Source organism: Paralichthys olivaceus, chromosome 18 (genome assembly GCF_024713975.1).
Source record: "Paralichthys olivaceus isolate ysfri-2021 chromosome 18, ASM2471397v2, whole genome shotgun sequence".
Classification (NCBI taxonomy): Eukaryota; Metazoa; Chordata; class Actinopteri; order Pleuronectiformes; family Paralichthyidae; genus Paralichthys; species Paralichthys olivaceus.
This window is the reverse complement of record NC_091110.1, coordinates 4,574,986-4,646,813: the sequence shown is the minus strand read 5'-3', so window position 1 is coordinate 4,646,813 and position 71,828 is coordinate 4,574,986. Positions and strand designations below refer to the sequence as shown.

The window sequence follows — 71,828 nt, the reverse complement described above, 5'->3', positions numbered from 1 at the left end:
ACTGACAGATGTACACGAAGAAGAAAATGAAAAATCTGAATGAGCTGTCACTCCTGCAGAGAGAAGAAGAACATAAGGATTTTTTATTTGATGTCATTGTGGCAAATGCATTTTCTGTTTGATATTTTATTACATGATGCCACCTTGTTTATTTCTGTTGTCACAGCGTGTAATCAGTTTTTGCTATTTCTCTTGCTGTTTTCATAACCAAGTGCAGTGCCTGTTCGAGACCTGCCTGTTTGTGATGGGCTGCTGTTTGGTTTGTGTTAATGCAGCTTTCTCTCTGAAACTGAAAGTGTTCAATGATCAACAGGTTTTTCTCTGATTTCATTGTTAATGTTTTTCATAAAAGGAAGCTGAATTTGCTTTATAACTGTTCATGTGTGTGACTCGTCTATAAGTTTGAAGATTTACTTAACTGGTGTTATTTTTCCAATGCATCTCAGCTATTTCAGAGGTCTGTTAGGCAAGTGACACATTCTTCAGACCAAAGTTCACAACTTTTCAAAATAAAAGCGTGATTCTGTTCACTGTCAAACCTTGCAGTAAAAAGGTGTGTTTTACTTTGTTGAGAAATACCAAAAGAGAAAATGACACTGAATGGTGCTGCTGTGATGGATATCATCACCCATGACTTCCATGAATGTCTGTGTCAGGCAGATATGGTGAAATTAAAAGAATCAAATGATCAAAATAATCTGGCGGGACAGATATTATTGCTGGTGGGACAGTTCTGACCTGCAGGCCGCCACTTGATGGCCACTGGTGTAACTTATTAGAGGATGTAGAAGACGACTGACTGTTAAGCCCTGACCCACCGACTGCAAGATGCTGTTTGCCTGTTTATACCATATTTATTAATATTGAACGTATCGCGTCTCTGAATTGCAACAAATCCGACACTGCACTTCCCTGGGCCCTTAACAACACACATCTCAATTGTGAGGCCGATAAGATAAATGGATTGCAAGATATGTTTTAGACATACAGACAGACGTTTGTGGAATATGTAGAAGCTGCGTTACTCACCTGAAGGCTCCATAGAGTGGCCGGTACCAACAGACGAAAGAGCAGGGCGTGAAGAGCATGAACCAGAGGATGGACAAGCCAAAGTCCACCCCACGCAACGTGTCCACACAGAACCAGGCCAGACAGCCGACCATGTTAATGAGCAGCGTCCCGGTATGAACTGAGGTATGAGAAAAAGAAATAACAGTAAATATGCAAACGGAGGATTGAGTGAAAGTGGGACAGTGGGACAGCCCTGGTGTGTTACTGTGTGTTACTGTATACTGAGTGTCAGAGAGCAGGAGTCTCCAGTGTCCTGCCAAGTCAGATTCATTATGGAGGACCACGGAACACTGTTGCTTAATATTTCAACATGTAACACTGGACAGGTCTGATACCATAAAACACACACACTCAATACTTTATCGTTACCATTTGTTCTTGTGGTCCTAACCGAGAGTGTGTGGTTAAAGCGGGGCCTGTAAAAACGAGTGGATTTTACATCACAGTGTGACATATGACATTATCCTGCTGACATACCACAGCTGAGTGGGGGGTGGGGAGGAGACACTCGTGCTCGGGACCTGTCTCTGTGTGAGTCTGGAAAGGATCCAGCTCGTATGAAATTCCAAGTTTTAAATCAGAACATTTTCTGTGAATAAAATAAAAGCCCGAAAAATGAGAGAGAAAGAAACTTTTGCCGTTTCTCTGAAGTGTGTATCTAAACAAATCTTTTAGCAATCATCTGACCAAGTCACTTCATCAGGCCACATGACTGCGCCACATGTCCTCGTCATGTGCCTGCTGAATTCCAGTTACTCCAGTGACTATTCAAACGCTATTAGGGCCGAGCTATAAAGGCTGAGGAGGGAGAAAAAGTGGTTTATTTTATTCAGGAGCATCAATAAGATTAAGTTGTATTCATCTTCTACATACAAGTGTCTTTTTTGAAGAATTTGTCAGATTTAATTAACCAGACAGGTCTTTTTAAGAAAATATATATTTTTTATGATTTATGGACCATATTCACAGACCATGACACATAATATAAACAATTAGCACATTTTAGAATCAGCATACATTAAAAACAAGTTGGGCTATGACTCAATAGGACAGGTTTAGGGTCATCAAGTAAAAGATAAGGTTCTGGCTCTACTTTTGCTGCAACATGATGCCATCAGGCTCGGAGTTTGGCCAATCAAGAGCACATTCCTGCTAGATTACTCACAGTAAAAGATTTGTTTAAAAAGTACCACGGTGGAAACTTTCCAAAGTGGTAAAACCCCGCCTGTGAGTACAAACTGCTGTGTTCACTGTTTGATAAATCTTTCTTTCTCTTTCCCAAACTGGAATTCTTGTATTCCACTGGGTTGTCTTACTAGTACATGACACCCCCATCAACACAGCACCTTTGTGCCTTTGTGCAAACAGAGTAAACCAATTTTCTGGTGCTTTTCAACGGTAAGATAACAATAGTTCTTTGTGCAGTAACCTAAAATAAACATTAACACAGATAGAGTATACTAATCTACAAGAGGTTTATATAAAGTACATCAGACCTCACGGTTACAAATACTGTTCACCAGAAACTAACTGGAGCCACAAGATCGATTAAGTGATTATCAAATCAGAATATTCCGGAAGGCTCCACAGTTATTCATTTAATGGCTACAAGAACTGCAAACACACTTCATCTGTGGGTTAATCCACCTCTTATTGCAGCAGACGTCCTCAGTAGTAGTGGTCAATGTCAAAACTAATGTTAGTCTGTAGAAGAAGAGAAAAAGTCTCTAGAAAAGCCAGTAGGATTCATCATGTCGGGAACGTGAAGGTCTGCAAGTAAAACTTTATTCTATAGCTATTTAGTCTGGACAAATGTGGTGTACTGTTAGTATGACTACAGGAATAAAAACTACAACTCACACATCCAGAGATAGTACATGATCTTGACTGTCTTCTGAAACTCGACAGGAATGTCCACGGTGATGTCGTGGTAGAAACAGGGACCCACGGGGAGCTTCTCTGGGAGAGGAGGCCAGTTGTTTTTCCTTCCTGAAACAGGAGAATAAAAGTCATGATTGTGACCGACTGTAAAGCTTTAAAAGAAATTATGACTTCATGTTTCATTTGGGACTCGTCAGACAATTCAGTAGTGTTTCTAGGGTTTTTTTTAAAGCAGTGGTGGCAGGCCGTGTCCGCACCCTCCGCACAGTCATCCTTTCAAGTACTGTTCAGGTCCAAACAACCTCTGAACAACCCAACTACCAAGGGTGAGTCAGTTTATGAGCCAGCTGCACTTGAGTGTGTTTCACAGTAACAACATTTACTGCAGAACGTGTGCAGCACAGTAAATTCATTCTTTGATTTCCAGCCTGGATTGTTGTAGTGCGTGTTAACACCAACAATCGCCAGCTGATGTGTTATGTTTCACACAGATGTTGGCTCTGACACATGGCAGAGAAGCTGTATATTGTGGCTAATGTGGTTCAAAGGAGAAATGTCAAGCTGTCATCTCTGTAGATGATCGATGAGAATTAGGTCATAATATCAACCTTCCTGTTTGTAGAGTGAGGCTGCATCCACACTACTTAACATTTAATCTGAAAATAAATGAATCTGCTACAGATTGGCCTGACATCCACCCTACTGAGTTTACGAGCTGCTAAAACAGAGAAGCTTGGTGACACAGAGATGTTTGATAACAATGACCAAGACACAACCACTTGTTGATTGGGAGTGTCCGGTCATGACGTAGCCTTCGGTGATTCGTCAAGCTCCAATCACATGACCCTCTTCCAGAAACAACTGGCATTAGCCTCGGCTACCAGTGTAGAACGGAACCTGGATCATCAATTACAAGCGTTGCTGACCCTGCCGTCTTTGCTAACAGCTGTTGTGCAGTTAAATTCTGCATTTTACAACTGCTGACGTGTTGGAGATGAGCTGTTATTCAAACAATCTGTGACAATTCTGCAGCTTACAACCAAATGCTTCCTATTTAAACAGGAACACAGATGCTGTGTGTACATGAGCAGTCACGTGACATAGCCTTTAAGGCGTGTTAGAATGATCAGAGATTAAAACCGCTTGTGTTGACAGATATGTTTGAAAATACTGTTTTAGTAGTATGGATGCAGCCTGAATATGAAGCAAGAGCCAGAAAATAATTAGCCCTGGAAAAAAAGGGGAACAGTTAACGTGGCTCTGCCCAAAGTTAAACCTTTAAATTTGACTAATTACCACTCATTTCTACTGACACCATTTATTAGCTTGGTGCAGTGACTACATGGCATCATTTCTGCTTGCCTTCCGGCCACATGGTAATGCAAAAACCTCCAGGTGTCTCACTAAACCAAGATCATGTGTTATTAAAAGTGTGACAAAAGAAAACAAGTTATTACACCGAATCCAGTTCTGATCCGAACAGAAAAGCTGTTTCCTGATTTGAAGGGTAATTCTTTTTCTGTGTTCATCTTTTTGTTGGGCCAGTATTGATCTGGAGCTGTATGCCGGTGTCTGGTGCTGACCTCCTGAAGCACTGAGTGACTGCATCTCTCTCTCTCTGCGATCCAGCTCCGCAGCCTTCCGTTCCAGCTCCTCCTGACGCCTCAAGAGCTCGGCAGCTGCTCGCGTCTGCTCCTACACACACACACACACACCAACGCAATGAAAAGCCATCAACACAATAGCGAAAGTACAGGAGACTGTATGGCAGGCTATTATTTTTCAGCTCACTACAAATTCTCCGTTTCTACTTTTGGAATAAATCAATTCCCTATAGGGGCCGCGCCAGCAGGAAGAGAGAGAGAGACATCACAACAACATGCTCCCAGGAGTCTGCCGACAAATGAGATGCAGCATCACAAGTTATTTCCTGTGTCGGCCTGGAGCTAGAGCCCGGTCACGGATGCAGACAGCTTCCTGCTGAGCTGCTTTTCTGTCCACAAACTCAGCATGAAACCAGCTGTCATTGTAATTCATGTTCTGCCTTCAGCACGAACCTAAATCTCTGCTGCTGATGTTGGACAGAACCATTAGAAATGTCACAGCCTGCTTGCTTTTAACACCTACTCCCAATAATATAAGCACATGAGAAAAAGACGAGAACCATTCAGTATAAAGTTGCAGTAAGAGCAGCAGTGTTTTGAGAGCGTGAGTTCCACCTGCGCCTGAGGCTGCGAGTAGGCCGGAGGCTCCTCTGTGGGTTTCATGATGGCGGGTTGTGTGTTGATGGTGGGTGCAGCAGTCTTGGGTGCCATCCCTGCGGGCGCCTATGGATAGGAGACACATATTCATTAATAATCAACTCCCCCCCAACTGTCTCATACAATGTTGGAAATCTCTTCTAAAATGCTTGTACAGCCAGAATCAGGGCAGATAGAGCTTTTGAAAAATGCATAATTTGTCAACCCAGAGTACTGAAGGCAAAGTGTCCTATGAGTGGAGAAGTGAGGATAGTTGATCAATTATTTTCCAAATAGTGACAACAAGAGCTGAACAATTAACAAGGATTGGCTTTTTGTATTATGACTACTTCCTTGTTTTAGACTGATCCGTGCATTTTCGGTTTTGAATCACAGTTACAGAGCTCTCTGGTGGCACGCTGTTAATCTGCATATCACATCTAAGAGAATATGTAGACTAATGAGCACAGGGGAGGAATGTATTGTGCTCAGGAGCTTCTTTTATTTCACCATTTAACAAAATATTTCTAAACAGTGAACAATGTATTCCCATCGCTATACTGCATCATGTGAAAGTTCGAAAGAACGAGGATTACTTATAAATCCTGTCAATGTTGTTCCACACCACTGTTTGATAAATGAGCTCAGTGAATAATCTGTAAAAGCACTCACTGGTTTGGCATCTGTGAAGGGGTTGTACTCCTCCAACCCAGGAGGAGCCGCCTGTCTTACTTGGGTCACTGACGGATCCTGAGAAAACAGGATGAAAAGAACAGGAGAGAGGCTGAATGAAAGCAGCAAACAGCTCGAGTCTGACTTCAGAACATTGCAATGTCAACTCGACTATCTTTGAGTTTTCACCAAGGACACCAGCAGAAATCTCTATAGTAAAAAAAATACCTCATGAAAGTGTGAAAACCCTCCATTATTCTGTCAAATCAAGGACAAACAGCCCTCGTTATTTGAAATGCACCAGGCCTATAATTCAATACTGACAAAGACGGGATGATTCCAATAATTTTCACAGGGAGACGTCTATAAATAGCCAAGTCCATGCGCTTTCGGGAGCAGGGCGAATGCTTCTGGCTGCTGACGACAGAAATAAAAAGGGAGACTGTGTTTTTCTAGTTTGCCACGCCATGCACAAAAACAGCTAAAGCACTTTACAGTTCCTGTTAACCACATTCTTGATTTTGTATGACAAGCATATTTGAACAACCTTGTTTACAAAGGATGGGCCTGGAATGACAGTTTAATTATGTGAGCACTACAACCGAAATAAAAGAATGAAGCCAAAACATCCAGACAACCAGAGGTGGAATCTAAGAAAGTACCTTTAACTATATAAATATTTTAAGTTCATCACAGACATCTTCTACATGTTAGAGGGAAATACTGTAGTTATTACTATTTGTACTTTTTCAGTTTAAGATTCTCCTTATAGTTCCTATATTTCCATATAAAATATAAGATTAGAAAAATAATGCATCCTTATTATAAAAACTACCCAAAAGTATAAAATATATACTGCTGTATAAAACTGCCTTCACCTTGACCTCAGTAATACTTACTTATACAAGTACTGTGTAACAGGTCAAACATTAAACGGAATTAGTTTAGTATCTTCCACCTGTACTTGCATGCTAAGTTCCTGTTCCTCATGGCATCAGAAAAGCTACATAATCTTACCATCAGCTGTTCAGTCAGGCCCTAGTTTCATTCAAATTGCAGCGCAAGCTTATCATCCGATCTGTGTTTTTCCTGAAGTGCTTCTCTCATCCAGTCTCAGTGCGGTCTGACTTTCTGGGAGCATCTACTCCGCTGGTGCGCACACACACACCCGGTTTGGTGATGGTAAGTTGTCACCAGACCGGGGTCATTAAAATTTCAGTCTATGTTGTGTTTAAACTTTAATGCAGCTCTACTGCACAGCCAAACACACACATACATATTCACCAAGTGTCGAGTTTTCAGGTTGAAGTCTACAGTTCATCGTCACCATGCATCGTCCACCTGTTGCATGTTTGCCTGAATGAAAACTGCTATAAAAACAGATTCCTCAATGACGTACAAAAATAGTGAAATTGAATCCACCAAGATCCTGACGTAGGTGAAAATAAAACAGGTGGAGATCGTGTGAGCAGGTGCACGAATCTAACACGTGCACGATGCAGAAGCTGCAAGTCGTTAGTACAGTAAATAGTCATCTGACATTTGATTGAGCTACAGAGACAATAAAATGGAACATCTACACTTCCATATACAGCCCTTCATTTGTTCTGTCATCAGCCCACAAGCAGAAAAAATAGGCCAAAACAGAGGGAACAAATCCCAGCACCACATGTCGTCCATGAAGGCAGCATATGATTTCATGAACTATTGAAGATAGCTCAGAGTAGTGGAGGGAGCTCCATCTCTCCTCAGGCAAAAAAAAGTGAAGGGCCCTGGAAGGGGGTTCATTAGTCATGTCTGTATGTTCCTGGGGACCAAGTGAATAATTCACTCTCTGTTCGGTCAAACTGTGCCGTCAGCACCTTCCGCAAGTCACACACTGACAGAGAAAAATGATGGAAGGACTTTTATAAGTTGATGCAATAAATCAAAGCTTCTAATGTGAAGAAAATCACTATTTATGGCAATAAACAGGAATATGTGTGCAATAACGTATTATAGATCAATCTCATTTTATTTGTAAAGCCCTTATTCACAAATCAGTTTGTCTCATGGGGCACACAAGGTGTGACATCATCTGCCCTTAACCCTCATCAAATAATTAGTCAATTGTGGTATTTTAAACTTATTAACAGAAAAGAAAATGAATTTGATGTTTACCTGACTATTCACTTATATATCTGATGTGCTGATAGTGGTATCAGAAATGTTCTTTCATTGTTTTGCATATTCATAAACGTCACATTAGGTAATATAAATGACCCTAACACAGCACATTAGACTGTTCAATGCTTTGTTTGTGTGTCACCAACAGTCCCAAAGTTTCCCTCTCCTCTCACATTTGAGGAACTCAAAATGTCCAATCTTGTGCTTGAAAAATAACTTAATCAGTCATCAAAAATTCAATAACTTTCCACTGACTCATCGATTAATCGACAAAGAGCTGATCCTCCCCTATTATCTCTGGCATGGGATTCGTTGGAAACATAACAAATGCTTACTATGTGCTGCCTTTTGTACTAGTGCACCTGAGGAGTGGAGCTGGAGGAGGGGAGGACACAGAGGGAGCACATGATCCAAGTGTTCACCATGACACTGAAAGGAAAACTAAAGTAAAGCTAAAGGTGGAGGCCTAAATAAAGTTTAGTTTGTCCAGTTTGTGCTACTGTCAAAAAACATGGCGGCCTCCTTAGAGAGGACCTGCTCCTGATGTAAATATCAAGTATTTAAACAGAAAGGGCCTGTTCTAGGGTGAAGAAAACAACAATGCACACGATTTAAATTAGTACACACCAGTGAACACATCACTAGGGTTATTTTATATTCAATTTCTGCCAATAGATCCCTTTCACCTAAATCTTACACTGAACCATAGACTGACACACACCGCTGCCTGACACCTCAGTGTGTTGTGTCACCACTGGAAACCAAAGTGAACCACCATCGATATATGAAGTGTCGCTGTGAGTGAAGACACAGTTTTCAATCATCAGCTAGTCTCACCACAGCAGCTCACTCCACATCACCCACAGCGACACTCGCTCCGCTCGTTATTAATGTGTAACACTTCAGCAGCTAACGCTAATGTGGCTACCTCCGCTAGCTAACGTTACCTGGAGCGGGTTGGTGAAGCCGGGCTCCGCGAAAGGGTTGCTGTCGAAATCCGACATGCTCGCGGTGTGAGTCCTCGCCGTTAGATGCGTGTGACTGGTTTGAAGGCGGACGTTGAGACCGACTCTCGCCGCGGATAAAAGCCCCGCTAGGTCTCGCTGTGAGGCGGACAGACGCAGGAGGTGTCACGGTCTGAGGTGAGGTCAATGTGGGCAGCTTCAAGAGAGTCTACCCCGGCGGAGGGATTGGTCACCGGCAGCGAATGGCATGAGTCACAACCAGGCGGAAGTAGAGAAACGTCACGTCGCGTTTTTCAAAACAAATCTACACCGTGAGTTCAATCCCTATAGACTGAAGATAAATCTACTTCAGACCTCATGAGGTTTATCACCTGAACTCTTAATTACATCCAAGAACAGGAACAGCTTATCTGTACTTTAACTCAAGGAAGTGAATCTCTTCAATCATGTTCTTTCTAATGAAAGATCGGTTAAAGTTACATCTTCTGAGCTCTGAGTGTTATTTGCAAAGTTTTTATAATCTGAATACAACCTCGTTATTTATAACTTTTTTTTCTTTTTAATTTTAAGAGGAGGACATCTCTGTTCCACATGTCACCAGCAGAGGGTGTCCTTCAATCTAAACATTTTTATTTTGGAGTTGCTTCACCTTCTCTAAGTATTTCAGTATCATATCGATCATCATGTTCATTTTCACATTGCTCATCCTAAAACAGAGCCTCATCTACTTTTGCATTGTTAATAATCTGGCTGATTTTGCATTCAGCTGTGAATGGGAAAATTGGAAACAAGTTTACGTCATGAAAGATTTAGAATTATTCCAGCAAAGTTTCATATTCAATATTGTTAATTTTCCAACAGGAACCTGTTGTTTTTCAGAACTAGTTTTAGCTAGATAGATAGAAAACATAACCTAAAACCAAACCATACTGTGCACAGGTAAAAATGTGTCTCTATGGAGGCAGTGTCCCCTAACAAACTTCTCTGCTTGGAAAATGTGTTGTATATGATGGCAAGAAGTTCATTTATCACCACTCAATGCATCAAGGAGGAAAGGGACAGAACAAGTTGACACTGCTAAATGCTAACTAGTTCTGAAGGCCGTCCTTGATTAACAAATCATTTTAACCAAAATGTCCTCACATGGCTCAGATTTATCTTGCAGATCCCAAATAGCTGTGTCCCATTGAAAGAGAGTAACCATGACCATGGGACCATGAGACACAGAGACACTGGTTGTTTGTTATGGCTATTGAACTCAACAGTGATGTCATGGCTCTCCCAGACACAGACAGTGAACATTGTTACCAGTGAATAACATTTGAGTGTTACCTACTGTACAGACATTCCTGTATTTTATCTATTATACTACTAGACTATAGTTAGTATGGCTGAGGCTTGTGGTAACAGCATAGCTTATTATATAGCATCGTCTTTTAAAATTTTTTTTTAATTTGACAATCTTCAAAGTAAGTGGTGGCTGTTAAAGAAATGTAGTTGATTTATGTGGTGATGAACAGCATCACTGCTGTCAGTGCAAAACTGAAAAGCCTTCTGGTGGCATATAATAATGATACATTCAGAATATTGCTCAAACTTTCAAGATGGACAAGTGTGACCCACATGTTTGTGACTGGTATCTCCTCATCTTGTGTTCGGACGCGCTGAAACAAAAGTGTACATGTGTTTTAAAGGTTCAGTGTGTAGGATTTAGTGGCATCTAGTGGTGAAGTTGCATGTTGCAGGTGAACACCCCTCACCTCACCCTCCTCTTCCAAACAGGAGAACCTGAGATGCCTTCAGTTGTAATAAAAACTCAAAAGGTGTTTAGTTTGTTCAGTAGAGAGGACCAATCCTGATGTAGATATAAAGTATTTAAACATAAAGGGCTCATTCTAGGGTAAAGGAAACAACAATTCGTCCAATATAAGTGATTACACACTATCAAAATCATCACTGGGATTATTTTATATTCAGTTTCTGCCAGTGAATCCCTTTCACCTAAATCCGACTCACTGGATCTTTAATCCAAAGTACTTATAAAGTGTGATGATTGTACTAGTATATTTTTGTGCTGTATTTTGTAATTCAATAATTTAAAATGTGAAGACTGATGTCTGAAACTAAAACTATTTAAAAAAGTATGTAAGATATAAAACAGTACAGCGGGTAGAACATGAAATGGTAACATAAAGGGCTTTTTTTGTTTCTTAATTTTGTTTTTATTCCACACTTTTACTAGCCATTTTATAATTTTATTTTTCTATTTATTCATTCATCTCTTTTTCTAAATCTCCACTTAACTGCGTGCATTTCTCTAATTGTTCATTTTCATTGCTTGCTGTGTTTTATGTCTCACTATGACCTTTGGACGGCACTCACCTGTATTCAAGCTACTGTATCAATAAAGTTTGATTGATACAGTAAAGTAATACGTAAAATACGTAAAACTTTCTGTCCTTCCTCTTCCCCCTCGACAAAACCCGTAATAACGTTGTTACCCTGGCAACACAGCGGCTCGGAGGATTCCAGACATAGATCTACGCAGTGTAAACCCGCGGCCCCAGCAGACGTCGCCGCGCTGCCTCTTCTGTCTGCTGCGGATCTACGAGCCGTGTGATGCCGAGGCCCTGTCATGTGACACCCGCTTGTCCAGCTCACACTTCCGCTGCTGCGTGAGAAGAAGAAAAGTTGGCTGGAATCCGGGAGAAGTTTGCTGCCGCTCGGTCCGACGCCACGAACGTTCCCTCGCGTTTATGAAGAGTCCGCCGCCGCGTAGAGGAGCAGAAGGACGGTGACTAATCCAACATGTCGACGAGCGCCTTGTACAACGACCAGGGAGGAGCGGAGGCTGCGGTGGAAGCGGGGCAGGAGAGCACCCCGACCTCCTCCGGCTCCGGTGCTGCCTTCGGACTGTTCAGCACCGACTTCAAAAAGTAAGACTGCCCGACGCGTCCCTCCGCCCGGACTCGGACACGGTTCACCTGCGGTAAAGCGGCACCGCTGCAGGCCACTCTGTGGAGCTAACGCCGCGGTGCAGCATCAGTCAGACGCCGTGCAGCGGGGGCCATTTGTCGGTTAGCTCTTTGCCATGGAGCACCTGAATATCCAACTGTCGTATTATCAAGAATGAAATAGTTTAGAAGACATGTCTGGGTTCGATCACACACCTGCTGTGCTGTTCTATCTAATCTATGTATATCAGCGTCTGTATAAAGCCGCTATTCACTAAGGAGAGCAGTCACAGCCCTTTAATATGTTTGTTTTCAGCCCCCCCCCCCCCCCTCCTGTAAGTTACATGGCAGCTTCATTCATTCCCAACTCATTCAGCAACATAACCAGTACCCCAGAGAATTACTTCAATAATATTATAAATAAACTGCAACTTCCTGAATGAGAGTATTTACTACTTTCCAACTTGCTCTGTAGTAAACTCAGCATTGTTAGGTATTTATACTGTAGATCAGACAATTTAAGAACTTACTTTGCTGACTTAGGCTTCAGTGAATTATGGGGGAGGTTCGATAAATGACTGTATGTTGCAACCTTATCCTGTGATGGAGAAATACTACCATGTCCGAGTTGTCCCTGTCTGATGGTTGCTTTGCATCTTTACAACCAATGGCTTTGGGTTTAATCTGCAGCTGACTGCTGTGCAGAGTTGGTTAATCCGTGCAGGTTTGAGTCCTTATTTTCTCAGTTCAGTAGTATTTCTTTTCCTCCGGCCATTGTCACTGGCGGACCCAAAGTGAATCAGGAGAACAGATTATGTGAGCTGTGTAATTTTATGTCAAGTGAGGAAAATGATTGTAGAGGTTTTTGTACACTGGTCATTTTATGTAGACTAATTTCCCATAAAATGGATTGACAGAATGGAATTTAAATGTGCAACAAGTGTTAACAAGATATATTGGATATCAACCTTATTTCATTTGTCATTATGATATCTGTATTTATCAGCGTGAAAGGACGCAGAGCTAGGCTCAAAGGAGAGCCATAGTAGATTCAGCTTAAGTTTGATTTGCTGAGTTACAAACAATCAAGGTCTCATATCAGAGTGTGAAGTTGACTTTTTTGTAATGTCGTACTATAAAATGGCATCAGTAAAGGTCTCAAGTCCTCTTTAAAGGGATAGCTCACCCAAAAATGAAAATTCACACATCATCTGCTCACCACTATGCCGATGGAGTGGTGGGTGAAGTGTTGAATTCACGCTCGCGTTGACACACTGCACACAAGCTGTTTCCCAAGGGGGCCTGAGACGAGATCAGGGAGAACTCGCAATAAATACCTGTAGCATCGCTATTTCCGGTGGCATCGCTACATAGCTGCACTTACTGCAGCGAGTTCTTTCTGAGCCCTCAAGTGCCCCTTGGGCGAGATCATAGAGGCACGAGCTTGTGTGGTGCATGCACGGTAGCGTGAGCGCGGCTCTGGGCTGAGGATAACAGCAGACATTTAGGCTAAAAACATGGTGTGAGAAGCTGTTTCGAGTTGATGTTCACCCAGACTCCAAAGTGTGGAATCAAACACTTCACCCACCCCTACTAGTAGATAATGAGTGAATTTTCATTTTTTGGGGAACTATCCCTTTAACCTGCATACTGTTCTCATTACTCTTTAGTATTGAAAGCAGACAAAAGGTGTGCAAGCTGGTGGAGAATGAAGTCATTGAGCAGATGCTGCACAGCCCAAATATGTACAGTATGTGTACTTTTATTAACCAGTGAGCTTCTTCCACTTCTGAAGTTAGTGACGGCCTTTCTTTAGAAGCAGAGTTTTTGAAAATCCATGTACTGTAAGCAAGAGTGTGTTTGATGGCAGACGTACTAGGTTTATAGTTACTACATGAAATTATGTTTGCAGATTAATTCTGATTCCTCAGGGCCTCTCTGACAACCTGTGACAAAACTGGCTATTAAGTAATTCACATATAAGTTCTCAGTAGTAAAATCCAATCACCTGTAAAATATAATCATATAAAAATTTATACAAAAGTAGGGATTCATAAAGATGGGCTGTAAAAATTAAGTTACACCAATGATTATTATCATTATACATTTGTTTTTTAAATAAATATTTGTTTTAGGCCATAAAACACAACATTATCTAAAATGATCCGTCCCAGTTTCATTTTTATGTCTTGTTTTGTCTGATGTACAGTCCAAACCCCCCAAATATTGATTATACAATCAAATAAAAGCAGGTAACCTTCATGTTTAAGAGACTGAAAACTTGATTCCTTGAAAATCACATAGGTATCATTAATTCAAATAATGTGCAGATTGCTGTATTATTTTTCAGTCTTCATTGTTGCAGGTCTGAACTGAAAACATATTTAAGTTAAAAGTAATGCTTAAAGGTACAGTGTGTAGAATTTGGTGACATCTAGTGATGAAGTTGCATGTTGCAGCTGAACACCCCTCACCTCACCCTCTCCTTCCAAACATGAAAAAGAACCTGTGGCAGCTTCAGTTGTCATAAAAACTCAAAACGGTGTTTAGTTTGTCCAGTCTGGACTAATGTAAAAACATGGCAGCCTCCGTAGAGAGGACCCCCTCGATGTAAATATAGTATTTAAATATTAAGGGCCCATTCTAGGGTAAAGAAAACTACAAGTCATACAATTTTGATGAATCACACAAGTGAAAACATCATGAGGATTATTTTATATTCAATTTCTGCCAATAGATCCCTTTCACCTAAATCTTACACACTAAGTGTGGATATATAGGACATAAAAAGTTTATTTGCTTTTGTATAGTCAGAGTTTTAGCGCTAGAATTTGTTGATCATTTTGTTTTTGTTAAAACATTTGGGCGTAACTCATATTGGTTACTGATTGTGAGTTATGTGTGTGTCAAGGGTTCTCTGTGTTTCCAGGTGAAGCAGCCAGGGAGAAAAAAAAAAAGTTCTTTCATAACTATTTTAATAATATTGACGTTTCAGATTTTAATATTACAAATCTCAAACTGGACTGTCAGCATGTTTTGGGCACGTGGTTTGTGTTTCATCTGAGAAACCAGACACTAGAGGGCAGCCAATCATCAGTGTAACAACAGCGTCCTTTGTATTGTGTAATTTGTTGTAAAATCAGTGGTTACGCATTGCTGCATTGGTTTCATGCTCTTCTTTGTGGGAGTGAAGCTACACACCACACCAAATCTTCAGGTGTATACACCTCATAAGATGCTCAGTCTCATTCCAACAAGAATTGCATGTGGTGTGTTATTAAATTCTCCTGGCAAACATTTGTGTTGGGTTGCCCTGCAGCTTCTCATTTTCTTTTTGAGCAAGCTTTTAGTTGCCTTTAAATTTAAGATTGAGTTTTGCTATATAGATGACTTTCATTTGCTGTAGTGTCAAATGTTGCTTAGCATGCTGAAGTGAATCTTTAAGCTGTCTCACATGACTACCCACTCAGGCAATGCTGGGTCATATGTTTGCTTACCTCAAGGCCAAGCTATTCGATCAGGAAGAGAATACCAGGAACATGAACAATGCTTCTGTTTTATTTCTGTCTGTCTGACACAATTCACAATACCCACGCTTATGCATCCTAAAACAAGTATCTCCCATTAGTCAGCAGCACGTATATATTAGATACATGTTAATTTAAGTTAGCCCCAGCTTGTTTGAGTAGTCAATATACAGAGACTGTTCTGCTGCATTTAAATCAAGTTGTGGCTGAATGTTTCTGACATGTGAAGTCACGGCAGCATTCCTGTAATGCTCTCTCGTCTTAAAGGCCTAGTCTTTGTGACTAGATGTTTCTTTAACTTTCATTTCTAACAGAGGCAATATCAATAGTGAGGTTTTATATGGCATTTAGAAAGCAGTTATATTTCAACCTAGGAGGATTGCAAAAGCCTGAATGAAGAGTTACTGAGTAACTTGACAAGAATTATTTTGCTTTCAAGGTTTGCACTTCTGATTCCATTATCCAGAGGTTGTGTTATGTGTGTGTGGGGAGTGTTTGACACTTTGATTGAAACACTGAAGACCGACTTGATAGATTATCATTCCCTCACTGCCTATTGTTGTGTTACTTTTCAGGCTCTTGGTAGCAGTTAAAACAAATGACATGGATTTGATTCTATAATAGTTTACTTTGCCAGTGTTGCTCACATAATAACAAAAAAAGGTTTTCACTTTAGAATATTCAGAATGAATCTTTTCTGTTATTCTAAAATGACCTTTTTTTAATCATACATGTAACTTTAAAGATATTTCCATTTGCTTTTTATTGTGTTGAAGTTTATTATCCCCCTTTGCAATAGCACAATCCATTAAAAGTCTTTTTTACTGAATGTACATAATTCAATCTAGAATATTTTCTGACTCTGCTCACCATTACTCCAGACTCTGTTACTTTCTGTGCAAACTCTCTCTTCGGCAAACTGTTAGATGGGTGTGTCTTGGCATCTTCTATAAAACCAGAGCTGGACAGGCTGCATTTCTTTTTTCCACTGTGATCTAAGATCGTTTTTATAACCACACAAATATACAGTTTTTGCCACAGTATTCTTATTCCTCAACTATTTTTGGCTACATTAATTGGAAATGTGATCATTCTGAACCCGTGCCTTTAGGCACTGTAAGTGCCAATGTTAGTATTTGTTCTCTTCAAGAATGAACATTCAATCACATGTTTTGCATAACTTGTTCTTAGTTCTCAAACTTTTGAACAAATGTAATTCACTGTCCCCTGAGGTAGTGATACGAGTAAAACCTCTACAGCAGCTGCTAAATACACCGTGTGTTTAGATTATTTTTGTCAGTTGCAGAGACCTAGTAATTTAGGACAGGCAGCCAAACTGAGTGAGGGGATTTCTTTCCATTTCAGGGTAATACTAGTGTAAATTGAGGCATATAGCTCTGGATTTTCTTACATTTATTTAGGAGAAATTCAACTGAATTCCTTCATTCATTCCTTGTTTAGTGAAAGGAGAAATGCAGTCCAGTGTTCAGCCCTTATTGGTTTTCTGCAGCCTTGATGTAGTCCTTTTACTCTGCTAGAGAAGGACACATCTCTACTCTTAAAACAATTTGACTCCCAATTTGTCATGTAAGAATTTAAATGTAGGCTTCGAATTGGTTATTGTTTTTTTTTATTACCTAAACCACCCCCTCTTCCCTCTGGCTTTTGTATTGTTTCTTGGCAGTGATCTGGGAATGACTAAAATCAAGTATAATACAGCTTTGGAGCTGGGTCTTGTTTACTAACGCTTCTAAAATTTAGCTGTATTGGCTGTTACAAAATACAGTGATATGATGGAGCCTGAGTGCTGCTGGCTAATTTACTTACTGCCACACGGAGGCACTAATCTCTGTCCTCTGTACCACTCCTGACTTAAAGAGTTTGATTTATATCCTGTATGTGTTAATAGACAGATTTCGGTGGATAAACTAAAATGCAGTAATAAATATCGGACTTCTTACAGTGAAATACAGAGCTGTCGTCATGAGGAAACATGACCATGCGTGAGTTTTGTCCTCTCATGTAACAATTGCATTAAATTAGATGGATGCACATGTGGTCTATTTATGACAGATATTAATTAAGAAACTGCCAAAGGTAAATGTTTATAATGGTATAATCAGTCTCAGCAGTGATGTAGACAGGATTTATGAAGTGAATGACTGGCTCGGCGAGATGCTAGTGGCTGTTGGATATGTTCAGGTGTTAGATGTGGCTAATTACCTCCGCAAAGAAGGTTATGTTTTCATTGCTGTTAATCGGTCTGTGAGTAGGATTCTGCAAAATCTGCTCCACTGATCCGATTGAAACTTGGTGGAACGGTGGGGTATAGGCCAAGAAAAAAATCCATAACATTTTGGAGTGGATTGAATTAAGTAGGTGGATCCAACAATACCTGAAAGCCTTGAGATTTATGATAAACGTTTTCAGTAGTTAGTCAACTTTGAACAATGCCATTCTGTGTTACTCACTGTATTTTGGAAATCAGTTTTATGCCAACAATTGTTTGACCCATGGATCAGCATGTTAAAGTGACTGGGGTCATTACTTGGCCTGGCTCTCAGATCAGTTATTTCCTCCTACAGAAAAGAAAGCGTAAAAGGCACGTTCCCTTCCAAACTCCCTCTGTACTGTTCACATGTTCAGGGTAATTTCCTGGCATTCACCTCGGTGCTGTTATCTTTGATGTAAGCCTGTCCTGTTGGCCCTCTTGGCCAAACTTGGAGTGTATGCGCCCTTAGTGGTGTTAAGCTAAAGTGGATTACACCACAGTGGAGGTGATGAAAAGTAGCTCCATGTTTACCCACCAGTGTAGATAAGGCCCTCCTTTTTTCCCCTAGAGGGAAGTGACCACAATCTCACACACACAGTCGGTCACACAAAGCCAGAGGGCCAGGGGTAAATGAACATATATATATGAAGACAGGAGTAACAGGTTAATATGACGGGACTGCAGCTGAATGATGGTTAGTTCCAGAAGGACTATGGACCTCAGCAGAAGGAGAGAGGTCTTACCCCTGAGAGAAGACACTACCCTCAAGAGTGAGGATGACTTGCCATTGGTGAGCTGTCGGGGCATCTTGTGACTCTCTCTGCCCATGAGAAGAGGAAGGGTGTAGTGAATGACAGGCACAAAGCCAGAGCTCTCTGTGCTGCTTTTCCAAAGTTCCCAGCTTTGACAGTTCTGAAACAACGAGAAGAGAAGACAACTAAATAAATAAAGCCAAGAGAACAGGGCATACAGCCTGAGGGGAAAGTAATTACCACAGCTCTGTTTTCACTCTGGAGTTGCTGGATTTACACTGAGTTGGGTTTGTGGACTCTAGTTTTTTTTTTTTTTTGTCTAGCCTCGAAGGAGTTACTGGTTGTTGGAAGTGTGTTTGGGCTGCTGTGGAGGAAAGCTGGTATGGATGTGGGATTCTCTTTGCGATCGGAGGCAGTGGGAGCTATGCGGACTGCGATGGTGTCTGCTGAGAACTTGCAGCTCAGTCTGAAGACTGAGCTGAGTCAGGAAGAACAAGCTCTTACACTCAGCAGCAAGAGCCCTAAGGAGACACATAAAGACGGGTACTGTAGTAAGACCACACACACTGCTACTCACCAACTCTGGAGACGATAGTAAACTGTGCATGTTTTTTAGGTCAGGTTATTGTTTCCCCATGATGTTGGCCTCCTGGATATTCAAGTCAGTAAAAGAAAACTTTTGAAAACAGGGAATCCATGTCCGCTTCGTGACTAAATAAGAAAAAATCCATTGAAATGCTTCTAAATATTTAGCATTCTGTTTTTGTTAAACTTTACATATGAATGCAAATTTAGTTTTCATATTCTTATTGTAGATATATCAGTATTGGTCTGTATGCTAGTCTTTATAGGCTAAAAATGCCCAAAAAATATTTTATTGTGGCATTTATCAAACAGTGCATAGTTTTTTTTTGACCATGTGGCATTGACAAGTTGATTTTTCAACTATGAAATATACTGAACATTGTGTACTTAAGTTACAGTCAGTTGTTCATATCAAGATTTGTATTATGTGCAATGCTAAGAAAGTTTCTGTTGGCTAACACGTTGCTGTTAAACAAAAAAGATCCAATATTGGTTCAACTATTTAGATTATTTAACTTCAATAAATATTATTGAAGAATACAACACATTTAATATTTAAAATGATGGCACATAGTATAGCCTTTTAACTTTACCATATCTCCCTGCAAGGTGAATATATTTTCAATTATCAGATTTAGGATGAACTCTGTGACAAAATGAGAGTTAGAAAGTGCCTGTTAAGTACAAAGCCTAATTGGAAATTCACTCTTATTTGACCTGCACCTGCAAAATAAAAGTTTGACACCGATTCAAATTTGACCAAGATGGAAGGGCAGAGAATCTCACAAGTGATCATGAATGTCTGTACCACATTTCCTTGCAATCCATATATTTATTTGTTGAGCTATTTCACTTTTGGAAACAAAGTGGTGGCCCAACAGAAGGAGGTAGACGATCATTGGTGCATTGGAATTTCTGTCCTGCATTTTGTTTTCCGTCTCGACATCACATATCGTTATGTGAAGCCTCTGTATACGGGAACAAACAACCTGCTGTGTAGCTCTACAATGACATTGCGTGTAAGCGTTAGCATCAGCCAAGGAACATGGATGGTCATCATGTGAGTGCGTAGCAATTCCAGCAGAGATAGTCGTGATGTAGCTTTTATGCTGCTGATAGCATTCTTCCTGTTTGGTTTGCTGCTTTTTCAGTGACCCCATGGAGCCAGTGTGACTCTTGCCTGTGTGCCCTGTAATCTGCGAAGCTTACACAGATGTTGTAGTCATGGAGATTTCACAGTACCTTTGGTCAAGCTCTAAATTCTGAAAAAGATTAGTCAAGTCACCTCAGCAGGCCGTACCTTTACTAATGTTGACCATAGTAAGACCAACAGTATTTTCTGTCCTCAGGAATGAAGACCTCAAAGAGATGTTGGAAAGCAACAAGGAGTCGCTCAAACTTGAGGCCATGAAAAGGATCGTTGGGGTGAGTGTATCACACTATAAACACTGTGTGTGTGTGTGTGTCCTCTCTCAGCTGTTGAGTTTTAATAACACTAATAAGATTAGTGGATAAAATACTGCTTGATTTATTTGCAGCTGATTGCCAAAGGGAAAAATGCATCGGAGCTGTTTCCTGCTGTTGTGAAGAACGTCGCGAGTAAGAACATAGAGGTATGACACATCACACACATCACGGGTAAACCTCATCGCTCCTATTACCACAGTGGATTGTTATGATTCACTGAGTTCTTGTCCTGAACAGCACGTGGGCTCTGTGATGTAAAAGAGGGAATTTCCTCACACAGAACAATAGGCTCATGTGGACCAAATTAATTATTATAAAAAATATTTTTACTGTAGTACTAATGATCATTATCTTAATAATAATACATTTTATTTCACGGCACCTTTCTATACACCCAAGGACACCTGACAATATATATTATAAATAAACACAATAATTATTCTAGTAAAACCAAATGTTAAAATTGGATTGGGAGACACAAACATCTAATAACACGCACACTCCTATTGGTTTTACTCTAGGCCAATTTAATGAATTCTAACTGATATATTACAAAAAAAAATGAAAAGGACTAAAATACTTAAAACAAATGAATAAATAAATAAGAATATTTGTGGTACAGTCTAAAATTGTGTGTTTTCATGCTAACAAGTTGGTGAAATCAAGGCTCCATCTTCTGTTTTACCTAAAACAGAGAGCAGAATTAGACATATTATTTAGATAAACTACAATGTCACTCAGTAGAGTGCAACCCCCCCCCCCCCACCAAAACCAAACAGTCCCTTTGAATTCGATCATGCTGCATCAGATTTCACACACTCATAACTGATTTATTTCATCAACATCCATGAACTATTCTTTGAGAAAACAAGGACAATGTTAAAAAACACACATCTCACAATGTTGAAGAAAGGAATAACAAATTCTCAGAACTGTCGCCTGATCCGTGATTTTCCCCGCAATTGAATTGGGTTCTTTCTCGACCAATACCTCCTCCTTCCACTAAGTTTTGTGGTTATCCGTCCAGTAGTTTTTGCATAGCCCTTCTAATTCACAGATGAACAAACAAACGAACAGGGGGGAAAGCTTGACCTCCTTGGATGAGGTAATTATTTAAATGTTGTGCAGCTTTTCCTGAGAGCAATAACTCAGTTTGTAATACTTCTGACCTCTCTAGAGGTCTGTGATGAATATATTTTCCTTTATAAAAATATACAATAAACACAATATTTTGGAAATCACAGTGTTACAACAAATGCTGAATAAATGTAAATGTAAACCTGACTAAATCATACAGACTGTGAGCCGGTATTCACAGACTACACAAATGAGTGACCGCAACGCTAAGCAATAGCTCAAGAGGGGTTCCAATGGACAGAGCCTGTGAATATTGATTAGCAACAGCAGAATAATCAGGTAGCGTGAGGGGCAGCATGTGAGCGCGGGGGCCCGAAGCCGGGCGCTGTGTGCAAGGCATGCAGCCGAAGCAACTCATGGCAGGGTAGGGGAGCAGGTGGGTGGATGTAATTGGCAGAAGAGAGCCCACACTCACGTCTCTCCTCTCCCACCTCTCACACACCAGCTGCCAAGGTAGTATGAGGTCCTGGACTATGTTTTCGCTCTCTCTGTTTCGTTTCCTAGCTCTCTCCTCAACTACTGCATATCTCAATAAAAATGGCCTCTTCCCTCGTTTCCCACCCACATCCTCCCACTCTCCTCGTCACTGTGAGCTGCCATCGATCCCCGCTAAATAGAAAACAGCCCAAGAGCATGCAGATTATTGACGATGCCGCAGGATTTAATAGCAGTGGCTTTTATTTTCCTTGATGATTGCTGCACTTTGTTTTAACACCACATATCGTACATGAGTGAATGTTTCCGTGCTCAGTCATACATGTGAATATTTTGAAAACATATTTAAGTTACAGGTTTTACGACTTGTAAATCCTTCAATCGTTTACTTAACGTTAAATAATTTAATCAGTTGAATAGTTTGTGGTCATAGAAACCAGATCCAGGAGGGCAGATGGGTTATGTCTGCTCTTATAGTGAGTAATGTCATTAATCCCAGCAGTAATGACCAAAATGATGATTGAGAACTGTGGTGCGCTGCTGCAGGTCAATACTCGCTGTTTTAGAAAGCCGGGTGCTGATTAGCAGATAAAGCTCTCGGTGATTGCGCCTAAGATGTGACCTTACCCCCGACCTCAACCTGAAATCAGTTCTCAAATTAAATTATACGAACGCTCTGAAAGTAAGTCATAATTTCTTTAAACCACTTTTCTTGCAGTTCCACAGCCTATAAATCCTTATAGACAGAAACCAGCTGTTTTTCTCCCTCGCTTTCTGAAGAGTTGATGTGAATCAGAAATGGAGCCACCTCTGGTCTCTGCTTAAACTTGTCAGAAAGCAGGACAAATATTATCTCAGGCTTTCCTGCGAGAAAAGCAGAAGTGTGGAAGTCAAAACACAAGACCGGGGGGGGCAAATAATTCAATGGCAATTTCGAGAAAGGAACAAAAATTCATTACCTTGCTCTCCGCCTGAAACAACACTGGATTGAGTCTGCAGCGAAAAAGACAGGAAAACTTTCTGTATCAACTTTTTTTCCACCACTCCTTCAAATAACAAACTCAAGTATCCCACCGACAAACCAAGCTAAATGAAGACTCCCTTTGTTGCTTAGTACATTATTGTTTATTTTATCCCTTTTATAGCCTAAGACTTTTATCTATTATTGGTGTTTAAAAAAAAAAAAAAAAAAAAGCAGCACATCCTTTCAAATAAATCTGCTTAAGTTTTAAAACACAGCTGGTTTTCTAGATTGCTTTCTCCATATGCTACAGCAATTCCCTGTTGCAGCTGGTTCAATTTATTGCTTTTTGATTTAATTGTCCTCTGCAGCTTAAGAAGCTCGTATACGTCTACCTGGTGAGGTACGCAGAGGAGCAGCAGGACCTGGCTTTACTTTCCATCAGCACGTTCCAGAGGGCCCTGAAGGTAACATGTCTGCTTCCTGACAGTCTTTCTCTCCTTTTATCTTTACTAACATGGTAAATAGGCTCTTTTAAGCCATTGGACATATATATATATATATTGTAATTTTATTTTGCTGATATAATGATCTGCCTCCTTGAGAATTAATTCAACTCTATGAATAATTAACCCAGGTACTGGCGCTTATGCATTATATTTATTCATTCATTCATCCTTATTCTACTCCGTCTCTTTTTGTCTTTCTCCTGCTTGCTTATCCAGTCAAGTAATCTCAGACTGGCTAAAAACAACATCATTTGGCCATGAACACAAATACGGTGTTTGCACATAGAGTTTGGAAATTCGTCATGTTAGAATTTTTTGCTGCGCTACATATTTGGAAAGACAACAAATTACTTCACGTAGGTCCTTCAGCTCGCCGGTTGCATCCAAATTCAAGCAAAAATCATTCTGAATAGGAAAAAAATAGCAGCAAGCTTTTCCATGCATTTTTTGCATGTGCCCCTGTGCATGCGTGTACCACATCCACCTGTATTAATATATATCGCCAGTCGAGGGTTGTTGGGCTGATGGCTACCGATGGAAACATTTGAGCATGTCTCCCAACCCTAATGTTGAGGTTTGACATTATTATTAAAATTTGGCTTATACTCTGATCAGCCACAACATTAAAACAGGTGTTAATGGCTGATGTATGTATCTGTGTATGTGTGAGCATCTTTAAATGTCATGACAGATGACATATTAATGTTCTTTTTTTCTAATCTGACATTAATGCTGTTGTCATAACATTATCTCCACTAGAAAATGTGTGTGTAACCTCGAAGTTGTGTGAAATGCTTCGGCTGCATTTAACATTATGAAAAACAAACATTGTTTCACAAACTGACACCTCATCTCCATCTCTCTGTGCCAGGACCCAAACCAGTTCATCCGGGCCAGTGCACTGAGGGTTTTGTCCAGTATCCGTGTCCCCATAATTGTCCCCATCATGATGCTCGCCATAAAGGAGGCTGCAGCCGACCTGTCCCCGTATGTCAGGAAGACTTCTGCCCATGCTATCCAGAAGCTCTACAGGTACAGATTCTAAGGACTGCAACACAATCTGCAGAAAACACTGGGGAAAGCCAATAACAGTGACTGCACCTCTGAACTACTTCTGGCTCTCTGTACCACTTCATTCCTGAGCATTGAAGTTTTACAGTTAATGTTGGGTAATGTTGACTTAAAGGGTTTTGCCTTGCTGTTATCAGCTGAGTCTCTCTGAAATCACTTTCTGCTTAGTATGATGTGTCCCTTTATTGCTGTGCACCATTTTATTTGACTGTCCACGTCTCAAGTGTCAAGTTCATGCTCTACAGTATATCGTGCTCGAGCTTGTTTCATTCAACCAACAATCTAAAAAACATAAGAGTCAGATATAACAAAGAAAATCATTAGGTAAATCATCAAGCTTCAAACAACAAATATATTTTTGTTGTTGAAAAAGGACTAAATTGGTTTGTTAGTGATCACTATAGGTTAACTGTGTAGTGTCTGTTAAGGGAGGTTGTAAACAAGGCATCCTTGGAGTGATTCCGTACACAACCTCGAGAACAAAATGAGGGAGAGGACAAAACATGCTCATAGATAAGTGATTGTATCTGTTGAAAGCACCAGGATGTATCTGTATTCTGAGCACACAGAGGGGACATGATTTAATTTGTAAGTCCATCAAGTTTTCATATTATGTGAATAATTGCCATTCCTCAGTCGACATATTTATTTCAAAGCTCTCTCTCTCTCTCTCTCTTTCTCTCTCTCGTCTTCAGCCTGGATCCAGACCAGAAGGAGCAGTTGATTGAAGTGATAGAGAAACTATTGAAAGATAAAAGCACGGTAAGTCCATGCTGAGCAGTAAGTGCAACATAGCACACGTCCCATGCTGGTGAATGCATACCACTGGAGGGCGCCCCAGTCAAGCGGTTTTCCTCTTAGCTGGCCATCCCACAGCTCATTCGGCAATGCCACGGTTTGTTAACACCCACTTAAACCCACACATCTTCAGATGCTCCTTGTTAAGTGTCCATTTGGAGGGAATTTTCGCACTGATGCTAGTGTCAGCTTAATTTTCTCAAAGGCTAACTTTTCCCCTCTTTTTCCACCAAAATGGGCCGTTAAAGAGTCGGATTCTCAAATTCTCTGTTTAGTCCAGTCGCAGACACGATGCAGGCAGCCCATCAGAAGTCAGCAGGCAGGGGCGTTCATTTTCGGAGGTCACAGCAAAAAACGAAGGGTGTTTAAATGCCAATTTCAAATATGTAGAATGCAGAGTGTGTCGCGCTTGTTTGTGCAAGTCACAGTTTGTTGTAGTTATGTATTCACAGCGTATACCTATCATTATACAAACAAAACAAAGCAGCTCAGGCCAAGGGGGGGATGGAAAGCCCACTACCAGATGCATAGCATATTTAGCCCCGGTCGCTAACGAAGACAGATGACTTCTCCCCGTTGGAGCCCACATTGTGAGTGCGGGGACGGAGAGAGAGGGCACTATCATCACACAGACGCACAAGCACTATCAGCTGGTGATGCATGGTGAAAAACCCAAACACAGTGGATACTCAATAGCTATGAAGCAATGCATTTTTAGGATATAAGGACCTTATGTTCCTCGACACTGGACAGACTTCCTGTCAGTTTGTTGCAAAACTATGGGAGGGTTATGGAGTTGATTTAGTGCGGTGAGGTTCTCCTGGTCTTCTTATTGTGCAGCTGAAAGGGAAAATGCAGCTTAATCTGGCACTCCACAGAATTCTCACATGAAGGTCAGTTTACTATTCATTAGGAGGATTACTGCTAAAATTGTTTATTTAATTTTTGCAGGAACCTTTTTCAAAAATGTACCAAGGATATCACTCGGCTGCTTCAATTTAGGCTTGGAGACAATCCATGTGTAATGGAAGGCTGTGCGTGTGTGTGAAGTTTGACAAGAGCTTTTACAACGCAAGGACAAAAAGATGCTATAGGGTGCATCATGGGAAACATAGGATGGTGTGTTTTTGGCACTGGACCAGTAAAGAAAAGAAGGATATCTCTTTGACTTTCTTTTTTTACTCCATCGTTTGCTGCATTCACTCTAATAACTCTGTTGTGTGATGATACTTTCTAGAGCCACCCAGTAAATGAATCGTTGAGAGATTGACATTCATGCACCAGTGGAATTATTTTCCAGTTATTAACTATATTTGCATGAATTGACATGTTGAGCAGATATTATTTATTTGCAAATTAAGCAACATTTTATTTTATTCTTAACTTTACCAACAATAAGATGGCTGCCTCCGTGTCACTTTCATGGTCCACGTGTTGTACGTGTTTGATTACTGGAATACTTAAATGAAATAAAACCGTCTTACCGATTTACTAAGATAATACAAATTGCTTGTGTTAAAAAAGACTTAACAAGGCTTCTGTAATGGTTAGCCATATCTTTTTATGGCAGATCTTTAGGTAAACGCAGTTTGTTAATGGCAGCTTTGCTCCATTTAATATCCACAATTTCATGTCCCTGGAACTTGTCTGCCCCAAAACACAGTGGTGATATTAATTGAACCTTTGCTTGTCCTGCTATAACATATCCACATAAAGGCTTGCATGCCCCCTTATATCATCTTTTTATGTTTAAGACAACCAGCTTTTCAAATATGTTTTATGCTTCTTTAGTGCAATGTTGCTGTAGTTGATATTAATCTATTAATTTAACCAAAAATCATTTGTGTAAAAGCTATTTAGCTGATGTCACTTTGGTGCCTGTTAAAGAAGGAAACATTTGGTTATTGTTCCAGGCTGTGGCGTTGTCCAGGCCTCCTGACATTTACCTTTACAGATGTGCCTGTTTGGTTAAATGGCTGTGACACACGGGAGCCTCCTTATAGGCAGGATGGTTTAAAGAGAAAATGGGAAGGCCTGATGACAGAGACAACATAGGAGTTTGTGCAGCTGTTTTACCGTGATGGATCTATTATCCAGCCATTACAAGATAAATGATCGATCCCTCCCATGCTTTCCCCCTTGTACCCTCTGCAAAATTGAAATGAGAACAGAAAGGAGGGGCAGCGGGGTGGAGGGGTACTATGATTAGGGGCTAGGTGAGACGCCCATTAATTTAAGAGTAAAAGGAGGGAGAGGGAAGAGTGCAGGAGAGGAGCGAGCACGGGGAGGATAGGCCGACCCCACACTGGGCCATCAATCAAAAAGGCGCGCGTTGTCTCTGGCGTGATGACCCAGCACTCTCTGCCTCTCTGGCACCCTAATTAGAATTCATAGCAAAATAGATGCAAGGAAACGGTTTGGGCCCCTCATAATTTTATAGGAAATTTATTGTTATTAGAAGAACCATTTGCTTAGTGTGATTTTTCCATTACCAGCTTGTCACGCAGCGTAGATAATATGGTCGAGGGTGGCAGAGGAGGGGGAGGAGGTGTATGAACTCCATAGATTGGGGTGTCAGTTTTGTTGATGGTGCATGTAGTTTACCTTGGAGCTGTGTCTAATGGGGGAAGTTGGGAGAGAATGCACAAAGGCTTGCAGCGGGATCCACATGCTCTGAAATGGTGCTGCCGGTAATAGCCTCAGAGACAGGAGAGAGGTCTACGGAGAACACTAGGCGAGAATGACGCCCTCATGCAAAAATGCACCAATTCACACTGAACGTACATAATCTAATTGACTACTTTGAGTAACTGAAAAGATGCATTGAAGCTACTCTACGATAGATACACGCTTTTATTACTCAGTTTTTACGAATGTATTTATACTCTGCATCAGAGAATTGTTTCTCCTCAATGTTTGTTTGCTGTGAATCGTTTTCATTGAAACTACTCTCTAATGTTCCCTATAAAAGTAGTTTACTCCGTGGTTAGTGGATTATCTAGAGTAGAAGGGACACTGTTGAAAACAGATGCTGCTCATTTTTTTGAATGTGATTTCTCAATGCTTTAAGCACTTTGGATCAAATCACATTGGCATGTAAATCTTAGAAACTGGGTAAATAAAACCATAATCATTTGAATTGCAAAGCACCAATAGACCCTCTTCACGGCATTTTGATGTGTCACGGCAGGAAAAGCGCAGGTTTAAAAATGATACATATAATTCTTGATGGCTCTGATCCACTTGGATGTTCCAGTAAGCTTGTACGCACAACACCGAGGCCCTCAAACTGTCACATCAAAGTGGAATGCATTTTATTTTTCAGGGCATTAATTACATTGTTGAATGTTCTATTGCGCTGAGAAAAAGGTCTACAGAGTTGTGTTACCAATCTAACTATGATCAGTTGATGTACCATGAATATAACAGGAGGGTTCTTGCAAGTCCACATTATGCTTTAGATTATCTGTGAAATCTCTTTTAGCACACTTAACTAAATATTGCTTAAATCAAGTATTGTGCTCCAGTCGGTTTCTCGGTGTTCAACAGCTGAATCCACAAATTTATAGAAACTGTACGCAGTTTATTTTCCAAAGATAGATCACACAGTTTACTCCCTTAAACCTTATTCATCCAGCCGGTGCTGAATCAAACAAAGTCATAGAAGAGCACATATACGACATACAGTTAATATCATCACAGAAATTTGGGATACACTTAGGAAAGTGCAGAGGGCAGTGTAGATGGTGAAATCTAAATATAAGATTTATTTTATAGTCCTATTATTTGTCAAGACATTAGACGCAGCTTTATTCAGTACACTTAAAGCTAAAACTAATCTAGTTTAATATGTTTAAGTCCTTTATTAAACCTTCATGAAGGTTATAATGCTCTGTTTTTGCTGTTTTAGAGAGATGTTGACTCCACTTGGACGATGTACTTTGTGGTGCTTTTCAGCCTTATTAACAGGTTTTTGTAATATTTTGTCAACTCTATTTATCCCAATGAGGCCATGGCTGAATAACACACCCCTCTACAATGCAAACTGTATCCTCCAAAATGAAAGGAGGATGTAATGCAAAACTGTAGTATTGGACTCCACTAGTTTTAGCTTGATGAACCTAATCAGCCTGCAACTGTACGCATAGTACATGTAGTTACCTGCACACTGCATTAAGCTAGCCTCATCATGTAGCTACCCTCGCTGGATCCACTTGCAAGCATCTTTCTTTGAATGTACGTTGGATTTCTTTGTGGGTCACTCCAATAAATATAACTTCCTGCATCAATGTGATGCCATAAAATGTAGTTGTATGATCCTCCAGTGATTCATTCATCAGTATTAGTAATATGAATGTCAGAAAGGCTAATAATCATTCTGATTTAAAATCCAGATTTCCTAGAGCATCTGCAGACGGGGGCCGTGCACACACTTATTTCTTACACACACGCTGATGCACACACAATCAATGCAGGCTCATGACAACGCTGATGGGTAAACGCACTGGGTTCCCACAGGGCCACCGGGGGCCAGAAGGCTTTAATTGGGAAGACCAGATTCTGCTCCCTTTCCCTTCTTCTTCACCCTTGCCTGCCCGTGATAATGTTGTTTGCATATTAATACACAGCCATGTCACTCACTCAGCTTCAGTCTGTGAACCAGCAGGCAGTTGGGTGGTAGGGGGGAATGCAACGGCCAAATGGGTTTTTCCCTCCTACCAATGAAATATAGTTGATTATTGGCTCTCTCAGCTGTGGCTTCCTCCATGTACTCCCAGAGAATTGAACATAAAATGAGGTTTGTACCTCCAAAACAAAATCTAATTTATGAGGAAGATGTGAGAAACACTTATTGATGGATTTGTTTCAGAGATTTGTATAGAATAAGTCACTTAAAACTTTAAGGCAAACATTTTCCTTTTAATTATCTACTATCTACTTAAAAGCAGCACTGTGTGTATAGTAATCAGAGTTGTAAATTGGCATTGTGTTTTTTCTTCCAAGTGCAATTATAGTACCTGTTTTGACCAGGGTCATATCTGTTAACCAGCATTTATAATATATAACAGCTTGTTAAAGAGTTAAAATGATTGTCTAATTTGTAAACAGCTACACATTGTTACAACTTCCTTTAACTTCAGTTGTAATACTGGAGTGAAATAAATGTATATCGTTCTTTTTCCTTTTTTTTCCTTTTTCATGCTGCTGTGGTTAGCAGTCATTCGCCTCATAGCAAGAGGTCCCTGGTTTGAATCCTGTTTTCTTTCTGTGTGGAGTTTGCACGTTCTCCCTGTGTCTGTGTGGGTTTGCTCCAGGTACTCTGGCTTCCTCCCACTGGGGTTAGGTTAATTGGAAGCTCTGAATTGAGTCCACGTGAGTGTGAATGGTTGTTTGTCTCCGTATGTTGGCCATGGATACACTGTCAACCCCCCCACCATGACCCTCAAAAGGATAAGCGCTATAGATAATAGTTGTACCGATGCGAAAAAAAAGAAATGTGTTTGCTTCATCTCTTCATCTCTTCCTTCTTCTTTAGCTGGTGGCCGGCAGCGTGGTGATGTCCTTCGAGGAGGTGTGTCCAGATCGCATTGACCTGATCCATAAGAACTACAGAAAACTGTGTAACCTGCTGGTGGATGTGGAAGAGTGGGGCCAGGTTGTCATCATCTCCATGCTGACCCGCTATGCCAGGACTCAGTTCGTCAGTCCCTGGAAAGAGGTGAGACCCTGAGAACCTCAAGGTCCAAAAATATTTGGGGAACAAAATCCATAAAGTGACAATTCACCTAATGAAAATATGAATATATTTCAACTTCAAAATGCATAGACTAACAAATCCTGCTCATGCAAACTTCCCAGTTAATTTTTATAAATGCATCATGTCCTGTGCTCATGTGCACCTCTGGAAGAGATATATACTGTATATATCAGACAGAACTCTGAACAATAAAACACTTGGTTGGTCTGAATCATGAATATGCTCTCAGTATGAATCTTGTTTTATGTGTGCATCTGTCTGAACATTTAAGGTGGTAAGGCTTCATCTATTTCTTTTTGTGAACAAATCCCACTAGAAAAACAAAGCCAACAATGAACTGATCCTCTTAAAACAATTGTCTGTGTATCTAAAGACTGAGAACATGTCTAGTCTCTGTGCCATAGAGCTCCATTTTCTGAAAAGACATCACTGAGCCACACTTCTTATGCTGTATTCCTTCAACACAATGTCCATCCTGCTGCTGAAAATAATCCTCCATAAATACACTATTTACTCCTATTTGAGTAATGTCCTTTATAGATTTATAAGGACCCAGCTGTTTTAGGAAAGTATATTTTTCAGCCACAACATTAAAACCAGTTACCTGTTATAATGTTGTGGCTGATCAGTGTTTATTCCTGAACCATTTCTAAGTTTATGGCTGCAGCAGGAACCATTTGGCTTTGGTTTGAAATGACAAACAGGCAGGAGAAGTCAGAATGTTTTGAATTAGTTTGTCTGGAGATGGACTAAACCATTGTTTTGGGCTTGTTTTTTTCAAGGGATTTATTAACAATATGAAAAACATACAATAATACAAGTCTTATTGTTTACAGTATAATTCTCACTGTCCATTTTTACTTTGAGCCAGAACCATAGCCCAGAACTGATGTATGTACAATTGTAGCTCACAGTGAATCAGTTGAAAAAAAGGGTGGTATTTCATCTATAGTCAGGTGGATATTTGATAGTTCACTGTGATAGTATAAGATATCAATGTGTTGTTTGTGTTTCAGGGTGCCATGTTTGATGAGGACAACGAAAAGGCGTTCTATGACTCTGACTCTGAGGAGAAGAAAGACCAGACGGAGGCCAAGCCTTATATCATGGATCCAGATCACAGACTGCTGCTGAGGAACACCAAACCTCTACTGCAGAGCAGGAACACTGCTGTGAGTCAGCTTTACGTCAACACACACTTATGCTAGTTGACTTTGAGCCTTTAAGGTGCAGGATCAGCATACATTTGGAATGAAGCTGTCAGTAACTCATTGATAAAGTGTGGGAAGGTGTAGTGTGTGAACCTGTTCAGAGGTCTCTGAAGCTACTTTCAATACTGAACTCTGGAGAATCTCTGGACATTCTCCAGACTGACTCTATGCAAGAACATAAATGTCTGAATGTCCGACTTTCTCTGGAGTTTTTCCTGCCAGCCCCCTTGTATAAACTTTGCAGATATTGTCCTAATGAGCCCATGTGAGAACACAGCAGGACTTCCTCTGGAGTATTCACCATGAGCGAGTGGATGTTGCGATGTTTCTAACATGCAACATAACCTGAACGCTCCAGAGATTTCTGTGTGGTGAACTTGTCATGAAGACAGATAGATGGACTGAGTCCTATTTAAGCATCCAGTAGCAGAGTAAACAGTCAAACACAAGAGCATAAGAATAATAGAAAGTCACTAAGACGCTTAGTATGGACTTAATTCTATGAAACATTCTCCAGAGTTCAAAAAACTAGACAACAACTAGACAGTCATACACTTTCAAATGTCCCATCAATTATTTAAAATGTGCAATTAAAATTATGCAATCATTTTCATCATTACAATAACTTTGTAGGGGGTCCATGCACATACCTGCTATAGTGCAGTACCCACAATTTGTGTGTGTGTATAAATATACATACATATATTTTAGTGTTGCAGTAAGTGCAGATCTCCATCACCCAGGAGCCTCAAGGTCTCTGTCGCTGTGCAGCAGCGGGAGAAAAAAAATGCTCCCAAATGAAAGTGTTGATTAAAATGTGACACGCTGTGTCTTCAGTCACGACAACACGGTGACATCCTCCATCTTCATAGACGCATGAACCCTTTCATTCTGCCTGCAATGATGGACACACGTCCTCTGGCTATTTACAGCTTTGCTGAAAAATTACCTTTATAGAGTCATGTCACGAGTGCCTTTGTGGAGCCCTATGACATGCATGTGAAAGCATTTTATTTTAGCGCAGATTGACAGATTGCATTGCACTGTAGGTGGTGTAATAATAAGACAGCACTTACAAGTTTAAAAGTGCTTTTCAAAGTGTTAGAAGCATAAAATCAAGTGAGAGTAACGTATAGAGTTAGAGGTCCGCCCCTTCTAGAAAGGAGCTAATAATTGAAACAAATATCAACGAATGAAAGAAAAATAAGACAGTATCTAAATGCAATTTATAAAGGTTTGTTGTTGTTGTTGGAGGATCTAGTGAAGAAGTTGAATCCTTTTCATTGCTCACTGTGTTGTGTGTTTCCAGGTGGTGATGTCTGTTGCTCAGCTCTACTGGCATCTGGCCCCTAAACATGAAGTTACCATTGTCACCAAGTCACTGGTCCGACTGCTAAGAAGCCACAGGTAACACACACTGCTCATTTGTTTGCCTCCTCCCTAAGTTCACTGTAACACTGTGTCCATGTTATTGACGTCTGATGTCATTTGTTTAACGTATTGCAGAGAGGTGCAGTACATCGTGCTTCAGAACATCGCCACTATGTCCATTCAGAGAAAAGTAAGTCTGTTTTTGGACGTCAGAACAGTACATGTGTTGTAAAGTGATGCAGGATGTGTATTTATCTATTTATCTTATCTTTTAACAGGGGATGTTTGAACCCTACATGAAGAGCTTCTATGTCCGGTCTACAGATTCCACACATATCAAAACACTGAAGGTACCTGACATTTTATTTTTTATACAGTACAGTATATAGTGTCCCACACTATGGACTAAAATAAGGGTCAATATGATTTATAGCTTGTGCAATGATGTTACAAATAATTTCATAATTCTTTGTAAACCTGCAAAAAGGCATCAGTAGCTGTAGAATGAAATTTGTTGGGACATCACTGTATATTAATATTGTTGTTACGCAAAGACTGGGAGAAAAATAACAGCTTTCGTTAACCCCTGAATTCAGGTTCAATGCAGAAAATTGTGTGAAACTCAGTTTTAACACAGTGTGCCACTGACTGCAGTTTAACATTGAGGTTGGAAGTAGGAATATTGCTCCTGATAAGACATATGTTACAAGAATAAAAGCGTAGTATTAAGAGAATTCAGTCATCATTTATAAGGAAGTTATAGTATTACAATAATAGACTCATAATATTAGGAAAAAAAAGTTATATGTGAAATATATACATTAAGTAAAACTTACAAGATAATCAGTTTTCCTCATTTATTACAGGGGACAGACTGATCTTCTGATATTCCCCTTCTAACATGACACATGGCCTCCTTACTTCTTAAACATAATTTTCCAAGCTCAAAATGTTAATGACTTATACTTTGATCTCTAATGCTTGTTCAACTTTTCAATAAATCTCTCCTGATAATTTTTGCAGTTGGAGATCCTGACCAACCTCGCCAATGAAGCCAACATCTCCACTATATTGAGAGAGTTCCAGGTTTGTGTTCGTGCTGTTAATTGACATCAACAGTCAAGGATTAGATTTCTAACTTTTGAGATTCTGTGCTGTTAAACTTCACCTGTTTTTGATCTGTTCTTTTTTTCAGACCTATGTGAAGAGTCAGGACAAGGCGTTTGCGGCAGCCACAATTCAGGCCATTGGCAGGTGTGCCACCAACATCTCTGAGGTGACAGACACCTGTCTCAACGGTCTGGTTCTGCTCCTTTCCAACAGAGATGGTAAAATGTCTGCTTTCTATATATATATATAGCTTTGCATATATATATAAATCTGCAGTAATTGTCATAACATGTTAAACTGCCACAGTATAATGAGACACTAACTGTCCAGTTGTTGTTTCTGTGTCGTGACAACTTGTTTTGTCCGTGCAGAGATTGTGGTGGCCGAGAGCGTTGTGGTGATCAAGAAGTTGCTTCAGACTCAGCCCACCCAGCACAGCGAGATCATCAAGCACATGGCCAATCTCTTTGACAACATCTCTGTACGATTCATCATTGCATTTTTTGTACTTTTGTACCATTTGTTCGCTCTGAAAGTTCAGATCGGAACAGAAAATTGAGTAGTCATCTTTTCATTTCGTCAGGTCCCCATGGCCCGAGCCAGCATCCTGTGGCTGATGGGAGAATACTGCGAGAGGGTGCCGAAGATTGCACCCGATGTTCTGCGGAAGATGGCAAAGACGTTCACAGTGGAGGAAGACATTGTCAAGCTGCAGATTGTCAATCTAGCAGCCAAACTTTACCTGACCAACTCTAAACAGGTAACGCATAAATCACACCGGCACCAAGACACATTCAATGTGTCGATTCGAGAATAAAACAAATGTGGTGCTGGGTTAATGCTGCTGATATCTCAAGTATACATGATACAAAACAGCTTTGTGTTACCTTGATGTGAGGTTTTGAATTTCAAAGCTTTATGTTGCTCGATCTAACTTATCACATCTTCAACTCTGAGTTAAATGACTGGTTTAAATATAGAGCTGTGAAGGAGACAGCTTTAACGTAATGGGGCATCTCGCACTGCAGCTTGGTGTCCACAGGCCCATTCGGTTAGATGGGGTGATTTTGGCCTCTGAGCTGGGTTTATGAGCCCAGACGCCACCTCCTCAAATGAGCACATCATTAAACCTCTTGCTCTTTGTAATGTGCCGCTGAGGGGCGAGGGAGACACAAAGTCAATGCTGTAAAGGATTTGGGTTATTATTCTGGCTTCACTGCAGCAGTAAGGTTTTTTTTTGATGCAGGCCTTAATACTATGCAAGTCTCTTTTTTCCATGTTTTGGGCCAGAGGAAAAGGATTTTACTCACCTAGGCTGAATTATAAACCGGAGAGAGAAAATCTGAAATTGCTCAAATGAATGGTAAACCTGGAGTTTCAGCCATATTTTGTTTTAGATTTTTTTTAAAAATAGTTTAAACTTTGGGAAATACACAATTTCGGGCTCGCTTAGTTTTCTTTCGGCCTGAGTTGGGTTTTTTCAGACTACTAATGCTGCCTCTCTTATGTTATCATTTATCTTTGTCTGCTGTCTTAACATGTCACCCTACTTTTCCCTTCTCATCTCACCATCCCCAGACCAAGCTGCTGACCCAGTACATCCTAAATCTCGGCAAATACGACCAGAATTATGACATCAGAGACCGAACGCGCTTCATAAGACAACTCATAGTCCCCAGCGAGAAGAGCGGAGCCCTCAACAAGTATGCTCGTCGCATCCTACTGGCCCCCAAACCAGCTCCTGTGCTTCAGTCTGCCTTCAAAGGTAGTTCATACATTTCTAATATCAACCACTTATCCTTATTTTGAAGCATGAAATCCTCTAAATAGCTTGAAAATTTCAGATTAGCTGCCATTCTTCTTCTCCTGTGTCAGTTTAGTATTTCATCTCACCAAACACATATTAACTGGACCTTTTTATTTCACATTGAGTGGCTCCATTTCCAGTAGTATGCAAAGTTGATTCAGGCAGTGATATTAATATTCTAGTGTGTCTGTCTCTCTGAAGGGCAGTTAGGTCAGACCCCTTTGCCTTGGACTAATGAGATGGGTAAATTATTGAGCTAATGTTAACCTTTTTCAGACACTGAGAGGGAAAATAATCTCTCTCATTTAGCTGTCTCCTCTCTCTCTCTCCCTCGTTGACAAAAGCGACAGAAACGGCTTCGTGCAGCATTAAAATTCAGAGGCGGTTTGCACCTACTGGATGTTTATGGAAAGCATTAACCACCCCTGTCATTCTTAATATTCACGAGTAAAGTCTTTTTTTCTCTCTCTCCCTCTTTCTCTTTTTTGGTTAGCAAAGCAGAGTTTTTAGAGCATATACCTCCCAGGGCACAGACACTCATTATCCTCCTGTGTTGACCACTAGGGAGAGAGAAGAGGAAATCTGTATCCTGGTCATTTGTAATGGAGGAGAGGAAGCCTCGAGCTAATATTAAAGCCATCATGTCATTTGGCCTCCTCTTGCCATTTCTCACCATCCATCAACTTTATGACGGCCACCTTCGTCTTTTCACCAATTTCATCTTTTCAGCCCAGTTGTTTTTCGACTCATTTTTCTTTCATTTCTCTTTTCTTTACTTCCAGATCGAGACCGTTACCAACTGGGAACTCTCTCCCACAGTCTCAATATCAAAGCGACGGGATACCAGGAGCTTTCGGACTGGCCGGCTGTTGCTCCTGACCAGTCTGTGAGGAACGTGGAGGTCATTGAGCCAGTAAGGGATCTACCTTCCTCACCCACTTCTCACATCAGTTTGTGTTGGAGAAATTACCATGCACACCCATCCACATCAGGCTCAAAGACAAGGACTTTCTTGATCACTCCTTTACCATGAATTAAAACAATTAGAAAAATTAAGTGGCTTTGTTTTTCAGTGAAAGATTAATATTGATCCTATTTTTTTCTCTGAACCAGCTTAACTTTAAAAGCTTTATCGCTGCTGCTTTGTGGCAGCTAATGCGGGTTCCTAATAAAACAATAAAGGAGTACAGAAGTAGTTGTGTCAAACTTTTACTCCAAGTTTTAGGTTTAATGCAGTTTTAATAGAAAATATATCAGGTAACAAAAAATTGATTAGTCAGGGTTTTAGTTAATTGACTAATTTCAAGTACAGTGTGAATATCCAGTTTATCAAGCTCTTAAAAATACTCCTAATGGCCAGATGCATTACTGCTCACTTTGAGTTGGGCCCATAAGTATGTTTTTAATGACATGACAGCTGATGAATGATTTCTTTTCTTCACATTGAGCTTCTAGAAAACAACTATATGATCATTCCTCTGAGTAAAGTGTAATCTGGAAGTTCCCTTATCCCTAAATTATTAATCTCGATTGTCCGTGATTAACAACCCCTCTCTTCCCTCCTCCATATCTGTGTAGGTGAAAGAGTGGGCGCCATTAGTTGGGAAGTCCAAGAAATCCAAATCGGATGACAAGTTCTACTCAGACGATGAGGATGAGAAAGAAGATGAAGGATCTGATGGCAGTGGCAGTGAAGACAGCAGCAGCAGCAGCAGTAGCAGCAGTAATGGTTTGTGTCTGTCTGTGTGTTTTTGTCTGGTGGTTTTTATCCTTTTTAGAGAGTAACACAATGTTAACACTTCTTTTCTTATGTGTCTTGTGTGTTAAAATTATTACCTTTAAGATTTCAGTCCTGGTTACTGGTGGTAACAGCAAGTGCAGTTTAAAGATTACTTTGCTGCATTTATGTTCAATAAGAGATATGTCATCACTGCCCACATACTTTCCTGCATCCTGTACATTAGCATGATTGTTAAGCTACACATCCACTAGAAGGTAACGCAGAGTGACAAATTTAATCTTCTCCCAGCTGTTCTGCAGTAACTGTCCCTGTGCACGTGTGAAATAACATAATTTAGATGTGTTTAGTTTCTTACCAACTCGCAAAGTCTCTCCTCACTTCTGCCAGTGTTAAATTTTCTTACTCGTCTTTTCTTCTAGCTTGAACCATTGGCTACACTTCCCTCCATGATTTACTACTGCTCTGCTCTGTTTAGTATACAGGAAGTCCACAAATACAGACTTAATGAACACAGACTGCAGACAAAGTGCTCCCTCTGTGTCTATACATGTATCTAACGTTAACTATAAATGAGCCTTAATTCAATGTTTTATTGAAATACAAAAAAGAAGCAACCAATATATATGATTTCTTTACAATGAACGACACCCCATGTTTCTTTAACTTTAACATGAAGCAGCAGCAATTGTCTGTTTTGCATTAGTGGTAACTTCATACAATTCTGATATGTAAATGGGAACAACATGAGATGTAAGGAGTAACTGTGGTGTTTAATCACATGTGGCATCATTTCCTGTGAATCAGCTTGTCTGTGAAAGTAATTTGAATTCAGGATGGGAATGACTGTATTGACTTTATATATACAGAGAGATATGATTACAGAATTTGAATATGTTGAATTGCTATCCCTGCAAAAATGCAGGCCATTAATGGTATTAAAAGAGGATTTAATTGCATGAATATATAGGTTAATGTTAAGTTAATGAAAATATAAGTTCATGTGTTTAATACTTTTTGTCTGCACAGAATCTGGCAGTGAGAGTGAGGAGGAAAGCAGTGAAGAGTCAGAAAAGACCTCCACTGATTCTGGAAAGAGTTCAAGTGGATCTGATGAGAGCTCCAGTGAATCTGAATCAGAACAAAATAAGAAGAAGAAAACGACCAAGAAGGTGCTGCAGAAGAAAAGCAAGCCAGCTGCTGCTCACAGGTACAGTGAAATCCCTCCTGCCTGTTTGAATCTGAAAGCATCATTTTTCTTCACTGTGAATTCGGGGTGTCCATATGTTGCCTGTTTCTTTCTATTTTTCTCTGTCCGGCTCAGCTAATTCGACAGGTGTGTGTTTGTCAGAAACACCGGAGTCGCAGGCAACAACAAATGTGATGAGTGCTTTGCTGCATCAACCTCCATCTGTTCAAAACTCCAGCCATTTTCTAATCTATACGGCAACTCACCTGCTGGCACGATACCTCCTTTTTCACACTCTTTCTTTACCTTTTCACTACATTACCAAACATAGCACAGAAAAACAGAGTCTTGCTTCTTCACTTGTTATACTTTAATTGAAACTAAATCATATTCAGGAAAAGAATTCCATGCATAATCCCCTGAATGGACAAAAAGATGAGGTTCATTCCATCACCTTTTATTATTATGCTTCAGTAAAACCTGAACAACTCTTGAACTTGAACTCGAGCAATTTATGTTTGTGTTTAGTTTGTTTTCTAATAATAATTTTAAATGATAATCGCGGGAAACTAAACCTGTGAGATATCTGAAAGGAATTGCTAAAATAATCTTTATAAATTGTTATTGAGGTAACTGTTTGACATAATCGTGATATTGATTCAAAGTCATATCACCCAGCCCCAGTCTATCATGATAATGGTCCAACCGTGCTACATGCAACCAACAAAATGAATCACGTCTACGTGGGGTTCTACATTATTTTCAGCTAAAAATGGCTCCTTGGCCAGTATCGAGGAAAGAAACTACTGCTTGTACACTTGTATACATTTTTGTCTAAATATGTTGCAATGGTCTTTAACCAATTTCTAGTTTTGCCTTGTGTGCACCTCCGACCTATATCTGCTATTCTGTACCTCTTGGTACTGTTATGTATGATTTTAACAGACTAGAATTCTATGTGTTCATTTTAAGGACGGGTTAACCTGTATAGATGTTGTTGCAGCTACAAGTGCTTATATCCTAGTCTGATTTAAGTTAGTACTACGTACTATAATAATATAGGTTATAAGTGATTACTATTTAAGTTGTAAGAAATGCATGAGGATTTTGGGAATCAAATATGAAAAAGTACCTGTAAATTTGTAATTAAGCAGAACATCATTGTCCAGTTTACACAACTCTGCTAAAGAGTTTGAATGAAAAGTTGACATTTACTCATTGGACTGGAATCTCAAAATTCAACAAAAGTTTACTCAACAGATTATTGGGCCAAATTCAATATTCTAACAAATCTGATGGACATCTGTGTTTTCAGATGGGAGAGAGAAACAATATTCTGTAGCCCATTCACACCTATTGTATAACACTGTATATACACTCCTCTGTCCACTCTCTGTCTCACACACACACACACACACACACACACACACACACACAGACACACACACACACACACACACAGACACACAGGCTGGCTGAGCTGCTGGAATATCGTTACTGTGGGTTCCATTAACAAGCTAATCAAGGAGAATTTTCCTCCTGTAGCGTAACCCACATTTACATGGCTAATGGATAATGACTTTTGATTGGTCATTTAGCAGCCTGGTGTTACCAATGAATGAGATTTAAGTCATTACTACTGAATATGCTCACGCGCACTCTCTTACACAGCGGCAAATTTAGTTTCTTACGCACTCCACTTCATTTGCTCACGGACACACAAACTCGCACGGAATGTACCTGATTTTGCTGTGTGACAGGCCGCCGGCTGACCCTGTTCTCTCCATTAGAGAGTATAATTAGAGCAACTCACCCCAGTGCTCCAACACACACAAACATGCACACACACACATACACACTGTAATTAGAGCAGCTCACCCCAGTGCTTCCACAACAAACACAGCATAATGCCCTCATTATGGCCCAGTCATTTCAGGCAGGGCCTAATCAGGCCCACAGTGATTTATATCACTTTTTCCTGTTCGCAGCAAATGAAATCTGTAGGCCAAATTAATACTGGCTTTTCATCATCGCCCAAGTTAAAAAGCCAGTTACCGTCACAATTCCCCTCATTAATTTAACGGCTGAAAATCCCAGGCAGGCAGAGTAAACACTCATTATTGGGACAAATTGAAGAGGGACGGAGCAAGTGAAAGAGAGAGGAGAAAGATGGGAGAAATCTTTTTTGACTGAACGCAACATTGACTTAACTTCACAAACAAAAACACGTTGATTTTTTGTTCTTCTGACCGCGTCCTGCTCAACCTTCCAGATTAGATTGGAAATGGAAAAAAGCAAGTTGACTTTAGTGCCTCCCAGATTATTTGTACAAATATTATACATGGAAGCTTTTTCATGTAAATGACGGAGTGAAAAGCAATATTTCAAATAGGCAGGTACATGTTTTCTTTTCCTTGTATTGATCCCATGTCTGAGGCAGTTTTGTGCTGTTCCTGTGTGTTTCAGTGAGTCAGATGAAAATGGTAACGGACCTATAGCCAATGCCAGCAGCTCATCAGCTGAAAGCTCCTCCGGCTCAGAGACTGAGTCTGACGACGACTCTGACTCAGACTCCCCCACAGTGCAGAAGAAGAAGAGTGACGTGAAGTCCAAACCCAAGGTGACATTTTGATTTGATTGGCTGTAGGAAACTTGACTTTATATGGTTTCAGGATGAGCAAATGTTTTCACTAAGAAATGTTTAGTACATTTGAGATTTAAAACTCAGTGAAGATGCAACACCAGCGTGAGTCTGTCAGATATAAATCTCTGTGCAGAGCATTTCCCCAGTACACTGATATTTATATAGTGACTAGAATATAAATATCTTGCCTTCATTAGACTGGTGTCTGAAGTTGATCCCAGTCTGTTTATCAGACATGTGACTTATAGATCATCATACTGAATATTCAGCATCGTATAAAGAAAACAACTGTCACCACAATTTGAGATTTGTTGACTGCTGTGAAAAACACCACTGACCAACAGAACAACTATTACCTACAGTTAAAACAAATCTTGAACACTGTGAGAGCTGTGCTTTTTGCATAATTTCCATTCTATTATTGATCACCTACACGTGGCTGCCGATCACTGTGTGTTTTTGATTTGTATAAACTTACTCAATTATAAGATAGTTTGGGTTTGACAGGTTACATTGCATCGAGTGGAGCACACTAGCACTAAAACAATAAATATATATCCACATAGATTCCAATTGTCTGGTAAAAAATGCATATAAATATTTCCATGTATATTGGTATTTGTAGCCTTGGCGACACATTGCATGCACTACTAATTCATGATCAGGTACTATTAACTATTTGCACTTAACTTAAGTAACAGAAAAAACAAATGAAATCATTGCCAAATGTTACAATCTCATTTAAGATATTCTATAATATCTGCAGCGTATCATGTTTGAACCAGTGCAGGAAGTTAATATAGAGAAGTTGTTTCAGGAAGTGCTTTGGAATCACAGTTTATACTGTGAGATTTTGCTTCCATCAGCTTTATTTCTTTAATCTTCTTCAAGTCCTTCATTCGCCTCAGTTTTACCCCTCACCACCTTTTTCTTACCTGTTATGCTCATCATATTATTTCTCGCCCTCCCTTTTCTTCTCTGCACTATGAAATTCTCATTTCAAACAATTTGTTATTTGGCAATAGCCTATGAATTATGCATCTCTCTCTCTTCCTCGCGTTCTCTACACTTCTCTGTCTCATGCTCTTGCAGACCTCCAATTACTAACAAGGTTTCCGTCTCTATTACCACCACCAGGCGTCAATCAGAGTAGATCTGCTAAGATACGGCCTCTAACTTTTATTGTTTGTTTTCTCTCTCATTCCTCACTCCCTCATCTGTCCCGTTGTTTTGTTCGTGCCGTCTGCTCGGCCTGGAGTATGCAGAGTGGAATTTTATGGTTCTTTATGTGACGTGAATGGCGCCGTGGTTGGTTAGGGGGGTGTGAAGAAAGGGTGATAAAAGTGCTCGTATGTATAAATGCATTTTTATTGGGCCGGTTGTGGTGAGAGATAGAGGCGTGTGTTGCAATTCCCACAAGTCAACACCCGACAAGCCCGGCTCAGTCGCCTGAGGCGGCGTGAATCGGTTGTGACGCGACACTGTGCATGACTGGCCATCGGAAATTTCAGACATGTTACATATAAATGTGGAGTGCCTGGGTTTGGGATGAATGTGTCGTGATTTTGAGAGACTGTCGACAGAATTGAGACATTTCATACACAGAACACTCAACTTGAGTACTTTTCTTTTGAGGTGTCATTTTTCTGCCTGCTCCTATTTTCTTACATCCTCTCCTGTTGTCTGCCTTTTAGGTGGAAGGGAAGTCCAAGAAGGAAGTCTCTCTACTGGATCTTGATGACTGTGAGTTTCGCTAAAATCAGCATTTATTAAAACAACTACTTCAGCAGAGGGTTGTAGGTTTTAGAAATGTGTTATGTAAAGTGGTCCCCTAGCATGACAAAGAATTATCACTCAAGTGAGTAGCTCCGGTCTTTTAATCTGGTTCACTTTGTTGATTAAGTTTTCTGTTTTTCAAATTCTGTTCACAAACCCTATTTGGATCAGCAGCATGCAGCAAAAAAGCTCAGATAAATAACATGAGGACAGAGAAAGTTGCAAACTCCTATTGGGGAAGCATCTATGAGCAAACAACAACCCCTGTGCCTCATTCTGTGTCAGGCTACGCAGTGATTTAGTGAATCATGCTGGAAAAAAGTTTTCAGATTATTTCTACCTATTTATAGATTAATTATCTATAAAAAAATCTTTATTTATTTATACACTTTAATTGACATTGTAAAAAATAAATGCATCATTAAACGAGAGACGTATCCCATAAATTAAAACCTCAAGCCTGTTTGACTCGCGTTGTTCTTTTGGAATCTTACAAACACAAACAAGCTGGACTCTAAAAGTTATGATCATAGTATGATGATATCTTATCTTAGGAAACAGTTATGACAACAGTACTTCATTTCTAGGCAAATTATATCTTCTGTCTTATAACGCAAAACATACACTTGCTAAATTGAGTCAGGTTTTATCAATTTAGTCGTGTAATGTATTAATGGGTAAAATAACACCATACACAATCCTTAAACATTTGTATAAATCAATTTAATTCTTAAATTAATCGAGATCATACTGAAACAAACTAAAATATTTAAATTAAAAGGCTCCCACAGCTTTCAACCTGTGCTGGAAAAATAAGTGTTTGTGTTTTCAGCTTTTTCTCCAACCTTAAGTGACCAAAAAAATTAATTTAAAGCTGCAGATGCGGGATTTGAACATTTTAGCCTTTGGCGCCCACCAGTGACAGTATTGAAGAAGACACAGTGGTAGATGGCAACGTGTCCCGCGTGCTGCGTTCTAGCTGTAGAAGGCTTAAAAAGTGGCTGTCCTGAGTCTTTGTTTTCTTTGTGCTCTTCAGTTTCTCCAGCAGCAACAACCAATGCACCAAAGTCTGCAGTCATCTCCTCGAGCCTGCTGTCCGACCTCGAAGGCCTGTCCCTGTCCAACGTTTCCCCCACCATACAGGTTAGTATACTGGTGTGTGTCTGCATTAGAAACACACAGGATGACACTTCCTCCATCAGCATGTGTGGAGAGTCAATTGTTCCTTTCTGTCTGACACTGACAGAACAGCAGAGCAGTATATGAGATGGTGAAATGAGCCTCTCTCCCTTGAGGAACATTTCTGCTCCAGATGCCAACTATTGACCTTTTCTGCCTTCTTATATTTATAGCCAGTCAGGACGGTACAACTGCTCCGCCTGTTTCCTGTATCTCTTATAGTCTGTCTTTCTCACCCTCACAGTCTTTTGCTCTTCCACACCCTTGAACTCTATTTCTGTGTGTCATATAAGTCCACCCTCTCCCCTTCTCTCTCTCTCTCTCTCTCATCTCTCCTCTCTGTCACCCTCCATCTCTCTCTGTCAGATGTTGGGTCCCTTGTGTCTCCGTGTTGTGTATATCTGATGGTTGACCTTTCTTAGTGTGACGGCTCCTTTCTCTCTTCAGCATGTGAGCTGCGCTGCACGTTCAGTGTATTTTATATCTTGTCGTTCCCCTCGGGAGGGAAATGTCCAGACCATTCTTTCTGCCGTTGCTGTATCTATTTTGTGTTTCACGGTCAGGTCTGTGGTACCTCTGCTGTTTGAAGATCTCAAATCCGAAAGTTTCACTCACAATATTGATGTGTGAGTCTTGTTTCTTCAGCATTCAGACATGTTTGATAAGTGTATTTATTTGGATGTGTTCTACTGTCACATAATTATATTCATTATGGATTAATTTGTGTATTGATATAGAATTATTATTGATGGATGATTGGATTAATGCTGCCTCTTCTGCCTCTGCATCTTGCGTCAAAACAGAGATAAACATTTCATGTTGTGTCTTTTTGGTTTGTCAGTATTTACGGTATGTATGCATAGCAGATCTCAGAATTTGTCTAAGAGGGCTTTTTCAACACTAGCATGACGGCCTTTGTAACAGTTGAAAAACAGGAAGAGAAACTACAACAGAGCAACAGAAGAGGGATCCATCTTCCAGGACAAAGCCATGCAATAGGTGCCATAACGAAAGATAGTCATATTAGAAGCGACTGTACATAAAAAAACAGACAAAACTTTGGTTTCTGATAAATACAGACAAGGCAGAAGTTCTTTACAGAGAGTGTCAACAGAGGCTGGCTCCCAAAAAATGTCTGGCTCCATAGAGTGAGATACAAAAAACCTCTCTCATGAAATACGGCTTTAATGGTGTCATTAGCTAGATTCACTCCCTCTTATCAGTGTTCTGGAGGTTGATCTAATAAATAATGCCACAATTAATAGATATTAGGGCTCAAAGAGCAGTAGGAATGGAAGTAGCAGTTACAATATTGAAGGAATCACTATTTATTTTGAAGGATAAACTTTGTCTCTTTCTTGCCAAGAAAGGTAGATGAGAATATCGATACCACTGTCGCCTTTGATGGGTTTATATTAAACTGCAGCCAACAGCCACTTTATCGTAGCATAAAGACTGGAAGAACCAATGGACAGCTTGGCTCTATCAAAAGGCAAAGAAATTCATAAGCAGTTGAAGAGTTTTAGGCATTAAGTAAACATATGTAAGTAAAAGCTTCATGTAAACTAGAGTTTTGTTCATTTTCAATTAATTTACAGCTGAAATTCATGGGAATGCTTGCTTGTGTTGGGCAGCTTCATGTTAATGATGCTTTCAAAGTTACCGCCTTTACTTCTAATAGTGAATATAGTGATTGCCTGCACGTGGATGAATGTGTAGCCGCTGCTGCCGAGTGTGAATAGCCTCCACACTGTCGAGTGGCCAGTTACTCTAAATTCTGAGTCTGCTCGTCAGTCCTGCCCGCCTGTCAGTCAGTATGATTGACAGCTGCTCTCATGCCAGCGTTTATGCAGCGCAAGTTAGTTGTTAGTCTCCCCCCTCCCCCCCTCCTCCTCAGGTGAAGGCCAAGGAGTAATAGAGAATAGAAATGCAGATTAGAGCAGGGAACTTTTTGCACATCAACATCTGATTTAGAGTCAATTCTATGCATAAATACATGATGGGCATCGGGATTCATAGACAAGGGTAAATAACCTCACCTTTATTCTCACACGCCCCTCCTCTTCACATGCACACGCACACATATACGCTCACACACACACACACACACACACACAAACACACACAAACACACACAAACACACACACACACACACACACACACACACACACACACACAAACACACGCACTGGTCCCAGTGTCATTTCTATTTCTCAGCAATCTGCCCACAGAGGCAGCGAGTCTGTCTCAGCTGAGTGCTCGGGCCCTTTTAGAGAATTACTGCATGGTTATCAAAGGCATTTAGATTAACCCTGGTCACTGTCTTTGACCCACCTCCTCCTCTGTCTCCTCCTCCTCTCCCCGGTTTCTGCATGCTACGGCTCTCTCTAATAACATTTTGACATTAGGATCTCTCACAAATGCCTCTTAAATTCCCTCCCCACCCTCCCCAAACCTCTTCCGACCGCTGTCCATGTGTGCGGCGGGGTGGCTGAGGCTGATAACTTTTCATTCATAATTAGCAGTCAGCGAATGGGACTGCGTTGGGGGGAAATTGAACTGTCAGCGGCGGGGCGCAGGGTGTTTGACCCCATCACGCCCAGAGGGGGCCATCATAATTTGTTCATTTGGTGTCCATCAGGCGGGCACCAGCTCACCCCCTCCTCCTCCCCCGTCTCCCTCCTCACCCCTGTGACCTCCCCCGTAGTGGGCGCTCTGGGTTCACGTCTAATTATGAATCAGCAGAAGGACCCAGAGCGCCACGAATATAGCAGCCCCTGCCCTCCAAACCTCCCGCTGCCACTCAAACTGCAGAGATTGCCTCTTAAATAGGAATAAATGCCCACACGGAAATAGCCAGTCAGTGCTGCGGCCTACGCAGCTATTCGGGAAATATTTGTGTTTTACTGCAGCTGTTGCGACATCTATTTATTATTAACTATAAGTGCAGGTTTCTTGTCTCTGTCTGTGTGTATCCATCACATAACTATGAAGAGGTTACAATTCCTAATAGTCATTTTTCTAACATAAGTGAAAAGGAATTGCCAGTGTAGTTCATTGATTTCCACTGAAATTGACGTGTTCAAGAATTTTCTTGAAATAAACAAAATGAGGGATGACTGATTTAGAATATACCAATTTTTTACTGGTAGTGATTAACAAGAGCTTCAAGGATAAAGAACCTGTGATTCAAAGGCAAAACAATCACTTGTTACAGCTTCTCAAAAATGAAGATATTCTGATTTCGTTACTTTCATAGTTACTTGAATATCTTAATAATAGTTTTTTGGCATTTTCATTACTAATAAAATGATTTGTTAATTAAGTGAGAAATAAGCAGCAGGTAATCGATAATAGATTTAAAAAGTAGTTGCAGATATAGTGAATATCATGCAAATACAAAAAAAGTGTTGTCAGTTTGTTAAGAAGTCAGAGGAAGGACAGTTTCTGAATAACAGTCCTCTATTATTGCTAATGTTCTTTAATGGAAAATTTCAAAATTAATCATTTTAGAACATCTAATTTGCTAACAAATTAGCGTAAATGAACTAACCTCTGTCTTTATGCGCTGGAGAGACTTCTTGTTACATTAAAGTAGTTTTAGAAGGCTGTAGTAACATTTATTTAATTCAATTTGCTGTCAAGGTCTTTGTGATGCCCCTCAATTAATTGTCATCTTCTGACTGAAGGGAACAATTAGGCCCTAAAGTCAAACACATGTCCCTTACCTTCATCCACACAACTCTTGTAGAGCATAATGAAATCCTGTCCCTGATTTTGGAGGCAGACGGTGTCTGAAAACCAGAAATGGATTTTCAATATATTTCCATACATCTCTGTTCTCCCCACACCCCGCTCTGTTAAATTGGCCTTCTTATGCACACGGCACAAGGCTGCCTGCCTCCCGTTAGCCCTTTTGAATATGTCAGCGGGATTTTCAGGTCATTTGCCAGGGAGGATGTCGGGAACGTAGCGTCCGGGCTCTGAAGGTGACTGGTGTCTGTGTCATCCATCACAGGGGCTTCCTTTAAGTTGATGCATAATAGAGCCTCTCAATCAACTTCCTCCCTCATTGTCACCCCCCTCTTTCCTGTCCAGGGGAGCCAAAGCCAAAGGGAGGAAAAAAAACAGAAAGAGGGACTGACAAGAGAAGTCAAGGTTACATCCCTCTTGTTCTCTTATTTACACTTGAGGTGTTATGGGCTTGTGCCTCGCAACAAGACAACAATGGATAGAAGGGTGAAGGGGCTTGTGTGGGCACTCGTGTCAGGCTTTAACTGTCCGCCGTGTCAAATTGGTGATAATAAGCAGTTTGAAGCCTTGTCCTGCCCCCCCCCACCCACTCCTGTCGCTGCCTCCTGCTCGGGGCGCGGCGACAAGACAAGACCTTGAAGCAGGATGTGTCTGTCAGGGAGGTAAATCTCCGTTGTGATGGGGTGGCAAACATTACGGCCAGCTTTATCGACACCGACTGCTCTGACACATCCAAAAGTGGCCCAATAAATTTGCAGGCTGCCGGTGGCGTGACGGGCGCTCGCGAGGGCGTAGTGGCGTTACAGCACAGCGACAAATGTTTGTTTGACCTCCTTCACAGGCACTCTGCCGGGTCTGGGCACAGGAGACACTGCTAGTCTGTCAAGGAGATGAATGAGATAATGTTGTTGATTGGGTTTACGCTGCCTGTAGTTTACTTTTTTTAATGCTGGTGCCTGTATGACACATGAACTCACCTCAAGCCTATTTTTCATACCTACTTACATACCTACATAATTGGCCTTTTAGCTTCTACTGTTTGTGGAGCTGTGTTGCATCATTTAGAGAAGTGTTTCTGTTATTCAGCCCATACCTCCATTGATATACATGGTGCACAAAATTAAAAAGTCACTTCTCAGTGTAAAATGATCATACATGATATACATCTTTAAAATAGTTTCAACAAAATGTGACTGAGTGACATTATAACCTTTGAAAGGAGGATTTATTGCAGCACTCCTGTATTATACTGTATTACATTTAGCAGGGTGTACCTAATAAATGACAATGCATTCATAAAAAGGTTAGGTCATTTAGAGAAAGAGAAGTCAAACACTGTAGTTACTTTTAGAGTTACACAGCATTTGTCAGCCATGGGTTAATATTAAAGGTGTATTTCACTTTTTTTACACATAATAGTCTGTGCACCCTTTTTACAGAGGCTTTATTCGGCCTGTGAAAGCAGTGGTGTGATGTCTTTTGAGGATGTTTTTTGTAAGAAAATAACCCAGATAAGGTTTTGAGAGGAAACAAATATTACAAACAGGGGGTGTAGAGTTTCAAATGGGGCATGCTACGGGCAAATAAGGTGAAATGAAAGAGTTGAGTTGCATGATGAGAAATGTAGGATTGAGGGAATGAAAGGGATCATATCGTGGCTTTGGTTGCTTTGACTTTGGCCACTGCTTTTAAATCATTTAAACTTCTGTCGAGTTTCTCTTTACAGGATTAACATAAAGTGCCTTGAGGCAATGCATGTTGTTGATTTGAAGCTATGCAAATAAAATTCAAAAGAATTGTAAATTTTGCTCATTTAAGTCATCCATCATGGTGGATCTACATCACTAATATTGCCATTAAGACATATTTGCTGCGCCAGTGATTATTGACAGCAGCAGACAGGTGCATGCGTGATCAACTCAAAATAAACTACAGTGCTCATTCCTAGTGAAATAAAGAAAGATGGTGTTAGTATTAGAAAAGACATTTCAAAAAGACTTTCCATAATGCATTAAAAACAATATACAGCATAAAAATGTACATTTTAAATCAGAATAAGCTATAATCAAGCTTTGGTTGTAACATGTAAGGTTGTAACATGTAAGGTTCTTTTTTGATTTACTTTTGCATCTTTAAAAAATATATAGTGGTGTTCGGCAAGTGCATACCTTTGCCTATAGTGTTGGAAAAAATACAGTTAAAAATATAAAATAATAGATAAAATACCCTGGATTTGCCTGTTTATCAGGATCCACTTGATAACGTCATGTGTCCCTCCTTAGGCCATGTCCCAAGAGCCATACAAGAACCTAACCTTAATAAGTAAATTCTCTGATTTCATGATCAGGTCAGTAAATATTTGACATAGTTTTATATTCAGCTTCACCGAAACAACATGCACAGACACCGTTCAACGCCTTGAGCTGTACCACCATGGCTGCATGTTTCCACTTTGTATCTTCACATTAAATACGTCATATTCAATTAGTTTAATTACACACACAACACACATCGCCTCATCCTCTAAATCTGTTGTTAACAGGAACTGCTTTTATACTGCTGGCTGTTGTTTTTTTATATACAACTATGTCATACTCTTTTTGCACTTTTTTCTACTTCTGTGAGAGTTATATCTGGCACTGATAAGTGATTTTTTTTGTCGTTGAAGTGTCTTAACTCCTGCTCATTTGCACCAGGATGATATACATCTTTCTAGGTGTTGGCCCTGTGTTGGAGGTGCAGGTGCTAAGTGTTTTAGCGGGTGTGAAACTGCATTATCCGTCCTGGTGTTCCTAAGTAATTAGTGCTGCCACTCAAGACAAAGGAAAGAAAAAACTACACATGCTTGGCGTAATTTTGCGATGATTTTTGTTGGTATAACAGAGGCATGCCTCAAGTTTATACCTATTGTGGGAATATTCTCATATATTAATATATTTATATAACGTGTTGTTTTGTTGCATTGTGTGGGCCTAACAAGAGCTGACAGGTGCCACCGTCAAGTGGTAAAAAAAAAAAAACACCACCAAGTGTGAGTCATTTTCATCGGACTGATGAGAAGTCCAATTTTTTAGGAGAAAAAAAAAACACCACCTCCTTTCTTTTCCACACCTCTCAGAGGTAATGCAGTTTCCTGCCTCTGAAAAGGTAAAAGCCTCTTTTAAAAAGGCCTGCGAGGGGCAGGTTTTGCGCATGCAGGCACTTGTGTTTCTATTCATTAGAGCTTGTTTTTATTCAGCCTGGTTTGACCGAGCATCCAGCCCATTTCCATCTAACTGGGCTGATTTGGAACATTTCTTAAATGGGCCCCTCTTTACCCTACAGAGTTAATGAAGGGAGGGGTGGTGGGGGAGTTTTATCCGCCAGTACTCTGTCCCTGGTCTCAGAAAAGTGCTGCATTCTGGCTGCTGATTGGACACAATGAATTGCATGAATATATGTGATGGAAAGAATGGGGATTCTTGTATTAATCTGTTCACTTGTGTGGATGCATTTGCACTGTAATGCACAAGGCGTCCCTGGATATTGTGTTGATGTGGAGAGCGCTGAGCTCCAGTACAGTGTGTCTGTTTTTTAATATACTTCCTTCTCCACCTGCTGTTGTCAGCAGTTGTTAATAGCTCATGGATCAATCACAGCTTTTAATGACAATAATTACAATTATATTTACGATTCTCAAGAAGTTTGATTCAGCATTGTTTGTCCCACTCCCTGTCTTCCATACGTTTCTTCAGGTCACCACGCCATCTTTCGGCCCAGTGAAAACCTATGAGCTGCTTCACCACATGACGGGAAAGGGTCTCTCTGCCAAGTACCACTTCTCGAGGCAGCCTTGTCTGTACCAGCCCAGTATGGTGGCGGTGCAGGTCATACTGACCAACAGCTCGGATCACAGCCTGGAGGAGATCCATATAGGAGACAGAAACCCTGCGAGCCTGAACGTCCACTGCTTTAACACCATCGGTGAGTACAGGTGACACACGTCCGAATGAATCCACTGTTCCCTCACCAAAAAGACGGAGGAGTTGTGTCCTCACATATTCATGTGTTGTTGAGAATCTGATCCCCATTTGTCTTTGGTGAATCTGTAACACACTCACTCAAGTGTGCAGCATGAATACAATCTTCTGCAGTATTTACACTCTCATATTCCAATATTTTGAAATATTTTGATGAATATCATAAAGAGTACCACATTTTAAAGCTAAAATTCCAATATTGAGATAAAAAAATCCTGCTCATTGATTTCTAACATTACCAGCAAATTTGACATTCAAGGATAAGACTCATGATATTCATTCTTGTTCTTTTTCTTTTCTTATCGTCAACAAAACCCATGAAAACAAGTTATTCTCATACTTGTCTTTTTGCAGCAAAATGCTGATTCATTCATGCTTTCATTCCTCTATACTAAAGTTGTTCTCAATGTAAACTATTAAAAATACATCACTGAGCCACACTGTAGCACCCGGTAACATGTTAATTCATTGTCATGAACATGGGCTATGAAGTCCAGCGCACATCCATGTTCCCCCTGCTGTAAATACGGCTGTAAATGGGGTTTATTGATATTGACGAAGGTGTAGAATAGATAGGGAAAGGGATAGTTTCCTTTGTATAGAAAGCACATCTGCATATCACTAAGCATGACTTCACATTACCCCTTGACTAAACACTATCTAGAATAACTAAATAAGATAAATTAAAATGAGTATTATGAATCCAGTGGGGATATTTGATGTTTGATCTTCCTTGTCAAGTTCATATTTAAACAGATATACTGTGACTGCTAGGTGTATTGTTTGACTGTAGAGCTCCCTCATAATCTCATTTCCTTTATTTTATAAAAAGCTACTGTACTGTTATTATTGACTTAGTGTCAGACCTCACACATGTAGGGTGACAAGTGGGTCAAACTCCAGCATGACCGCAGTTTTGTATTTTTCGGATTTAAGTCGTGACACAACATATTTTTTCCCCTCCTGTGCAGTGTAAACAATCACATTTATTTCAATCTGATGTTTCTCCCTTTCCTCCTCAATGGAGCTCTGCCTTTACTATGATGGTTTTTCGGGCATATATTAAATGATTATTGTGTTATAAAAAACCTATAAACCTGATTGCTGTCAGCCCAGCAAATAGTCCAATCCCTATCCAGCTAATCCCTGTTCGTTAGTATCGATCAGGACCGATGGACACAGACTTCATATTTCTTGTCACACTGTGGTATGATCGTTACACTGAGTATAATATAAGGCTGGGAGCAGTGCTCCCTCAAGATTTTCACACACACACACAGCCGTGCACTGTGCCGTGGAGCACATTAAAACTGTCAATTGCAGGGGATTGATTGGGCATTGAAGAAACTCAAGCAGCCAAACAGTGGCTAATTTGGATCGATTGAGCCCGGCTACTGTGAGCGTGCGGCTAGAGTTGATTTGGATAAGTTGCAGACGATGAATACAGACAAAGCTTTATGTTTTGTTGTGTGTTAGATAAGGGATAACACATGGCAGAGTTTGTATTTAATAAGAAATACTGCACGCTGCATCTGCAAGGTGCCGAACTTCCCATTGTGGCTCATCTTCATGTTAATAGTTATTGAACACATCATTTTGCTGTTTGAAGTTAGTTGTATTTGTGATTCTGTCACTGTGTATGTCCTGCAATGTGTCATCTACCTTTAATACTTCAATCACCAAAATGAGGAAACCAGATTTAAATCCACTTAATGTTTTGCCAAATAGCACACGCTTATTTTATCAGACCTCTAAATATGCCAGATTTTTTTTTTTATTGAGATAAATGACAATGAGTATTCATTGGGAAATGGGTGAAAATTCAAAAAGAACTATGTCTGGATCCGCCCCCTTTTCTTCTGGATCCATCCCAAAATTGAATGGGTTTTGTCTTGGAACTCCAAGAACAGGGGCAAAAATTTAACCTGGCGGCAAAATTAATTGAAATGAATGAAAGCTTTTGAGTTTTCTGTCTTTTAAAGGAGAATTCATGTACATGGCTTTTAGCTGACCATCATTTCTGTTTGAAGTAATAATATTGCACTCACCAGTGTAACCACAGCCACATTGAAAGAAGCCTGACAGAGAAAGAAACATCATGATACAGCCTGTAAATATTGGAAATGAAAATGAATAGATACATTTATCCATTGTTAACATCTATCACAGTCGACAGTTGTTTGATGCACCACAGTAACAGTAGTTGTTTTCAAACTACACTCAGAGGTGAGTACAAGACTGTGATGAATTAGTGATGGAAATGATTATAAATATGAACGTGAGACCTGAGTTATAATAAACCAGATTGCATAACTTGTTTAAATGAGCAGTGTCTGAAAGCAGAGCAGAAGACCCAGCAGATTTTGCATTGAATGCAATGTGACTTCGAAGTAACATCGAAATAGCAACAGAAGAATGATAGTTGTTTTACAGTTTGAACAAAAGTCTTTAGCCCCTTGTTGAATCTTGAAATCCTTTAGACTTCAGATGACATTCCAAATTGTTTATCTTGTAGTTATATATATTGACACAGGATACCAGGGGGTAGTAACAAAGACAGTGTGAGAGAAGCTGTGAAGGCTGGATTAGGAGTGAGTCCATGATGGCTCTGTTTTCAGAGGGTTTCCTCTGGAGCCTCTGCTCCGGCTTTAGAAAGAGTTATAGAGTAAGATAGCCCTGCTCCACAGAGAGAGAAACACAGGCCGACTGGGGGAGCGTGGAGGATGTTTCTGTCTGTCTGCGTTCTTCACATCCGTAACCTCCCCCCTCCTCCTCCTGTGGCATTCAGCTGTCCAGACTCCCTCTTCAGCATTTTTTGGCTTTACTTAACGAACTCGCGTTTCTCCCACTCCGTCCATCTCCCTTACCGCATCTCTCTTGATGCTGATGCTCTCTTTGACAAGCCTGTAGTTTTGGAAATATGCTAGTCCTTCATGTGTTTTTTTTTTTTTCCTGAGGCTGGATGTGTGGGGAATGAGATTGAAGGATGGATTTCTCACACACGGTGGCCTTGCTTTGTGAAGTAGAAAACACAAGTGGTGTGGATGCCTGTCTGTTCCACTCTGCTGCTGCCCCCCCCCCCCCCCCCCCCCAGCTTCCACCCCTCTCCCTTTGCAGCTCCATCCCTCCACCGCGATGCACTGTGCCCTTGTCACTCACTCTTCCTTTTTTCCTTTCGTCTTTCCTCCCCTCTTTTCCATTCTCAGAGCGACTGGAGCCAGAGGCCTCAGTGACGGTTTCCATGGGTATTGACTTCAGCGACTCGACGCAAGCAGCCAACTTCCAGTTGTGGTAAGACGACCTGACATCCTCTCATATCAAGTCAGGTGTTTTTTTCCTCTCAGATTTCCAGGTGTACATCTTTTTCACTTGGTGCTCTCTGCCACACATCTCTTTCTGTCTACACCATCACATCTCCTTTATGTTTCTCTTAAGTCCATTTGTTTTCTCTCTTCCCCTTTTCCCCTCTCTCATCTGTTCTTTGTTAATTCTCCTTTTCCTACCCCGCTCTGTGCCAGCACTCCCAGGTGAGACATCAGCCACAATTGATCCCGGTTCACTGGGATAACAATTATTCCTGCAGTAATCAGCCCCTGCCCAAATCAACCTGCTGAATGCAATTGGCACCGCTGCTCAGTCGATCAATAACCTTATCAGAAAATCTGTTCGGGATGGGGGAATCAATCCGGCCCAAAATGCCATTCACAGAGCGTGGTTTGCAAAACAATCAGAAGAGAAACATTTAATACACAAACAAAGCATAAACACACACACTCACAAGCTCTATACAACACGGGTTCTCTATTCATCCAGATTAAGATGAATTGGAAATACAGAAAATCCTGATTAACTCTTTATGTTAGATATTCTATAAATACATCACCCTTCCTGTACTCTTGTCTTTTCTCCATCAGCACCAAGGAGGACCAGTTCAGTGTGTCCATCCAGCCGGCTGTAGGAGAGCTGTTTATGCCCAGTACCATGGCAGAAGAGGACTTCTGTAAGGAGCAAGGTGAATTCAAATTAAAGATCGTCACTATTACTTAATATAAACTGGAATTGTACCAATTCAAAATCATAGGACCCGTGCTGACCTTGTCGTTGCCTTTATCAAATATTATTTACTTGCTAGAAAATCAAACATCAAGACAGGGATTTGTTTTAAACACAAATATGTAATGTAAATAGTCTAATTCTCAAATAATCCCTGTCTGTACCCTCAAGTGGAACTGATCTCAAACATACCTTGGCATTTCTGAGTGTCAGTTTCTTTTCATCCGCCCAAATCTACATGATACAGAAATATTTGCTCAGTAGAGTGTATGTACATCTGCCAAGGCCCAACAGTCCCTTTTATGAAACCACATTTGAATTCACTAGATCCAGATCTAGATTCAGACAACAAATTTCACACACTTAAATCTCAGTTTCCTAAAAATGCCTGATTTTTTTTTTAACAAGATCCATGAGTTTCTCAGAGAAATCGACGACAATGTTGAAAAGCATCAAAGTTAAAGAAAGCGAATAAAAGTTCCTGGATCCACAACATGATGGGATCCTTCTTGGGTCATGCACTACCCCTCCGCAAAATTTCATGAAGTTTTGTGTAGTTTTTGTGTAATCCTGCAAACAAACGTAGACCGAAGCCTAACCTCCTTGACGTAGGTTATAATTGGTAGATTGATCAGTTCAGCTCTGGTAATGAAGGAACATGTCGCTCAATGTTACTTCTGGCTCATGTACATGTTTTAAACAGTGTTTGAATGGCACAGAGAATTAAATCAGGCTATTGATGAACTGACAATAAATTATAAAAGTCAATTCATGTTTGGTTTTGGTCTTTGGAATGAGATTTGTTTACCATAAGAATAAATATAAAATATTGTCAAATCTATTATTTAAAGGTCATTGAATTGTTACAGATGAAAAATACAATTTTCACACAATCTCACTTTAAATCTTGTATTTACACTCACGGTCTTTCTTCTTTATTGTCTGCAGTTTTCATAAATGATTTCTACAAACAAATAAAATTAAATCCTGGCCTGCCTCTAAAAATGTCCTCCCCCTTAACTCATTAGAGCAAATTGCTCTCTTCTTATGAAGCACTTAATGGTATTTCCAAAACAAACCTCCAAAGCACAAGCGCACACACCTGTAGAGCTACGTACTGTGGCAGCCATTGAGAGCTGAGAGCGCACTCATATCTCCGCCATCAGTGTTCTCTCTAAGTGCCTTCTAAATGCTGGTTCTGCCTTAATTAATATGCATTCACTGTGTTTTGAGTTCTGCTGAATACAACTGGCACTCAGACAAGGATTGAACAGAGAAGAACAAGTTGCCTTCCTGGACCCTGCTCTCTGGAACAAGATGCCACATTATAGCAATTGAGTGAAGTTAATGAATTCTTTCATTTAACAGGTTTTCATCATATTTGCCTTTAAGACCTCTTTTATTTCTATCAAACTTGTGCACATTTATCTCCATTCATTTTTTATTTTTTAATAAATTCTTGCTCGTTGATAAGATCATTTTTGAAACTTTTTTTGCACCATTTTCTTTGCTTTTACCGATTTTATTAATCATCTTGTTCTGTTAGTGTCAGCCCAGAAATCAGGAATTGTAATTATTTTCATGGTTTTATAAACACACAAGCATATATTTAGTCTTGATTTAAACTGCAAATACATTCAATTTACAGTAGTAACTGAATTTGGTCTCTGTTTTTCTGGTTAAACGTTTTTGCATCTCCTCAGGTAAACTCCTGGGCATGAATGAGACCTCGGAAACCATCACTATGGCAACAGCAAACACCTCCAGCCAGACCATCAGCAAACATGTCCTGTCTGTGGCCAATGTTGGAGTGGTGTCGTCCAGCCAGAACGTCCACAGGTGAGATGTTCGGCCATGTGTTATGTTTTTGTCAATGGTGAAATGAATTATATAAATGTTGTGACTGTACTCACTGGGATCTTTAGTGTTTACTTTATGGATTGTGAACATTTTCATTCTTGAAATAAACTATTTAAAAAAACATATAGATGGAACCAAAAACATATGAAAGGCTGATGTCTTGGGGTTTTTGTTTTCCAAGTAAAACATTTCTAAAATATATTTTATCAGTGATCTGACTGCATTTTATTATCCAGGTTACTTTTATGTAGATGATGTGCAGTTTGAAGTGAGGTATGTGATGTGTTTTTTCCATGTCTTGACAAGCATTTCACACTAAGTGATGCGTGTTTACTATTTCCTGTCATCTTTTGGAAAGGTTTACCCACAGAGCAATAAGGAGCAGAGGGATGATTTCACAGTAAATGACACAAATCAGTAGAATTAGTTCTGTTCGGTTATTAAATGAAAACGAATGAGGAATTGAATAGTCTACATTCAATTTGTTTGTCTTGGTCTTGGTATGTTTGTTAGCTTAACTTAGCATAAAGACTGAAAACATGGACTTGTATCCTGGCTCAAACAAAATCCATCATCTAGCAAAAAGCAAAGCTAAAGACAACGACTGCAGTTTCACACTGGTTTATGTAGCGACTGGCTGGTAGTTAAATGCTCCTGTCTGTTTTGGTTAACATGTCACATGACTGCTGACTATAGCTTAGTGTACAAATATATGCTGGTATCAATCCTCTGGTTACTCTCCTCCAGAAAACCAGTAAGCATATTAATATATTCAACTATCTTTACCTAGTATTTTTAACAGTTCATTTAAATTGAGAACTTCCCTCATTAAACCTTCCCTGAATCCACACAGTTAGGCTGAGGTTGATTTTTATTTTCTATTTTACTTTTTAGGTGTGATATATAGTGTGACATTAGCATTAGGCCTCAGCCCACTGTGAAGCTATACTTTTTATACAAAGCCTATTTTGTCTTTGATAAACACATCGTATTTGTCTGATATTACATATTACACAGTCTGAAGTGAATATCAAATTATACTTTAAATTGAATCGGCTAAATCCTGCGTGGGTCTCACTTTCGAGAAGGACCAGAGTGCATGCAAATTATGAAAGACTGAAGGACAATAATACACATACAAGTGTGTGAAATACAATAATAGAAGTAAATAATAAATACATGAAAGTGCAAACTTATATCATTGCATGCAAACACAAACTCAACCCTAGAAATATGTGTGTCAGCAGGAGCAAGATTGATGAACAAAACTTCACATCAGGAGAAAAATAAAAACAGAAATCCCACTTTGAAACTGTTCTGAGAGTCACATATCATTTTATACATGGACTTTGTTTCCCGTGTCAGAGAGCGATAAGATGAATGTTCCTGGCTACATGTGCCAGTCATAATTGTGCTTTACGTGGAGCTTAGTGGAACGGTGCGAGTATCAGAGAGTGAAAGTGCCTGTGTTCCTGCTCACCCTCACACACACATGCCAGGGGAATGCCCTGAGAAGCCTGGCTGTGTAATTGGTGTACACAGAGTGTGCTAATGAGCTTCCTCCTCTGTCACGCACACCCGAACACCTGATAGATAATTACACCTCCCTCTCTCCCTCTGTTTCCTGCTCTGTCTCTCTCTCTCTCTCGCCTCATCTCTGCACCCCACCCCCCATCTGTCTCTCCCTCCGCGCCGCTGTCTCTCTTTCACTTCCTCTTTGTCTTTCACTCCATCCCTCCACGCCACAATCTGTCCTCCTCCTGCTTGTCTCTCTCTTTCCGTTTGTCTTTGGTGATAATTTCTTTTATAGATTTAGCTTGAATTAGAGGATGTAGGAGACTGGGACAGCGGGGGAGTCAGAGTGGGGGGGTAAAAAAAAATAAGGAGACCACAGCACAAGGGCACAGAGAGCTGAAAGAGTGAGAGGAGATCAATGTGAGCCAGTGGGAGAAGCTGGCATCCAATAAGCCCATACTTCATTCAGAATAACCAATAACTCACATGACTCCAGGCTATCAATCTCTCTCCTGCTTCGGTGATGGCTAAAGAGGACGACAGTCTCCCAATGTTATCCTGCAGACTTTTAGTTATAAAGACACTTTCATATTGTCTGGTTGTGTCCATGCCACTTATTGGAAATGATGGAGTTACTCACTGACAAAATCCTCAGTGTTTGTCTCCTCAGACTGAACCTGTGGGTTTGACAGCCTTGTCTTTGAGAAACACAAAGAAAGCATGTTTGTGTGCTTTATATGTGACATTTATCCAGATAGTTCCTCTACTTCTGCCCAACTATGGTTTAGATTCAGTGCCATTGGCTGCGCAGGTTCAGGATCTTTTATTTAAGGTGATCAAATAATTTCTCATATAATTACGTGTTCCAGTTTGTTTGTTTGTTTGTTTGATTTTTAGTTTGCATGATCAGGCTAAAACCATGGGCAGGGGGCGGATCCAATTTCTTTTTTTCATTCTTTAATATTGTGAGAGGGTGTTTTGCAACATTTTAGTAATTTCTCAAAGAATAATTCGTAGATAAAAATGAATATTTAGGGGACTGATATTTTGATCTAGATCTGCTTTGAGGCTTGTTCATTCTGTCAACCCGTTTTCCATCTAAATTAACCATTCGTGGCTTTATTTACTATATTTAATATTTTCTATAACTTCCTTTTCCCAACTGTGGCACTAAACCAAGTCTGAGAGAACAAGATTACAAGGATTATTATGTATTGATTGTATTTATTATTATCAATAATACCAAAAAATAATGAGAAATGATCATTACAGATACAGTAGGGGGATCCTCAGATTTTGTCCTGTCACCAAAAATAAAACAAAATAAAAAAATAAATTTTAAATATAAATCAGAGTAAAGCAACAAATCGTTACATTTTTAAAAAAAATTTGATCCAGAGATTGTTTGACATTTTTTCTGCTTAATCACGATCATCCGAATTATTGTTGATTCAATTGACTGTTGAATTAATCAGCTTATCCTTTCGGGCCCTGTAATTATATCACGGTCACTGTTGCCTGTTGCTGCCACATATACTTTGATTAACAGAGGGATCGATCTGATCGGATACACCCACTGAGAGCTTATTGTGGGGGTCATTAAACGTGACGAGAGAGGTGACCTCCATCCAGGGATCTCTGATAAGATCACACAAAGTACCTGCCCTCACAGGAGTGGGAGTTTGGGTTTAGTGTAGAAATAATGGATGGCATTTCAATAAGAAGCCTATGAATGATAAGTGTGCTCTAAACTGAGCCCAGGTATCGACTGCAGCTCCGTATATGACACAGGTTTGGTTGAACAAAGCGACAGTCTGCCTCCCCCTCTGCACCACTGCATCCCTGCAATCCCATTGTTTATCAGCAGGGTGCAGCACTGCTTTTCCCCAAACAGGCGCTGGGGCCAGCGGAGGGGGATGCCACAGAAACACAGAAATTGATTGCTGGAAAGGAGGATGGCAATAAATCAAGCAGGAAAGCAAATGTAGACAACGCTGTTCTTGTTTATGTCTAAACAGGCGGAATAGAATAAATGTGCTCTATTTTTCAGTCCGTTTGAAAGCAAATTTGATCGAATTTTGCATGCATTGCCAATCCCTCTGGTTAGAGCCTAATTAAAAAAAAAACTGTACCCCTTGATTTATAAGCTATGCTTTCTCTTTACACTTTGATATAATTCAATTATATTTCTTTAAACATTGTGAATTTTCCTCTTTTCAGTGAAGTTGAATTCTTGTTCCTATTTACAATTTAATTGAGTGTCATTTATAACCTGACTAATTAAACGTCTGGTCGCTCCATTATAGATTGCTTAGCAGACACTGTGGCATATGATCTATCTTCAGATGATTCGAAATGCACCATGAAACTGATGTAACGTGGGTTATTTTCAGATAATGAAGACGCAACATGTTTATCTCAGTTATCGGTAATGTGTTTTCCTCAAGCCCTTGAGTTAAGTTCTCATCTCCTCCTCCCAACATGTCCCTGTTCTTCTACAGCCTCTGTCATCCATACGTCCTCTGTACCTTTCATGTCCGTCCGCCCTTCGATGGAACACTGTGCTGTGTGTCCGTATGGCCGAGCTCTGGAGATGTGTGAAGGGTTCCTGGTTGTAATTGGGGCTAATGGCTCTGGCCATCTGCCTGCTCTGAGCCTGGTCACTTGTGTGTTCTGGCCTCGCTGACCAGTCAGTTGAAGGACACTCTTCCACTTGTCCACCTGGCCTAGAACCAGGATGGAACAATAGCGTCCAGCCTCAGCCACCGCAGAGTTGCCCTCAGCCTCTCCGAGTTTCAGATTTTAGTGAAAACACGATGCACTTATATCGTTTCCAGAGAATGATAAAACATGGCTGAGGGTTTTCTCGAGATGCAGGGGGATCGTGTTCTCCTGCATTCTTGGTTGCTGGGCCGAATCATCAGCGGCCCGTGTCGTCTCGGTGTGAGGGTGAATGCAAAGGTGAAGCCCACTTTGTGTTTGCAGTGGCAGGGTGGAGGGGAGGCAGATGGCACACACAGGCTCTCTGCACTGAGGAGAATCACAGATAATTGGAGAGTGATGCTTAGCCGCAGCCCTGCCGATCGATGCCAATCCGCCTGCTCTAAGTCCAGGGGTTATGCTTTGCTTTTCTTTCCATACACTGCAATTAATCCAGTGTTTAGCCCAGTATGCGAAGAGTGCAGGAGAATACCAATGACCCGTTTAAGGCCCCGCTTGTCCTTAATCTTTCCCATCTAGTCCTTAAAAATGCACTGATGTCGTGTTAGACCTGGCCGTGATGTGGAGCCGGTCTCTGCGTTTGACCGCGCACCAACAGCAAAGTAGAAATATTCAAAGGGAAACTGCGCTTGGAAATCAAACACAATCACAACACGCTCCTGTTTCTTTGACTCGCTCTTATTCCATCACATGAACAAATGCCCGCAGCAGCGTCTCCTGAGACGAAATGAAAGCAGCCTCAGGCTAGTGTTAACTGGCTGAGTAAATGATAGATTTATATCCTAAATCCATTAGCAAAGCCACAGGGACCACATAGACACCTTAAGCTGGGGACAGTGGGGGCGAGAGGGGGGCTGGGGGAGCTGGACACGAGACGAGACGAGCGTGCATGTTTATGGCTTGCGCATTGAAACAAACATGCAAATGAAGACAGAAAAAAATATTATTTTCAGCTGTGGGTTTTTAAGGTTTGAACAAACCACATCCTGGATTTCAGTAGTAAGTCATTCAGAATAATATACAACCCTTGAATAATTTAAAGAAGCCAGAGCAGAGTAAAGAGTTGGTGTTTCTGAGAGAAATGATTCCTCTTCTTGAATGGCTTGTGTTTCCTGCTGAAGTGGCTAATATTTTAATTAAGCCTGAGGAGGACTCTCTCTCTTCTCCCTGAGAGCTCCCTGATAAACTCCCTTCCCTCTGTTGATGGTAATTTAGCAGCTCCCCAGAGACACACCCAGACACACTGGGTTTGTGAGCCAGCACCGAGTCATTGTGTATGCTTGTACCCTCCGTGCCCCCACCCTCCCGTCCCCATTTTTAACTTGTGCGTGCTAATTGGTGGACGTGCTAGTCGCTTCCATCGCGCAGCGCAGGGTGGAGGGGCTCTTGTGACAGCGCCTGTCCACAGGCCGTCCTGCGGGGCCTCTTCACCAGCTTTAGTCAGGCCTAAGTGGGGCTCTTTGTGGGCTGTTTGTCAGGCCTAAGCGGGCTGCCACGGGGGGTCTTTGTTGCAGGGATGTAGTGCTAAATGGAGGCAGATGGCTGGGAGTTAGCCACGTGAGGCTCCGAGATGCAAAGGGCCAGAGGGGAGCGGGAGAGGGGGCCCAGTTCGGCTCTGTCACCCTCAAAGAGGGTCACAGTGGGTCATAGCCCCTGTCTGCCTCTTGTTAGCACTCTCAATGGGGACCATGTGCACCCAGATTTGCCCCTGGTCCGGAGGGACGGTATCCAAGGAAACGAGAGGGACTGAGAATTCTAGCCACGGCCCAGAGGGAGCTGGTGGGACAGGGCATCCCCCATCTTCGTCCCAAGGCTCCCACACACTCATAGACACCCACAGTCCATAAAAACAGGCTAAATTTGGATTGACTGGCATGAAGGGCGTGTCTCACTCCTAATGGCTCTTTAGTCAGTTGGAATAATAGACTGTCTGTTGCTTCACTCTCTATATTTCCTGTCACATCGTTTTTCCTCCTTTGTCTCTCTCCCTAATTTAGGGTAATTACAAGGTGTGAGATGTTAGAGAATTTTCTAATGTGAGGATTTATGAGTTGAGGTGAGAAATGTGAGTTAAGTGCAAAGGTCTATAGCTGGCCAACACATTTATCTTTATTTTGAAGCTGCTTGATGTTTGTTATACATTAGCTGTTCAATAATATAGTAGTCACTGGCTTCACATCTGTGTTTTTGTGTTAATTATGTTTGTCGAAATGAAAAAGGGAACATTTTGGCAGCAATATCACTACAGTCGGAGTTCATACCTCTGCCAAGGCCCAACATTCCCCTAATGAAACCGAATTTAATGATTTTTATTTGTATTTGCACCAAATTTAGCACTCTCATGATTATCAGTCCATGAACCATGTATGTTTTTTTTTATCAATCCATGAATTATTCTCTAATAAATCACGGAAAATGTTAAAAACATCCAATCTTGCGATGTTAAAGAAAGCAAAAAAAATCCTAGATCCGTCCCCAGGTCCAGATACGCGCTACAGTTTGTCTTGGGTCCACAAAAGATCAAGGAAATTGACAAAAACATAACCTGCTCGGCGAAGATAATAAATGCATAGTAGAAATCATTACAAATAATGTACAGATTAGTCTCATTCTGCTTGAGAAGTGAAAAGTAAATTTCCTTGTTTTTATTTTTAAACAGCATCAGATTCCTGACACCAGCCGTCATCATCAATCTGTCCACTGATGATAAATGGCTGAAATGTACTTTTCATGCAACCTATTTGCTTCAACCAATCTGATGGAAGTGTCTGTTTTTTTCAAATTTTTACTTTTGCAGATGAATCCCCCTTAAAATGTGTCCGACAGGTGGATGGAAGCATATTTCTTAATTAGGTTTTTGACATCTAACCATGCTGATAATTATTATTTATTATTTAGTTTTCTAGATATGTCTCACTTAGATTTATCCCCAAATACAGAAGAGGAGAAGGGGATTTTTTTTTTTGTGGTTCTGACCCATGTGATCTCATTCACCTGCAGGTTTGCTGGGCGGACGGTCAGCAGTGGAGCCCTGGTCTTGGTGTCGCTGGAGATGAAGGAATCCTCCTCTGCCCTGCTTACGATTAACACAGAGAAGAGCGTCATGGCGTCCATGTTGCTCCGAGACCTCAAACAAGCCCTCGCCCAAGCATAGAGCGCACCCTTGCCCTGCCCCCCACTCCTGCCAGGTTCTTGTAGTAAAGGTAAAGGGGGAGGAAACTTAATACAATATTTCATACGTTTTATTTCTGTGGTTTGGGACGATTTTGGAGCCCTAAGTCCTGAGACTGAAGAGCTAGAGCTTGAGCTTGTGTGCTCACAGACAATGAGTGATCAGCGGTTCTCAGTTTTATGGTCCGTCACTTTGGAAAGGATTGTCCTCAACCACAGGAATAACTTTGTGAAAGCATTGAATTAGGTGTTGATCCTCTTTAAAACACACAGAAGACATCATAGATGTGATATTACCTTTTTAAAAATGGGACACTGCCCTCAATTATTCTGTTCATCCAACTTTGTCCTTCAAAGTCGCACCTAAACATGACACTCCTCCATCACGAGAATGTCACGCCACCTGGTGATATTTGTGCATGAGCCAGTGATGATCTTTGTTTTTTAGTGCCAAGAGAAGCAGAGTAGCAGTGCCAACCCGAGTGAACATTGTCATACATTTATAAGCCTTTATAAACCAAACTAGTCCCTGAGCCTGTTACAGTTTTACATTCCAACCTTAAAACTGCCCGAAACCACATTCGTCAAAGTGCCTTTCACATGAAAATAATGTTATTTAGAATACCAAACATAGAGATTAGACGTAAATCAACAAGGTCTTTTTATTTGTATCGCCTTTGCTGAATAAAAAAAAAAGTGAACTTAAACTTTTTTCTTTGTGTCTTGCTGCTGATAACGCTCTGGGTGTATTTAGTGACGGTGCTGTGATATATCATCATTTAGATGAGTGTGGCTGAAACACAAGAACGTTAACGGTGAGCTCTGCTAATGGGCTGAAGTATAAACCATGCACTCACAACATCGCGACTTGCATCTATTGGCAACACTTATCTTGTATCGGTGTGTGAGGGGTTCAGTATCTTGGAATCAAACCGCCAACCCTCTGCTGAGTGGACAACCCGCTCTACATCTTGAGCCACTTTCTTGTATCCTTTAAAAACAGCTCATGGTCCAAACATGTCTCCAGGAGAAAAGCTCACAGGAAAGTTTTCATAACTAACAACGAAAGTGTAACTTGTTTTTTCACAAATCCACTGTAGATACCAACGCAAATACAAGGCTGGTGTTAATGTCATTAAATAAACCTTGTAACATGATATAAAACTCAGAGCCAGCATGTGAAGAGAATTTGGACAGTTTTCTATTTGAGCAGATTAGTATTCTCACAAAAACATTTAAGTTGAATTTGAATGTCGGGGCTTGTGGACACTTGGATGACACCACACGAGCAGTATGGAGGCATTTTATGTGTTTTCCTGTTTTATTACGTCTGAAGAAGAGGACACCATTCACTTCAATTGTATTGGATTCTGCTGCAACGCTGTTTACCCCTGAAACTCCAAAAGTGTGGACTCAAACACTTCACCCACCCACCCATCCGTTCGGCACAGTGGTGAGTAGATGATGAGTCCATTTTCATTTTTCGCTGAACAATCCCTTTAAGAGTTCAGCAAAGTGATCGTGGGGGTTGTTTCTCTGCTGCAAACTGAAGAAGCCACGTTAATGGAGATTAAAGTGCAGGGTCGCTGTGTAAATTCATTTAATGTTAATATTCTGTGTACGGGGATGTTCTGCAGGGGACAGTGATGAAAGGGCATCAGCTCCACTGTCGAGTAAAAATGCTTTTAGCCAACTCCAGCCTGTCCATTGCCTAAAGACACTTCTCCTGTGTTGTTCATCGTCGAGTAAAGTTGTGCAGACGTACGTGATGTGTTTTAGCGTCGAGCGTGCCGGCGGGGTAGTGTGCTTTGCGTCTGGCTGTCTTCTCTGGCTCATAAATAGCGTCTCTCTGAGGGCCGTGGTGAACACCTGTTAGCTCATCTGTCACAGGAGCTCCACTCGCATCCATCACCTCTCCCTCTGTACTCATTCCCTCAGCCAGCTGTTCCCATTACACACACACATGCACGAGCGCAGTGTCAGACCTCACACACACACACACACACACACACACACACACACACACACACACACACACACACTCACACCTTCCAGAAGTGTTTACCCATTTTGCAAGTTCCTTCACAAAACGAAACAACAAATGGAAATCAGTGAGTGTCGGTGAAGTTCTGCGCTCAAAGTAAAACACAATTTTCCACCATTTTTTAGGCTTCAAACAAACAGTGACATGCTGGTGTACAGACTGAATCTGGACTCTTCAGAAACAAGCCCACAGCTCCATTCAGGTGGGAATAACATCACAGAGGGAGTTGGGGGGATGGAATTGTTCCCTGTAGGAGAAGGGGGGAGACAGACGGTGCACAAGATCAGACAGTCAGATCTTTACCCACAGACATGAACATACACACGTAGATACAATGACAACGTTATTCTCTTTAATTCTCTTATATGTCCGTCGTGAATAATCATAATTCTGCTTGGAAACAGACTGACTGCTTTTAACTCCAGAATTTCCCTGAGAAGAAAGCAGCGTTCCTTTCATGCTAAAATACATGCCAAACGTTTTAGATGTTTTTACACATTATCTAATTTCACACTGTGCTGATTAAAAATGAAAGTATAAGGACGAGCAACTCTTCCTTTGGAAAATGTTGCTCCAGATGGGTTTTGAATTTAAACCCCAACCACCTTTAGAGAAACAAATCCCATCCAAACAGTGAGAAGGTTTTATATATTTCTACTTAACTTATTTACTTTGGGCTTAAATCATCTATTCTATTGTTTTTTTTCTAATACGTGATCACACTCCCAAATCCTGAAATTTCCTCCCAGCTCACCGTTGGCGTATTGAAACTCAACATAAATCTGCGTCTGTGCTGTGAATTTAGATGCAAATGACACCGATGTAAACAAACTCTTTAGGAGTGAATTTAGAAACTTGAATCCAGCAGTTTTTCTGCCTCTGCGTCCACATTGTGCTGTGGTAGCTTTTCTTTGACCAGTTTCTGCTGTTGACAACTCACTTAACTCCCACCCAGAATCTAAAAACACTGCACAGTGTTCCACGTTGTAATTATTTTTAATTAATTATGAGCGTAAACAGAAGAAGAGAGCAGCCGGTATTGGACATGTCGGCATAAACAACAGAACCGCACAAAATGTGTTGCTGATGGCGAGGGATTTCAGAAAGACTTACTCTTTTTGTCTTTTACTAATTCAGTTTTATTATCATTACTAATCCCAGAAACAACTAGAGACAAACACAAGTATATTAACTCACATATAGTTTGAACAGATTATAGCTTCTCTTTGTTTCATTTTATTCACTATAATGTTTATGTAATTAATGGAATTAGCATTTTTATTGCTGCATTTATAATCAAGATTGAAAAACAGGCCTGCAGATGTAAATTCGGTTGTAGTGGATTGTGTGTTTTTTTTCCCCCCACAGTGCAATGCAGAGAGCCGGCTGTGTGCACGTCCTCTCCATTTGGACCACATTTCTGATCATCTAAAGGGAAAATATGCAATTGTGATTCCGCGATTGATTACTTACTGTTTTAATGAAAATTTGTAAGACGACATTCGCGGCCCTCTCCAGATGAATCCTAATGATTTAGTTCGTCGTCTAACTTTTCATCCAGTGCCACCATCAGGTCAAAACTTTGATTTTTCCTCTTACTGGTTTATGACAAATACAAATACATTGTTTAAATGTGTGTTTATTTCTATTTGCACATTTGAGCGAACTGGATGTAATGATGCCACTCAACTGTTTCACAGTGGCCACTGACAGTATTGCAATGAAGAAAATGTCTTTCAGCTCAATAAGAGTTTTTGTCATAAAGCACAATTATTAAAGAAACAACAACAACCACCAGCAGCAAATAATTTCTCTTATCACTCTGATGCACATGTGGAAGCAACCAAAACACAACTGGAATCTAGACAACATTTTGGATAACGTGCTCAGTGAGCAAATATCACTTGAGTGAGCAGGTGCTATCTTTGAATCCATTATTCAGTTCTTTTAATACCTCTAGAATGTTAGCATGCTAACACAAAAAATTAACCAGCCAAACAAAGTATTTTAACATCGTCGTTGTAGCTTAGTGCGTGGAAGAACCTATGGTTCAAGGAGCATAAAAACACAATAGGCCCTGCAGATTCTGGTTTGTCTGTTCTGGCCCACAGTAGAAATCGATTCTAGCCAACTCCAAATGGGCAGATTAAGAACAGGCACTGCACTAGTTCACCCAAATACTACACACTCTACCTCTATGTACAGCCGCACGAAGCTGGTAGCGTGCATGCGTGTCTTAAGCTTGTTTACAGATTTTGATCTTTGAAACTCGAAAATTAAGCAATTATAAGAACACTTTCCTTTCTCTGTGTGTGTGTGTGTGTGTGTGTGTGTGTGTGTGTGTGTGTGGGATCCATCTCCTGGTGTTGGCACCTGCTATAATGGCCTCTGGGGAGGGAATGAGAGAACGGGGTGGGGGCTGCCTCTCCTCTCCCCCCTCCACCACCACTCTCCCTCTACGTCGCTGTGCTGTGACAGCTTGATTTCGTTCCCTCTCTGGGCTGCAGCACAGTGACATGATGGGCGCCTTCAGCTGGTCTCATCACGGCCTCCGCTTGAAGAAAGTACAGAGAGGATGGAGGGAAGGGGAGGAGGAGGGAGGGAGAGGGGGAAACGCCTGCCTGACCTTAGCACTGAGAACAACTTCTCATTAGCCGGCACGTCTCTGATCACAGCCCCTCGCTCATCTGTCGGCGAGCTGCACAGATACAACACACAAGCATTGAGGGCAGTGTCAGTGTTAAGTCATGGATTTCCTCCTTTAAGAATATGAGATTTCGATTTGATGCCGCCTGCTCATTTTCACCGTCTTTACTACAGCTGAGTTGAAGGGTTGGGTTCTGACAACTCCTTTGGAAATAATAAACGTAAAGTGGTCTGGTCTTCTTGTTGGAGGCTGAGAGCATCGTGGCCAGATTTGGGGTCTGGGGTCGTCCCCAATTAAAAGCTGGTCTGAATCGATTATCTGCCCAAATGAGAAAGTTTCTCGACATAATCTAAAAGCTACAAAGTGGATCGGAGGGTGAAAGGAGATGTGTTGTTGATCAGAAGCCCACAGCCAATGAGGGGGGGGCTGACCAGATGTTGCATATCAACATAATATTTTATTTGACTCACCTCCAGCTTGCAAGTAAAATGTATAACTCTTGAAGATTCCATCTTCTTCATCCATCCATAGTTTCTTTTCTTGTGTTTCTGGTGCAAATCATATCACACGCAATACTACCAACAACAATTGTTTGTTTGTTAGAGCACATGAATTATTGCCACTGGTAGAACTGTATTGTGAGTTGTCATAAGTCTTTATGATTAAAATCTTAAAAGTAGTTTACATCTGTTATGTATGTGGTCTCCCAAAATTCCTTTGAAAATTGGTAGTTATTTAGTTTTTATTTATATAGATGCTTTAAACCAAAGAGAATAAAATACTTGAAACGGTTTTGCA

At 40.6% G+C, this 71,828-nt stretch overlaps 2 protein-coding genes across 4 annotated transcripts in view; one reads left to right on the top strand and one right to left on the bottom strand.

The window, feature by feature from the left end:
• scamp1 (secretory carrier membrane protein 1) overlaps nt 1–9,251 on the bottom strand; it is a 13,002-nt gene extending 3,751 nt beyond the window's left edge. The window contains exons 1-7 of the mRNA XM_020082543.2: nt 8,978–9,251; nt 5,865–5,942; nt 5,172–5,279; nt 4,536–4,647; nt 2,932–3,060; nt 1,030–1,189; nt 1–53 (exon numbers count right to left, since the gene is read on the bottom strand). The exon at nt 1–53 is cut by the window's left edge and continues 49 nt beyond it. Coding sequence (XP_019938102.2) covers nt 1–53; nt 1,030–1,189; nt 2,932–3,060; nt 4,536–4,647; nt 5,172–5,279; nt 5,865–5,942; nt 8,978–9,034 — 697 coding nt within the window. The 5' untranslated portion in view covers nt 9,035–9,251. The remainder of the gene's footprint in view (nt 54–1,029; nt 1,190–2,931; nt 3,061–4,535; nt 4,648–5,171; nt 5,280–5,864; nt 5,943–8,977) is intronic.
• Nucleotides 9,252–11,571: 2,320 nt separating this feature from the next.
• On the top strand, nt 11,572–67,046 carry ap3b1a (adaptor related protein complex 3 subunit beta 1a). 3 transcript variants are annotated; one of them, XM_020082268.2, is made up of 27 exons: nt 11,572–11,931; nt 20,435–20,510; nt 20,624–20,698; nt 23,457–23,552; nt 24,466–24,626; nt 25,361–25,427; nt 31,000–31,182; nt 32,238–32,393; nt 33,742–33,839; nt 33,939–33,993; nt 34,082–34,153; nt 34,827–34,889; nt 34,999–35,131; nt 35,285–35,394; nt 35,497–35,673; nt 36,492–36,678; nt 37,503–37,633; nt 38,299–38,449; nt 39,488–39,668; nt 42,114–42,267; nt 43,986–44,034; nt 45,104–45,210; nt 52,735–52,963; nt 56,226–56,310; nt 56,934–57,031; nt 58,776–58,911; nt 66,169–67,046. In XM_020082268.2, the coding sequence occupies exons 1-27, from the start codon at nt 11,804–11,806 to the stop codon at nt 66,320–66,322; spliced, it is 3,312 nt and encodes a 1,103-aa protein (XP_019937827.2). In that variant the 5' UTR covers nt 11,572–11,803; the 3' UTR covers nt 66,323–67,046. The 3 variants fall into 3 exon arrangements, with proteins under 3 accessions (XP_019937827.2, XP_069369480.1, XP_069369481.1); XM_069513379.1 differs by lacking the exon at nt 11,572–11,931 and adding an exon at nt 18,341–19,043; XM_069513380.1 differs by lacking the exon at nt 11,572–11,931 and adding an exon at nt 18,510–18,538.
• Nucleotides 67,047–71,828: the final 4,782 nt, after the last annotated feature.

Bases quoted from the DNA above. Each gene is read 5' to 3' on its own strand.
- ap3b1a (XM_069513379.1), top strand. From the start codon at position 18,883: ATGGATGTGGGATTCTCTTTGCGATCGGAGGCAGTGGGAGCTATGCGG. The intron at 24,627-25,360 runs GTACAGATTCTA...TCTCGTCTTCAG, and splicing joins GCTATCCAGAAGCTCTACAG to CCTGGATCCAGACCAGAAGG. The intron at 34,890-34,998 runs GTTTGTGTTCGT...TCTTTTTTTCAG, and splicing joins CTATATTGAGAGAGTTCCAG to ACCTATGTGAAGAGTCAGGA.